Source organism: Macaca nemestrina, chromosome 19 (genome assembly GCF_043159975.1).
Source record: "Macaca nemestrina isolate mMacNem1 chromosome 19, mMacNem.hap1, whole genome shotgun sequence".
Lineage (NCBI taxonomy): Eukaryota > Metazoa > Chordata > Mammalia > Primates > Cercopithecidae > Macaca > Macaca nemestrina.
Window position 1 is genome coordinate 4,833,876 of NC_092143.1, and position 66,137 is coordinate 4,900,012.

Sequence of the window (66,137 nt, forward strand, 5' to 3'; positions counted from 1 at the left end):
CCTCAGCCTCCCGAGTAGCTGGGAGTACAGGCACTCTACTTTCTTAATCTCAGTTTAACAAAATATATTTTATTTGTAATCTTAGGTTTTTCCTAGCTCATTGGTAAAGCTTTGTTTCTTTAATATTCTCAAGTACGTTTATTTCATAAAGCTTTTTTTCTGAAAGTCTTCTCTTTTTATCTTAAAATGCATGAATGCTAGGAAGTTCCAGTTTTATCTTAGTATTGACGTTCATGTTGATGAATATGCCTTTCTATCTTTTCTTTTTTATTTGTATAGAATCACATGATATTGTTTTCCTTTATTTTTGATTAAAATCTTACATTTGATGTTCCAGGAATAAAGTAGCTCACACAAACTGAAGTAAAGATAAAACTTTGAATTTGAAAACTAGCCAGAGTGACCACCCAAGCAATATAGAAAAGCACTAAATCAGCAGCACCATAAATCAGTCACACCATTCAAATTCGCCTTGTAATGACATTTATTTTTGAGACAATTTACAACGATTCCAGCTTCACTATGTATTCAGTGAGGTGGGAGGGGGAACCTGAGTGAAGTTATTTACATCTTACTAATTCCTTTATAACTTATCAATTCAGACAGCTTGTATCATATAAACAATCTCTGCCCTATTATCTAAAGTTGGCAAATTTTTCTGTGGATTCAGACACTGAGTCGGGTGGACTGATGGCTTTTTTAGTCCCTTTAATCCCCAGACTCTGTTTTGATTAGAAAGATGCTTTAAGTGGGCAGCAGCCTAAATGAGTCGAATGCAATGTCTAGAGTGGCTCTCGTTCCCAGAGAGCACTTCCTACTTGGAAAAACCGGAAAACTGCAGGACGCCATTAGAAGACATTCCTATTACGGTTGTAGTACAAAACTAAACCTATCATTGCTTTTCTTCTTATTAAAGATTAAGTATGTGGTCCTTTTTCTAAATTCAGATCCTACAAAACAATTCCATTGTCCTTCATCCAAGGGCTATCTAGTCAACGTTATTGTACCTAAATGATGCTCAAATATGTAGAGAGGCATTTCTTCCTTGGAGACAGAGAAACACCAGCTTGGGAGGGAGACCCTCCTGGATGCAGGAATATGGCCCAGATGACTTTGGAAAACAGCTCCTGGATCTATTTCTTTAACCCAGGTTGTCTTTTATTATTTATATTTATTATATTTAAAGTTTTCTTAGCAAGACAAAAGCTTAATGCAATGGTGTGCGACCATCTTCTGGGGTTTCTAACAAACTGCATCTACACTACGCTGTTTTGTTCTATCAGTGATATGAAAAAAAGAACTGTTTGGTTTTTAATTATATACATGTGATAGTCAGTAGGTACTGGAAGTGATATTTTAAGCTCCCTCAGCTTTGTTTCAAGGTTTGAGTGTAATAATTCCTATGCAAATCATTCTGTGGCAGAGTTCACTGCCACACTGATGCTGGAAAAAGAAACTTTTATACAGTGGTTGAAAGAGAGAGGAGAAATTCTGGGAGAATACATGATGATCAGGAAACCAAATCAAGACAATTCCTTCTAGCACCCTAAATTTTTAATGCAAAATTACATAAAATAGACTCACTGCGTAATGGTAGATGTGACTAATGTCGGCTAAGAAACACACAGCATGAACCAAATCCTGAGAATCACAGAAAACACTAATGGAGGCCCATCGCCCAGAGACTAAGCTAGCCAGGGACTGCTTTACACTAGGCCAGCCATCCCGTCAAGGGGAGTTGGGTTTTTCACGTCTACCGTACCTTTTTAGAAGCAAAACAGCTGTTTATGGCAAGATATAGGTAAGTATTTTATTAGACAAAACCACATATACACTGGTCATTAGAGATATCAATACATGGAGCGCCTTTGGTTGCTGTGAGGTTTAGAGATGTCGCTCATTCATCTCCTACTGCTATTAATCCAAACTCACAGTCTCAACCCAGAATTGGTGGATAAACACATTTTTTGAGCTTTGGAATGACAGCCAGGGTTAAAGTTGTAGCAATGATTCCAGAAGTGTCAAAACAGACGTACATTTCCACGGCACATCAGGTGGGAGGTGGGGCGTCGAAGGGGTGGAGAGGAAAGGAGAGCAGGGAGGAGGGGGAAGTTCAGCCTTTCCATGCCTGATTTCTGTCCCCAGAAGCCTTTTCTGCTGAATTCCCTCCTGCAATCGTAGTTGAAAGGAGCTGAAGGCATCTGGTGTACCATCTTCCTGCTTCGTAGACGGTAAATCATCTGGAAAATGATGGCTTTCGCGGTATGTAGCACCACTTCTTGAACGTGACCCTCAGCTATCTAATCAATTCCCCATTAGTGGCATCTACATTTTCTGAAAACACTTTAAGTTTCCGGGAAACTATTACCAAATGTGTTTACCGAATTACCAAAGTTAAGAATGTTCATACTACCTTGGCTTCTACAAAGAGTTAAAATATTTAGACACCAAATTCTTGATCAATTCTATTTTTCCTCTCTTTAGAGACCCTCCAGGAGAATATAAAAAGCTCACTGTGTGAGCTACAGCTCTTTTAATGTGGCATTGCACAAACAAAGCTGCTACAGACTCACTCATCATGTGTTTCAGGAGTGTCACTTGATTTAGTGCAATGGTGGGCTACACGATGCTGTTTTAAAAAATAGTAATTGTGGGCCGGGTGCGGTGGCTTATGCCTGTAATCCCAGCACTTTGGGAGGCCAAGGCAGGCAGATCATCTGAAGTCAGGAGTTCAAGGCCAGCCTGGCCAACATGGTGAAATCCCGTTTCTACTCAAAATACAAAAATTAGCTGGGCATGGTGGTGCGCGCCTGTAATCCCAGTTACTCTGGAGGCTGCGTCAGGAGAATCGCTTGAACCTGGGAGGCAGAGTTTGCAGTGAGTCAAGATTGTGCCACTGCACTCCAGCCTGTGTGACAGAGTAAGACTCCATCTCAAAAAACAAAAATAGTAATTGTGTTTGTGAAAATAAAATGATTCACTCCCTTGTGTAAATGCATGTGGCCTCTATTTGGCTGTGACAGTGTAAAAAAAACTTTCAAATTTCATTTTTCTTTTCTAAATGTAATCTGTGACTTTTATGTATTGCTGGAATAAGAAGTGGCTTTTTAGAGGCAAAAATAAAAATATACTTTTTAAAAAGCCATTGGTACTTCCAGGAAATAGCTTGGAAACAAGGATGTAGTTGCTATCTAAGCCGTCTATTTCCGGACTTTTACATTTTACTCTGAAAGTTACACTGGAGAAACCACATTTTCCATTTTAAAGGGGCTACTCATATTTGGTGAGATTGCCTCCACCCAGAGGGTCCTTTCCTGTGTGTTTTTCCTGCAACTTGTTTCCTGCCTGGACGTCCGTCCACTGCTTGCCAGGTCAGTACCAGGAAAAGTCAGCATGAAAGGCAATGCCAAAGGGCAACTGGCTGAAATGAGATCCCTGCATGGGTGCAAGGCAAAGCAAGCCTTCCTGAGCACCAGGGGACCTGCCTGAACTCACTGCAGATGGACGTACAAGTGCTAATCATAAGGCCACCGCAAGTCATGTTAGGTAAGGAGACAAGCGTTCTAAAGGAAAGGAATTAAGGTCACACCATTCCTCTACTGACACTAATGGATCTTAAAGGTTCAGATGTAGAGAGACAGAGATAAGAGTTTTAGAAAACATTAATATTTACCATCTACATTCCATATTAGCACCTGTAGGGCAGAATTTTGTGTAAAAAATGGCTACATGTCAATCTAGTAAGTATCCATTTACTGAAATAAATTCTACCATGGAAAGACCTAAGAAAAAACAAAAGTCTAATAAATTAATCAAAATGATATCAACATAATTGAACAGAACCCACTGAATAAGTAGCACAGAAATGTCTATTTAGATGCTTGCCAGTGTGTTAACTTCTGAAGTCCTTATATTTAAAAATTATTATACTTTAATACAAAATAAACATATAATACATATGGAAAAAGAAAATTCTAAAGTGTTACGTTTATAAAAATAAACTAGAAATATATGGCTTTTAAACATTTTAATTTCAAAACAATTAAAACTAAGTTATTAAATAAAGTCAGTGTAACAAAATTCTCTATTGGTCTTTCGTAATAACTCTCTAGTCAATCAGAATTTACTAATTGATGGTGGAATAATACATTTGTGTCTTTTCTTCTAAGAGAACATGTAACTAAAATCCAAAGTTACTGTATGTTTTATTGCTTAATTAAAAAGTTGAACCCTAACATGGTTATAATGCAACAATATTATAAATGCCATAATAATGTGTGCTGTTCAAATGGGATCTCCTTTTTCACTCATCAGACGCTGGAGGCTTTGGGTTTTGTTTTACTCAAAATACTGTTGTAATTTGAGACAGTATGAGTAATTAGCAGTTCTCCTATGCTATGTCCAGGTGTGAACAAGCCATCATTAACATCTGAATGAGCCGTCTGTCCAGTGTGAAGACCTAAGCGAAATCGCTCCCAGAATTCTGAGTTGCAGAGTTGATGCTCAGTGCTTATTTTGATGCTTCCTGAGATCTGCGACATACCGAAAACACATGCACAAATCCAATGTCAGAAATTTTAATTTGGTTTTTCTAAATATTCTCAGGATAATCCAAATCCAAATAAAATTTCTCATTATAATGAACACATCATTTTCTATACTTTGTTCTCAAATAAATTGAAATGAGTCACTGACTAGAAACAAACCAAAGGTTGGCATCGGTTCCAGATGAGCCCCGTGGAACTGTGTTCTGCCATATCTAGCCTGGTACCTTCCAAAACTTTCAGCATGCCAAACCCGGCAACCTGGGTGACTAGGACATGCTGTCTGGTGAACGCTGGTCTGAATGTAGAGGGAGTGTGTTGGGAGGTAAGGTGGGAGTAGGTAAGGTCCTTGAATGTCCTCATTCAAGAGCCCTTTTTTTGGAGAGTCTTTCCCTGTGGACCTGAGAGCCAGCATCTCCGCCGGCCTTTAGTGCAGCCCTCAGACCCTCTGTTACTCAGGGCTGCCTGGCTGAATTAAGCAAGGGAGAGCTGAGAAGAGTTAACTGTACATTTTGGAGGGTATTTCTCTCACTGTCATTTGTCAACTAGTTGCTTTGTCTAGGTGACACTTGTTTATTCACATGGTATTAACACGTTCTCATGGATCTGAAAAAGAAGTTGGTTTTCCAGGGAGAAACAGGTAACTTTACCCTGAACCCTGGGACCTGATGGGCTTGTGTCTCTGTATGCCCAGGTGCATGGGAAATGCATGTACTGCTGGTGAAGAGTGATGGCCAACAATGCCACCCTGAGCCCTCCCACCATGATTCCCTACCTGTTCCCAAAAACCTAAGAACCTGGGCTGTGGCCAGTAGTAAGTAAGCAGAACAAAAGAAAGAAAAAGTCTTTGTAGTATTTATGGTCCATGGCCTAAGTAGAAGGAAATACCGGAAATTTCCAAGAGAGGGACTGTTTCCAGGAGATTTTTCAGACTACTTTTGCATAACCACATTTGCTTATCCAAGAGTCTTAGACAGTTTGAATTAAGCATTTGAACTTCCGAGTGCTCATTTGAACCAAAGTCAAACTTTGAACTTTTCAGGTTTCCCTGTCATTAATCAAAATTTTGAAGATCAATGGCATGTAATGAATCAAGTAGAATAGCCACCATCAATTGCGACAGCAAGGAGCCATACCAGGGGAGTACCAGAATGCTATGTTGGATAAAACTCGAGCTGACTTTGAATACCAAGTGAATGGACACTGAGATCTGATACAGAGAGAGGTTGACACCATGGGTGAGAAGCATCTGCCATGGATAAGGACAAGTGAGCTGCCCGGCTGCACCCAGAGCACACCAAACACACGCTTTGAGGCACTTGCAGGAGGTGGACTTGGAAGGCCTGGAATTCATGTGCTGCCCTGGCATCTCTGAGCCTTCTGGGGCCCCAGAAGCTTAACCATGAGCATCCTTGCTCTGGCCAGAATGGCTGTCACACAGCAAGAAAGACCCCATCCAACTAATTCCCCTATGAGCCGGAACAGCCCCACCCCACTGGGCCCCCCATTGAACTAACAGGTTTCACTTCCCTGCCAGTGCACAGAGTTCTGCACACAATCCCACCTCCCCATGGGAACCGGGGGCACCCCACCTCTTGTTCCTACCAAGCCCCTGCTGGTTCTGCTGGAGTCTCTGCCGTTCAGTGCAGTCCCCGTGTGTCCCCGTGTGTCCCCATGTGTCCCCGTGTGGCCCCGTGTGGCCCCGTGTGGCCCTGTGTGGCGTGCGATGTCTTCTCCTGAGGCCCTGAGTATGTTTAATTAATAAACCTCTGTTTAATTTTCCCTGTCATGTCTTGGGTGTCATGGGTCCCGCCATCTCCTACTGTTTAGAGTGGGGAATCCTTTCTCCCACAACGGGGTGATCAAATAGAGTGGGAGTGTCTGTCGAGGACAATTTTGCAAATATAAGGACATTTATGGAAGTATTTCAAAAATAAAAGCCAGAGAAAACTATTTACTAAGAAGTATTTAAAACAGGACTCCAAACTCTCCTTGTGAGAGGTGTGTACACGTCTGTATATGCTGTGCACACACAAGGGAAACTGCATTATCAGGAATGGACTCTGAGTCTGGTGCAGCTCTGCTGTATACCTGCATTCCAGGAAGTTATATATCCTGGAACACTGGACCCAGAGGATACTAACAGATGTGTTGAAAAATATATGGTCTGTGGTCAAACAGGCTTGAGAAATGCTGACTTTAACAAACCTAGGTTTATTACGAATGTGCATTCTAAACCATCCCACTTACTTGTAGGGCCGATATTCCACAACAACCAATGCCAGTCTACTTAATGACTTTTGTGCTTACAAAAAAAAAGTAAAGTAAGTAATCGAACATGTATTTGAACCTGTCCCCATTTTCCCATTTTCCCCCATAAATAATACACTTATGTATTTGGCACAGATAAAAAAGAAAGTAAAATAATAAGCCTTCTGAAGGCATCTTCAACCAGTGTTCATTCCACTGGTCGTTCCTCCTCACCGGCATCATCCCCCACCACAAACCACAAAACATTCCCAAAATTAGGAATGCCTCTTCCTCTTTCTCAGTGCATTTTCCTCATTAATAAGCAGGTGAACACCTTTAGACTCATATTCAGCCCTGCGAAGATAAAAGCTGACTTGCGCAGGAAAATAAAGAGTAGTGTCCCACAAAAACACAATTGCATTTGACATAGAGGCAGACACAAAACACAGCTCCATTAATATTTTAATATTTGTTTTGGAAATGTCAGCCCATTGGTATTCAGAATATATAATTCATCATATGGTTTTTGTTTACAGAGTGTACATTTTAAAATCTCTTGATTCTAAAAGTTTTCAGGATAATATTTCGGAGACTTTTCCCACCAAGGTAATACTGAAGACATAGATTGATTAAAGACAGAGACAGAGCAAGGGGATAGAGATAATGACAAGCAATGTAGGAAAGAATTAGAGCCATGTAAGGTAAGGAAGGTGAGTTTGATATGCTAGATAACAGTGAGATCTACTCATCGACAAAACAAAAAGTATAAAAGACTATCTATCTTAAAGAGCTCTAAGAATTATTTTGTACAAGAATGCTTACATTTAATTTTAGGTGAATGTATTTATTTTTAATGATTAAAGTCCAAATTGACTGTTTTACTTGTTTGCATTCTTACTATCACTGATTAACAGAAAATAATGCATACGCCAGCACTATAAAATTCATAGCAGCATGAGTATAGCTAAAATAATTCAGTCATTTGGAAGTTATTAAGCAAATACTATTAAACATGTGTTATACTAGATACTAGAAACAAATGCATGATTCAGACATAGTCCTTGTCCTCAAAGAATTTATAGTCTAGTCACACATTATTAAAAATATCCACCAGGTTTTAATCACATTTGATGTTGATTTGAAGGAAAACATCTTTTTTAGAAAATGTAAGCAACCTATACAATTGAAATTACTTTAGCCAATTGTTAAAGTGTTTTATTTTAGTTAGTTGGTTCATACAAAACCATTTCAAATATATGTTTACCTGGAAAAAAAAAGCAAGATGTCAAATGCAAGGGATAATATGACTGTATCTTTATGCTCCTTGAGTTGTCTCTTGGGTCATAATTATAATAATGAAGTAATCGGCACTAAAACATTCTTTACCCATGGCCCAAGTTGGTATTTCATAAATAATATCTTACTAGAAATAAGTGACTGTACTTCTAAACCTAGATACTTGCCAAATCAATGAGGAGTTGGTGGTTTATTCAAAACATGTTCTTCAGACAACAGACTAATCACAAAGGGAAAGAAACGTTAGATGTCTTGTACCTTCAAGGAAAATAAGTTCCAGTTGAATTTTAAGATATCCATGTAAAAGTGAAACCATAAAAATAATAAGAAATTATGGAGTAAATAATTACAAAAGTTTGGAGTGAGGACAAAGTGTCTTTAAATGTGACATCAAAGCCAAAGCCGTAAAGGCAATGACTCAGACGAGACGCATCTCTTTCAAGTCGGCAAGTACCACTAGTGCTTGTCATACAGGAAGTAACACATGACCACAGACTTAATGCCTTAAAAGAACAAAAATTTACTATCTCACAATTTTTGTGAGTCATAAATTTGATACATTCCACTTGGGGCCTCTGCTCAGCATCGCCCCAGGCTGAAGTCTTGGTGTTGCCTGACTGATCCTCATCTTGAAGCTAGACTAGAAAAAGATCCACTTCTAAGTTCCCGCAGATGGTCGGCAGAATTCACATCCTTGTGGTGTGGCCGAGGCCCCCATTTTCTTACCATCTGTCATCTAGGAACCCCTCGCTTCCCAGGAGTCTTTCTCAGGTCCTCACTACATGTCCCTCTCTGCAGACAACTCAAACATGGCTGTTTGCTTCTTCAAGGCCAGCAGGAGAATCTGTTACTTAGAATCTCTCTTCAGGGAAGGCCTGAGCTCTCTTTTAAAGGATTTACCTGATTACGTCAAGCCAACCCAGAGTGAGTCAACTAATTAGGAACCTTAAATACATCTGCAAAAGCCCTTCATTTTGCCATAAAATATTTATGGGAGCAAAATTATGTGACAGTGACAAGCTCCACCCACACTCCAGGGGAGAGGATTATCCAGAACATGTCTTGGGGGCGAGGATGCTGGGGGCATCTTAGCATTCTGCTTCCACCCAGAAGGAGACCAATAAGTACTTTTAAATAAATGAATGACAAAATAGTCCATCAAAATAAACTTTAAGAGTGAACTTGTAACCCAGAAAAACATTTTGTAACAATACAACTTTGATTTCAGTCCTCTAAGCCATAATTTTTAATGTGCAAATAATATGAAAAAGAAATTTATAAATTATTTTAAAATATGTTAAATGTGATCAATTTCACAAAGAATGAAATAAATGCAGATAATAACAAGATATTTAAGTAAGAGTTTGTGAAAACCCTTTTTAAAAGAACACACAGTGTTGTTGCAGAAGTGTAAGAAATCATAGTTCATAACCCATCATACCTCAAGAAAACAAATTGATATAACCTTTATGGGGAACATTTTAGCAATACATATCAAACACCTTTAGAGTGCTCATCCTTTTGACTGGAAATTCCATTTTTAGTAATTGATCCTAAGGAGGAAAAAATGATAAGAATGCAAAGATGAATGTACCCCGTCTGGATCAAAATAGCAGAGTAAGTGCACTCATTTTTGACCCTTTTCATCCAATATCCCACAAAATTCAAAACAAGATAGAGAACAGAGACATGACTAGCAAGTCATAAATTTTGACACATTTTCTGGAGACAGCATCAAAGTCACACAAAATAAATGTTGTCACAAAACTAACCAAAAAAACAGAAAGAAAAGGCAGAGGCAAAGAGAGTTACAGCCCATACTACATTGAAAAAATGTCTTCAGAAAAGATACTTCTTTTGTTTGCCTTGGTCCAAACACAGAGATAGCTGTTGGGAGAGCAAGAGTAGGCTGTGGAGAAACGTGTCGGGCTTCAGTATCACTCTTGTCATTAACCTTGTCTTATGAATTTGTTTACATACTGGTCACTCTTGCCCCACAAGACTGTAGGTTCCATGATGACCTCAAATATTAAAATATCAAATAGTAATAATGAAACCAAACAGTGACAAGGAGAAAAAAAAAAACGCTTGGGGGGGCAGAGGGAAGACCGTGGGAATCAATCTAACTCAAAATCAATCACTTAGATTGTACCAAAGTAATAGATCCATTGTCCAGCACTCCAGGGTCTATCACTGTGCGAGGTCCCACTCCCTACAGGGGTGTCTGCATTACTGGGAATGAATGGAGCCCAGCCACATTGGTTCCTGCCTAGACACAGACCTTTGAGAGTGTGAGAATTACATGACGTACCACAGGGAAAGGAATGTCTGGCTCAGCCCATAAATTTTTTTGTTACATCCATTATTGTTCTGGTTGTTATTATTGCTGTTGTTGTCAGTATTTTAACCTGGTTCTGTACTTCAGCTACATGTAAACCAAATGCTCCTTAAAATGATCTAATTGGCCTCTTGATCTATTCTTTACCTATCCCATTATCAGAAGAGGATGAGCCTGGGACCCCACGTCTATAAGCTATGAATGCTAGCGGACACTTTTGCTATCATTAGCTGCTCGGGTTATTATCAGTTGTAGGAAAAGTTCGGCAGCATGTTTGTCATATCACTATTCAATAATGACAAGAACAGAAATAAATGCAGGTATCATAATTCCTATCTTGCTATTTGACATAAATTTTGTCAACAGCTATACCCAAACACCCTCACAGTATCCTGACTAATGCAAATTGATTTCGGATACTTTAGTCAACTATTGAATAGGTAATAAGGTTTTTAATATCCCCAGGCAAAAAGAAAAACAAAACAAAAATGTGAGTTCATTTCTATGGCTAAAATACATCGTCATTAATTGTATAGGAATGATTTCTGGTGGACCGAAGTCAGGGAAATGGCTGACTAAATAGGAGAGACAACTGAAAAAAAAAAAATACATCTAAGTGGATGTATTACGAGAAAGGATGCATAGGAGAAATAAAGGAAGAATAGGTTCATTGCTACAAGGCCAGGCTTTTCATCTTAACTCCTTGTTCAGGTTCTCTTTGTTCAGGTTATAGGGGAAATGGACTCCCAGCAGGAGTGGAATCAACTTCCAACTTCATCAGGATTCTGAAGGGAGATTCACATATTAACCATTGCCAGCATTTATTGGGACATCACCGCCTGCTGCCACAGCAACACTGAACATTGAACAGAATGTAGAGAGATTTGGGGTATGCCCGCTCCTCCTGCATATACATAGACTGTCCCTAGTCAACGTCCCAAACTAGAGCGGTGAATTTGTCACAGTCAATGAACGTACATTGACACATCATTGTCACGCAAAGTCCATGGTTTACATTAGAGTTCACTCTTACACGTTTTATGGGGTTGGACAAATACAAGTTTTTTATGGTTACTGTAGTCTTGTACTATAGTTTGAAGTTGGATAACGTGATGCCTCCAGCTTTATTTTTTATTCTTAGGGCTGCCTTGGCTATTCAAGTTCTTTTTTTTTTTTTTTGATTCCATATGTATTTTAAACTAGCTTTTTTTCTAATTTTGTGAAGAATGTCATTGTTAGTTTGAAAGGGCTAGCATTGAATGTGTACATTGCTTTTAAGCAGTATGGCCATTTAAACAACATTGGTTCCTCCTATCCATAAGTATGGAATATTCTTCCAAAATTGAGGAGGAGGGACTCCTTCCTAACTCATTCTATGAGGTCAGCATCATCTTGATACCAAAACCTGGTACAACATAGAAATAAAAGAAGACTTGAGGTCAATGTATTTGATGAACATAGATGCAGAAATCCTCAACAAAATACAGCAAACTGAATCCAATAGCACATCAAAAAGCTAATACACCATGATCAAGTAGGCTTTATCTCTGGGATGCAAAGTTGGTTCAATATACACAAATCAATAAATATGATTCATTATATAAACAGAAGTAAAAAACAAAAACCAAATGATCATCCAATAGATACGGGAAAGGCTTTCAATAAAATTCAACATCTCTTCATGTTAAAAATCCTCAACAAACTAGGCATTGAAGGAACATGCCTCAAAATAATAAAAGCCATCTATGACAGACCCACAGCCAGCATCATGCTAAATGGACAGAAGCCAGAAGTATTATCCTTGAAAACCAGAACAAGACAAGGATGCCCCCTCTCACCACTCCTATTCACCATAGTACTAGAAGTCCTAGCCAGAGCTATCAGGCAAGAGAAAGAAATAAAAGGCATCCAAATAGGAAGAGAGGAAGTCAAATTATCTCTTTCTGCAGGCAATATGATTCCATACCTAGAAAACCCATAGCCTCTGTCCAGAAGCTCCTCGGTGTGTGATAACAACTTCAACGAATTTTCAGGATACAAAATTAATGTACAAAAATCAATAGCATTTCTACACACGAACAACCTCCAAGCTGAGAGCCAAATCAAGAATGCAATCCCATTCACAATAGCCACAAAAAGAATAAAATACCTAGGAATACAGCTAACCAGGGAGGTGAAAGATCTCTCCACAAAAAAAAAAAAAAAAAAAAAAAAAATTACAAACAATGCTCAAAGAAATTGGAGATGACACAAACAAATGGATATCCATGCTCATGAACAGGAAGAATCAATATTGTTATCACAGCCATCTTGTCTGAAGCAATTTAAATATTCAGTGCTATTCCTATCAAACTAACAATGGCATTCTTCACAAAAATAGAAAAAAAACCATTTTAAAACACATATAGGACCAAAAAAGAGCTCAAAGCTCAAATAGCCAATGCAATACTAAGCATGAAGGACAAAGCTGGAGGCATCACGTTACCTGACTTCAAACAATGCTACGACTCTACAGTAACCATAAAAATTTCAGAATCAGTTTGCTGACATTCACAAAATAACTTGCAGAACTTTGAGATTACATTGAATCTAAAGATCAAAATAGGATGAACTGACATTTTGACATTATTAAGTATTCTTATCCAAGAACATGAAATATCTCTCCATGTATTAGTTCTTCCTTGATTTCTTTCATCAGAGTTTTGTAGTTTTCTTCATAAAGATCTAGCACATAGTTCATTAGGTTTATACCTAAGCATTTTATTTTGAGGGGTGGTGATGTCAACGGTACTATGTTTTTAATTTCAAATTCCAGTTGTTCGTTGCTGATATATAGGAGAGTGATCAACTTTCTTGTTAACCTGGTGTCCTACAAACTCGCTGTATAATTACTTATTAGTTCCAAGAGTTTTTTGTTTTTGTTGATTCCTTTGGATTTTCTACATAGACAATCATGTTGTTTGCAAACAAGATAGTTCTTCTTTCTTTCTTTCCAATCAGTATAACTTTTATTTCCTTTTCTATTTTTGTCTTTTTGCATTAGCTACAAATCTCGGCATGATAGTTAAAAAGATGGCTGGGCATGGTGGCTCATGCATGTAATCCCAGCACTTTTGGAGGCCAAAGCAGGTGGATCACCTGAGGTCAGGAGTTCGAGACCAGCCTGGCCAAGATAGTGAAACCCTGTCTTTACTAAAAATACAAAAATTAGTTGGGCATGATGGCAAGCACCTGTAATCCCAGCAACTTGGGAGGCTGAGGCAGGAGAATCACTTGAACCCAGGAGGTGGAGGTTACAGTGAGCTGAAATTATGCCATTGCACTCCAGCCTGGGCAACAAGAACAAGACTCCCCATCTAAAAAAAAAAAAGTATAGTGAGAGGGAACATCCTTGCCTTGTTCGTGATCTTAGTGTGAAATTTTCTAGTTTCTCACCATTAAGTAAGTTCTCTGTAGGTTTTTTGTAGATGTTCTTTATCAAGGTGAGAAAGTTCCCTTCTTCTATTTCTAGTTTTCTGAGAGGTTTCTTTTTTTTTTTTTTTTTTTTATCATGAGTGTTGGATTTTGTCAAATGCCTTTTTGGCATCTACAAATATGATCATGTGATTTTACTTTTATAGCTTTTTGATGTGATGGATTTAATTGATTGATTTTCAGATGCTGAACCAACCTTGCTACTGGATAAACCCCACTTGGTTGTGGTGTATAATTCTTTCTATATATTGTTGGATTTGCTTTGCAAAAATTTTGCTGAGGATTTTTGTATCTGTGTTCAGAATATATATTGTTTTGTTTTATTTTCTTATAATGTCTGTTTTATTTTCTTATAATGTCTTTGTCTGCTTTTGGTATTAGGGTAGTGCTGAAAGTATTTCTTATCTTTACTAACGTGCCTTTTTCTTTGGGCTTCTTACAAGATTTTTTATTCACTTTTGATTTTCTGCAGTTTGAATATGTATATTTAGCTGTAGTTTTTGGGGGAATTTATCCTGCTTTGTCTTCTCTGAGCTTTCTGAATCTGTGGTTTGCTCTCTGACTTTAATTTAGGGAGATTATGTGTTGAATTTCTTCAAGTATTTATTCTGTTTCTTTCTCTCTTTCTTCTGCTTCTGGTGTTTCCATTACACACATGCTACTTCTTCTGTAGTTGCCCCCACGGTTCCTGGACATTGTGCTCCAATTCTTTTCTAGTCCTTTTTTCTCTTTGCTACTGTTGCAGTTTTCTTGCTCCTTAGTTCAGCTAGGTCTGAGTTCTTGTCCCATGACCAAGAAGAATAAGGCACACTGACACTGGAGAGTGGCTAAGGCAGAGCGGAGTTTTATCAAGCAAAGAAAAGCTCTTAGCAATGACAGGAGACCTGAAGAGGGTTGCCAGAAATGAAGAAAGTTCTGGATCTTTTATGTGGCAAAGACAAGGAAGGTTCCTGTGGGTTTTACCCTAAGGGGAGGTGTAAAGTTGCATCTGTGCATACCTGGGGTTGGTCATAGCTACTCCATCTTGGTTACTACCCATGAGTGCCTAAGTGAAACCCACAGCAGGGCTAAAACCATAATGCTAATTTCTTGTGAATGGTATTATAATGAGTTAGGTTAAGTTAAGGATATTTAAGTTGATTTATTGCACCTGCACCTGGGTTGGCATTGGGGGAAGCACTTTACCACATTTCTTTCTTCTAGCTGCAGGTGTGGTCCTGTGAGTGTTTTTCCTCTCGGGAGACCCTCCCTCTCTATCCACCTAGCTGGCTTCTAACTGCCTCCTTTCTCACTCTCTCATTTTGGAAGTTTCTGTTGACATTTTCAAGCTCAAACATTATTTCCTTCAGCCATGTTCAGTCTACTAATGAGCCCATCAAAGGCATTCTTCATTTCTGGTATGATGGTTTTTGACCTCTGGTATTTCCTTTTTAGAATTTCTGTCTCTCTGTTTATATTTCCCACCTCCTCTTGCATGCTGTCTGCTTTATCTATCAGATCCCTTATCATATAGTTGTTTTAAATGCCTGCTCTAATAATTCCAACATCCCTGCCTTATCTGAATTGGGCTCTGATGCTTGCTTTGTCTCTTCAAACTGTATTTTTCTGCCTTTTAGTATGCCTTGTAATTTTTTTTCTTGATAGCCAGACATGATATTCTAATTAAAAGGAACTATTGTTAATAAAAAAAAAAACCCTTTAGTAATGTGGTGGTAAAGTGTGCGGGGAGGTGAAATATTCTATAACCCTATAATTAAGTCTCTGTCTTTCAGCCAGCTTAGGCCTCTAGACTATGAACTTCACAAGTGTTTCCTAGTAGCCCCCCACCTCCTGGCCATGTGAGACAGGATGGCTGGAGTGAGTTAGTTGGGTAATTTTTCTTCTCCCACATGGAAGGCTAAAGGGAGATAGACTTGGGCATTTTTTTTCCCCAAAGGCGGCTAGGGTCTAAAAACATCAAAAACAAAAAAGACAAAAAAAAAGAAAAACCACAGTAGTTTAGGCTCTTGTAAAATTGTCTCTCCTGAGGGCAGGCCTTATTAAGAACAGAATGTTCTGACATATTTCAAAATGGTTACTTTTCTTCTCCCACCTGCTAGAAGTGCAAGAGGATTTTTCTGTGAAAGCCCGATCAAGCTCCTGGAGGTAAACCTCACAAATATCAGGAGAAGGGGCATTCTCTATAACTGGGTTCCCCTGGAGTTTTTAACTCTCAGCCTTGTCCACATTGAGCCTCCAGCACTTCTTCAATTGCAGGTTAGGTTTCCCTCCCTGGGCTCTGGTTCCCATGGAGGTTTCTGCTCATGAGTTTCTGATCCGGTCACATGATTCTCTGTATTGACCTGTCTGCCTCTCTACTTTGGAGGCAGTCTGTTTGCTCAGTTACCTCACTTTTCTAAAAGATCTAATGAATCATTGATTGTGCCATTTGTTCAGCTTTTTACTTATTGTTAGAATGAAGTGAAGACTTTCAAGCTCCTCACATACCAGGCCAGAATCCAGAAGATTCAGAATCACTTTCTATTCTCATAATCATCCCATGAATTAAGCATTATCATCCTCATATTATGAATGAGGAAACTGAGGTTGAAAAGGTCAGATGACTTCACAAGGGCACACAAGGTGGTAAAAAGTATTCTAACGCTGGTGTCCCCATGTACCAGAGGGTTCTTACAGCATAAGTACAGTGGGCTGAGTTAGCAGGAGACAGAAGTGAGAAAATTGCATATCACTCTGAGAGGTATACCAAACCCCTACAGAGGGAATATCAATAAAAATAGGCTTTTTTTTGCAGAAATTGATAAGTTGACCTTAAAATTCCTATAGAAATGCAAAGGATCAAGAATAGCTAAACCAATGCTAAAAAAAAAAAAAAAAAAAAAAAAAGACAAAGAGGACTCACATTCTCCCATTTTAAAACCTATTACAAAGCCATAATAATTAAAGCAGTGTGGTACTGGCATGAAGACAGACACATAGATGAATGGAATAAAGTTAAAAGTTCAGAAAGAAAACTTTACACTTATAATCAATTAATTTTCCATAAAGATACCAGGATTCCAGTGGGGTGAAACAGTTTCTTCAACAAATGTGCTGAGATTACTAAATATCCACATGCACAAGGCTTTATTTTGCCCCTTCCCTTATGCCATACATGAACTAAACTCAAAATGGATCACAGACCTAACTAAAAACTAAACCAATAAAACTCTTGTAAAAAGACATAGAAGTAAATCTCTGTGACCTGTTGGAACTTTAGGTTAGGCAGTGATTGCTTAAATATGACACCAATAGCAGAAGCAATAAAAGGCAAAATTGATGAATTAGACTTCATCAAAATTAAAAACTTTTATGAGTCAAACAATATCATCAAGTAATTGGAATATCAGCCCATAAAATTAGAGAAAATATTATATATCTGATAAAAGACTTGTATCCAAAGTATATGAAAGCAAATTCATACAACACAATAATAAGAATAACCCAGTCATAAAACAGGCAAATGATTTGAACAGACATTTCTGCAAAGAAGATATACAAATGGTGAAAAAGCACATGATATTCAATGTCCTTACTCATTAGGGAAATGTGAATCAAAACTACAATAAGCTACCACTGCACATCCAGTAGAACAACCATAATAAAAAAGCCAATAATAAAGGTTGGTAAGAATGTGATGAAATTGGAACCCACCTTGCTGATGGGAATGTAAAAAGGTGCAGAAACACTGGAGAATATTTGGGCAGTTCCTCAATATGTTAAATATAGAGTTATCATATGTCCCAGAAATTCCACTCCTAAGTAACTACCCAAGGAAACTGAGAACATATGTCCCTGCAAAGACTCCTGGATGAAGACCGAGGGCAGCTACTTCTCGTAACAGTCAAAAAGTGTAAACAACCCAAATGTCCTTCAGCTGATAAATGGATAAACAAAATGTGGTATGCCCATACAATGGAATACTATTTGGCAAAAAAAAGATGAATTACTTATACATGCTAAAACAAGGAAAAACCTCAAATATTATGCCATGAAACAAAGCCAATCACAAAAGATCAAATATTACTATTCCATTTATATTACATGTCCAGAAAAGGTAAATTCGTGGAGGCAAAAGTAGATAAGTGACTTTCAGAGGCTGGGGCTGAAGACTGATGGGGGTGATAGGGAGTGACTTTTAATGGGTATGAGGTTGAAGATTGAGGGGGGTGATAGGAAGTGACACCTCATAAATACGGGATTTCTTTTGGAGGTGATGAAAAATGTTCTAAAATCAGATCATGATTGTTACACAACTCTGTAAATATATTAAAAGCATTGAACTGTATACTTTAAATGGGAGAATTTTATGGTATGTAAATTACATCTCAATAAAGCCGTTTAAAAAAAGTGTTCAGATACAAAAAGGAGGTTGCTAAAAACAGTCCTTCTTCCTATAGATCAGGCATTTTTTTTTTTTATCAAGCTCACTACATCATATGCTTCTCCAGATGCTTGGTTTGGTTTCTCTACTTGGGGGTTCTTACAATAAAACCTATTTCTCTATAGCCTCTAAGACTTTATGTAGATTCTATACGATATTCTCGAATCATAAAGAGGAGTGATGTCTGTCTTATTTGAAGGAGATGGGTAGAACTTCCTCATAACCCTTCATAACCCTTCCTCATAAAATACAACATTTTCAATGTTTCTGCTGACGACCTGATGAAACAATAGGACCTCAATAGTTAATGTGCTTGTTTTGTCCCTTCAGGACAATAGCTTTAGTTATGGAAATGTCCTCTGCTGTATTTTTTCCCAAAAAAATATGCATTCAAAAAGACTTGCGAAATGTATGTTAAATAAATCTTTTTCACTATGCTGAAAGTTTAAGCGATTTAATAAAAATAGAATCCAACATTTTACAACTTGAACAAGCCTTCAAATGCGGCATTACTAAACTCCATTCTTCCCATGACGGCATCACCTGGCAGTTCAGCGTGAGACAGGTTCGCCTCCTACATCGCTCCAGAGCAACTGTGTGGGAGGTGAGCCTGGCCCTGTAACCTGGTAAGGCCACAAAAGCTTAATTAATTTTCAGAAAACAAAGTTACTTGTATGGTCTAATTAGCCTACATTTCTTAAACAAACCCAACACAAACCTAGGTGATATCATTTTATGCAAACAAACAATAAAACCTAATCACTCCCCACACGTAGACACCACCATTATTATAGTTGTTCAACCTTTTTAACTCTCCATTGCTTGGAATAATAATAACCTGTTAGAACTTTGAAATGAAAATCTTTCCACTTGACAAATGCTGATGTTTTTAAGCATTTCAAAAGCCAATGTCAAACAGGCTTGCTTTTGATTTTCATCTTGGTCTGTGCATGAGCATTAGAGAAATTAACAAGAGCGAAGGGCCTGAGATTAGCCCCTCCTACATAATTCCCTAACGTCAATCAGTAGGGGGAGCTCTCCTATTATTTAAGTGTCCACAAACAAAGCACAGAAGCATTTTTTATTGACTCTCCTGGGGACAATGGTGAGGTTTTTTAAAATGGATGTTATAACCTGAAGAACATTAAGACAATGATTTGTTCAAAGTTAGAGATGTACCTCATTCAGCACTGAGAACATATTTTCTAAAACAGCCTTGCAAATTAACGAGGGTGTAAAAGTTGCAGGCCTGTAGAAAATTATCCCATTCCAAGAAGGAATCAAGTACCTGTCACTTATAGTGGAATAAAACTTAATTGCATCAGAATTCTAATGGCCATAATGGGCTTCATCATCTCTTTAATATGACAGAATGTTTGGAAAGGTTATAAAAAGGAAAAAATAGACTAACAGATTTTTAGACTTTGAGAAAGGTGGCTTAAGCTATAAATTATGTGAAAGGCACAAAATGAAAAGAGCTTCAGAAAGTATTAGACTCTTTGAGATTTTGTAGTTAAGTTAAATAAAATATCATGGTAAGGAAATGAATGGTATAACCCATAAGCTTTTCATGTAATTAGCTAAAATAATACTTCCACAATTAGAGATTTACACGATTCTTTTTATTATTATTTTTTGTAAAGATTAGGTCTCCCTATGTTGCCCAGACTGGTCTCAAAACTCCTGGCCTCAAGGGTTCCTTCTGCCTTGACCTCCCAAAGTGTTGGGATTACAAGTGTGAGCCACTGTACCCAGCCTGCATGATTCTTTATTGGAGCTTTTGAGTGAAAGTAATGAAGTCCTTACACATATACACAGTATATATCACAATATGGTCACAATATGGTAAACTGAAGATCAGAAAATACAGAGTGAAGTTATCAATAGGCAACAACAGCAAGAATTATGTATCCCTCTATGAGTACATCACATTGCTAAGTATGGCAGAAACTGCCGATGTCCCCAAGTTGCTCCCACTCTCTCGATAATACAGTTACCAATTTTAATCTGGGCATATGGCTTCTCACGGGAAAAACTACAATTCCCAGCCTTCCTTGCAGCCAGTAGAAGTGAGGTGACTGCATTCTGGCCGATGGGGTAAGAACAGATGGACTGTGCAGAGTTGCAGTGCACAAGAGAAAGAGGAACATGCTCTTACCAACTCCATTTCCCCTTCCCACTGGCTAGAATGTGGATATGATGGTGAGTCATCTGGGGCCATGTGGAGAGGACAACAGGTCAGGAGAGTGAGGCAAAAAAGTAGGAAGAGCTTGAGCCCGTCATAACTTTGCAAAGCGAAACCACCAAACCAGATTTGACTTGGCTGTGAGAGAGGACTAAGTCTCCAGGTTGTTCAGACTAGTCTCCATTTGTCTTTCTGTCTCCACAGTTTAACCAGTATCCTATACTAATAACATTATAGGAAACCTAAAATAATACCTAAACCTTATTTCTTTCTATTGTGGAATTATCTAGGAGTTTAGAAAGTGAGCCCAGCATTGGGCTAGCATCAAAAATTTATAATGAGACTTATTGACTGGCAATTCAGTGTTTTCATTTGGGAGACAGATAATAGATAGGTAGGTAGGTAGGTAGATAGATAGATAGACAGACAGACAGACAGACATATACTTCCCCTATGAATAGGCAGTAGCAAGAACAGAATAAGAAGGAGGATGGGGAAGAGGAGGAAGAAGAAGGAGAACAAGGAGGAGAATGGGGTGAGAGAGGAGGAAAGAAAGGACCATCTCAGTTCTTGGCTGGAATTGTCCCAGTTACATCCGTGGTGTGACATTGTTAACGTCCCTTTTTTTACTCTCAAAAGTGCCCTGACTTGAACAACAGCTTACATGGCCACTCTGCCTCTTGGTGTCTTTTCAACAATCCCAAACTACCTCACATAGCTGGAGCTTGACATTGAAAGTGTATAATCCACTGTAGAATGTGAGCATGGTGTGACCTGGGCTTCTATATAAGAAATGCCAGTATAGATACTAAAACTAAAAGAATACAAAATGCAAAAGTCTAAGAAAAAGATCACTGCAGGTGAAACGATGAAAAGTATTTGGTTTTGTTGAATCAAATTTAGAAGAGAAAATGGTGGTAGGAAAGGTTTCCATAAGCTGGAAGAAGAAGAGAAAAATAACATAGAGAAAACAGCCCAAGAAGATAGGAAGAGCCTGGTCAAGGGAAGAGACGCTGAGGACTGGAAGGGAGATCTTAGCAGCAAGGATCAGCAGAAGTGATCTTTAGCATGAATGTTTTGCTTCTATGTTCTAAATGTTTTCATATAACTGGTAATAAAGGTGTGACAGGTGTTCAGAAAACATCACTCCTACCCATGGCCTTTCAGTGGCACCCCCCCGCCCCATCACTGATGCCTCACATAGGACAGTGCAGAAGCATTAGAAGAGCGTGAAGTGGTGAGAGTCAGCCTCTCAGAGACATTTATCAATGGGTTTCTTTTATTTTAAAAGAAAAGAGATACATCCTGAGGCTAACAGTACATCTGTTTGTTTCTTATAAGTTTACAAAATGGCAGGGCTTCCAATGAAAATTAATATTTGCCTAGTGGATCCATGATTAGCCTATTTCATCAGACCCCAAATATGCCAGTGTCTTATCCCCGTCCGCCACCCCCCAACCCCCACTCCCAGCTCTCCTTTTTGGTGCCTGTCCCCAGCAGGATGAAGGAGACACACAGGGCAGCTGCATTCCTGTGTTTGTGATTAAGGGGGTGGAGAGGGAAAAAAGTTAGAGGTGAGAAAGTGCTTCAAACCCAAACATAATGTACACATCTACAAATCTTGACAAAATGTTAACAGACACAGCAAATCACTTACTAAGATGTTCTTTAGCCGCAAGTGTCAGGATAATTTTACAGTTTTAAGTCTGTACTTTAAGTACTCAGTACTGTTAGAATTTTCTCTAAAATCCATGAATATCAATGTGTTTACATAGTTGGGTATTATCTTCACAGATTTAATGGAGAATATAACATTTATAAATTTTAACAGAAATGTACAGAAGATGAAATTTATTCATGGTAGTGGTTTTCTTTTCGTTTGTTTGTTTTTGTCTTTCACGTTTTTTATTCTTTTATTTTTTTTGTTTGTTTTTGTTTTTGTTTATAACATCTGCTTGTTTAACTTCTGGAAGCACCAGAAAGCTAGACAAGGTAGGGGTGGAGTCTAGAGAAAGGAAAGATGTCTATTTTGAATATTTTGTACAAGCTAGAAATGGTTCCAAGGGATCACAACGAAGTGGTTTCCTAATGAGAAACATTTTCCTTCACACAGATTGGATTCAGAGGATGGGATCAACTCACGTGCCATAGTTGCATGTGAAAACACAACCATAGTTTTCATTGTGATTTAAAGTAGTAACCCAAAAGACTAGTGTGTTTGCTGGCGAGGACGGAAGTGAGTAGGAAGCGTTTGGCTTATGATGTTGGGGGAAAATAAACCAACTTAATAGCTGGAAGCCTGCAGAACAGAGGCCACAATGTTAAGGCAGGTGAAAATTTTAAGGGATGCTAATTTTTGCTATTGGTAAAGGACTCAAAGTTTTAAGGACTCCATTCCCAAGAGGAAATGCACATTCAATGACAACTTGGATAGTGGCGTGTGACTCCTCAGCCCAATATTATAACATGTCAAGTCTTTTCCAAAAGCCACCCACTCTGCTCTATAAACAGATGAATCCTGGCTGAAGAAAGCTTCACTAACTTTGAAGATTTGAAAGGCACACAAATCTTAAGGAAACAAATCGTGACCAATAAAAGTTGAAGAGCATCTGTAAGATGGTATTACAAAGCTGGCTGACTTCCATGACTGGAGAATAGTATTAGGAAAGTGACTCAACAAGATTCTTTAAGAAAAAAAAAAAAAGCTGAGTTATTGGGTCAAAACATCATTGGTTCATTTTGAGGCATTGCAGATATTGGGAAAATAAGACCAAAGTCTTATCATCATGACAAAGCAGGCTGGTGACGTGATCGCAGAACTGGTTACCAGTTTAATCAGCTTAGTAGTTTCCTCTCACCCTGCTGTTTTTTTTTTAAGAGTGATCAATAAAAACATTAATTTTCAGGAAGCAATAAACACAGAGCTATGTGGTAGGAAGAATAAGAGCAGACATAATTTTTTTGTCTTAGACACATAGAGGAAGACGTCATCATAGGTATAAATTTCTTACATGATGTTCACATAGTTACGTCTTATTTCAAAGGCATTAGGACTCCATCCTAGAAATTAAACAGAAAAATGACACATCCAGTTGACCCCATCCACGGGGCCTCTACATCTTTAGCAATTGTTGCGTGATCTGGTAGCCAAGTCTCTCCTAAGGAGCGGTTGAATGCAATCGCATTCACGGGTTGAGCATGGTGTCTGTGTGGCTCACGTTCTCCATGAACCTGTGGGGCCACTCTTGTTGTTGAGTTGCTGCTGCTGTTACAGTTATGATCATTACATGTCCTTTACAAAGAGTTCTGGGATAAGGATGACTATATAAGGGTGTCTATATTGATTATTTTATTCATCTAACATCATGTAAATTATTTTATGATTAACGCTAAAATGTAAGTAAATCTCACCTAATTCATTCAAGTTTCTTCACTTATCCTATTACTAAGCACATGTGTCAACAATTCACAGAAAAATACACAGTGAGTTTTTATCGTGTTTTAAAATAACTGCCCACATGTTTGGTCCCACTGTTTTCTGATGCAATTCTTGGTCCTCTAATGGGCTTGCCAGTTGGCTCCTTAGCCTTCCAGGCCAGCTTTCCCTACTACTGAGGAGCATCTCAGAAGCACCTTGATTCAGAGGTAGACATAAAGCTGGCTGAGTAGAGTGCTCGTGATTGAACGTGTTTTGTTGTTGCTTACATTAATAAAATATAAATAAAGTGCCAAACTCAGAATTTGCCCCTCAAAGTGAGATGCTATGTGCTTATGGTCTTCTGAGGAAGAAATAAGGTGGCTGGTTTTTCAGGGCTTGACTATTCCCACGGAGCAGGAGCAAGCATCATTCTTCTCCTGCAACTGCAATTTTTTTTTTCTATTTTCCTTCAATTTCTCACAAGATCTTTTCTCATTAATGTCTAAACCAGGAAAAGTTTTGACTCTTAATTTTTTCACTTAACCAAAATGTATCTTAATTACTTGTAGAGTTTTTAAAATTTAGTCTTTGAAGTGTAATACAATTAAATAGATTTGTTTTAGAATTTTCCAAAAAATGAAGTTTTGGGAGAAGATGGAAAATATGGAAATATTTTTCCTAAGAATTTATTTACTTTCATTTCTTTTTCTTTTCCTTTTTCTTTTTTTTTTTTTTTTAGAAAACATTAAGAGAGAAATAAAGTTTCACAATTCCATCGTGCCAGAAACATCTATCAAATTGAATAGGAGTGAAAATATTCACCCTCAATATTACATTCTACATGTGTGTTGAATATATTTGTCTGTTAGGCATATAGGACCCTTGGTCTTCTAGAGAATTCTAGAACTGTCAGAAATGGTTACAGTGGAAAACTTTTTTTTCAGGAAGCAAAAATAGGCTAATACCAAATCAATTGCATTCTTTTCAATTCCATTCAAGCAGGAAAGGAAATCTCTATCTGAAATTCAGACCCACTTTTACCAGATCTCATTCTTAATGATCTAGACAAATATGGCAACTTCCAGCTCACCTTTTCTGAAGATATCTAACTTTGGGCTAACTTTCAAAAGCAGCTAACCTTAACAAGGATGTGGCAGCTGTTGGACAACTCACAGGCACATTCCACGGTAATTAGAGCCAAGAAACACTGGAGAACCATGTCCAATTGAATCTGAAAAGAGAACATTAGTCAGCCAGAACATCTTTACTGGAAATAGAATATAACAACAACAAAAAAACTGGTCAGTAAACTTTAAGATTTTATTTTTCAAAAATATGCCCACCAAAATAATTACCTACCCTAGAGAGAAAAATTGCCCATTAACTTTGAATGACATCTTCTAATGATTTTATCAGGTTTTCATGTACACGAAATCATCTCTATTGTTTGAAACCACCAGGCATCTCAGCTTGTATTTAGAGGGAGAGGCAAAAGTAGCTTGTGAAAGGCATGTCTAGCTCTACAACCTGACCTCTGAGTGGACCTAGAGGAAGGCACCAGGTATAACATGCCTGTGGGCAGAGGCCCAGGAACACCTTGCCAGGCCTTCGGCAAGGTCAGTCCTCCTGTGTGGGGATCCTGAGACCACGCCCAAAGGAGCTGTACCCTGCAGGAGAGAGAAATGCTGGCCAGATCCAGGATGCAGAGTCGAGGAGACAGGAAAATAGCTCAATTGTGTGTTAAATTTTGGACAGCACGGTCCCAAACAGTCAAAGGGACAGTGAGGAGATGCATGTCTGTGGCATCCTCGTGTAGAAGACGAGAGGGCACTGCGTCAGGGCGAGAAGGAGCCCACAGGGTGGGCGTGCAGCCCCTCATGCTGCCAGTCCAGCGCCTCGCACCTCTAAATAGCACTCACGGTAGGATTCTGTTTTGCGTTCTCTGGTTTCCACGGTGCACCATTCCACAGACAGTTCTGGTTGTTTTACTGACAGGTGGACCTTATCTTACATCACTTTCCTGTATTTCTCAGTTCAACTCTGCACCACACAGACATGAACGCTTTGTGGTAAAGACACAGTTTAGTCAGAAGAGCCGATGGCAGCTGGACCAGTGCAGAAGGAGAGTAAGAGCTGGTGCGTCCCCCAGCCACCAGGGACAGCTTCTGACCGCAGAGTGCTGGTGACTGCAACAGACTGTGGGCAGGTCACTTCTCCTCTATGGGTCTCAGTGTCTTCAACAGTAAAATAAAAACATTGAATTAATATCTCTTTGACCTTAACAAGTCATCGTCTTCATTATTCTTGTGGAATTTAATATCAAGAATCCCAGAAAGCCAGCGGCTTCCATCTGCACTTACTCCTCAGATTCAGTTGCTGAATCCCTGCCCACCAACTCTCGAGTTGCACAGCATGTCCCTGACTGCATGTGAGAAGCCTTTCTCCAGACTCCAGCAATAGAGCCTTCGGGAGGAGAGTGAGGGCTCCCAATCACGCTTCTCAGTCTATAGAGGTGGAAGTGTTTAGAAAAGAGACAGAAAAAGGAAAACTCACAAGGCATGGAGAAAAGCCTTGAAGGACTCCTCAGGCAGCTGTGCAGGCCCCCACTCAGGATGCTGAGGGCGCTTGTACAGGGTTCCACCGCAGGTGTGTCCTGTCTGCAGCCCGTGCGATTCAGGCCCCCTTGGCTGGGCTCTAGGTCTCTCAGAGGCCCCTCTGTCCTTAGCGTAGACGCCTGTCTTCCCAAGGAACGCGAGGGAGGCCAGCAGCACATGAATGCCCACACCGTGCTTTACGACACGGAAGATGCTTACAGGCAAATGGGAGTTCTATGAATCTAATGTTAATAAAAATTGATTTTTGAAAATGCAACATCCTTCTTATACTACTTGCAGGTTAGATAAATAAGCCACATGGTGATAAATGCCTGCTTTTCACAGTTATAATTGCCCAAATATTCTTTTACTCATTTTGGTCCCTGTTTTACTATGGCCAAAATAATAGTAAATAGATCAATTAGCAGGTTTGAGATATGACCTGGGAACTTATATTTATGAGAACTAGGCCAAAATGCTCTCCCCCTCATCAATAAGTTGTTGGGTCTCCCCCTCCTTGCCCCGCTTCCCGCATCCGAGGAAGGGCTGAGATCCAAATAGTTGTCGCACGATGGATGGCATTCCTTCTTCATGACCTACCACACTCACATGATTTAAGCCATGGTTTGGGATGTTGTTGATGATTTATTGTATGAAAAATGTAAATGATCTGGATGGCAGATGTTTTATATTTTCTGACCATTCATTTTCAGTGGGAATGTAATTAAAATTTATGAAGTGTATCTGCTGAATTGCATTGGCAATTGATGATCTCCTCCAGGGCTGTCTATCCACAGATGATGAGTAATTGTGGACAGAGACGTGTGGTGACAAGGGCAGGATGTGATGTTTCTGCCAGAGTGAAGCGACCTGCACAAAGGACGGAATTCCTTTGCCTTTGTCCCCAGACCCCAGCCCGACCCAGCCCCACCCAGCCCCACCCAGCCTACACTGTGAAGAAAGGTGGAACAGTGTCTGCTCTTTTCTTCCCAGAGTTTTAAAACTGTCTGCCAGGCTCCTGTGTCTTCACATGGCCTGAAGACCTTCTCCTGAAAGGCATGTTAGAGGCCCACCACAGAGATCCAGGGAGACGATGTCACCCTTCAGAGAAAACCCACAGAAGGGACTTCGGCAAATCCCAAATTCTCCAGAGAGCTGTCATTGTTTGACCTTGCAGATCATGTTTTCAAGCATCGAAGTTACCATGAGAGGATCAAGTCAAAAGAGTATCTATAATCCTATCTATGTGCATCCACTAGATGAAATGTGATTGTGCAATTATCAGTTGATGTGTCTACCTCCCTACTAAGCATGGAGCTTCTTGAGGTCACAATTCTCTCTGTCTCTAAAACCTGGGCGGCATCTGACAGCAGAGCCTGCCACACAACCCGTTCTTGCACTTGGTTAAGCTGTGCAGAGGAAGCTACATCTGAGGAAGAGGAATGCCAAAGAGCCAGAATATGCAACACCGTAGTGTTATTGGCATGGTTTTTCAGTACCTGATGACTTCTTGTGAGACCTTTTCTTTTGTGAAGATGCCAAACTCTCATCATTGATAGCATCACTGTCCTGCAAAGTCCCCAGAGCATTCCTTTAAGTTCCCAAGTTCCCAGTCCCAGTAGGCCACAGAATTGGATGGCCTGGGTGAAGGAGGTCATCAGATGCCCAAGCCGCAGCATCGATGGTGTGGACACTCTATGTCAGTGCAGAAACTTGCACTTTGCTTCTGCTTCTTTTGCACCTAAATGTTTACTTTAAATTCCACAAGTCAACTTGTGTATGGTTCTGATGAGCGTGTGACCTAAAAGTGCTATGAGTAAAACTCACTAGAGCTGGAGCTCAAATGAAGACCGATGACCATGGCAACCAACAGAAGTCTCTTTGTGTCAAGCAGCTTCTTTTATCACCTCACCTTTCTCCATGGAACACCCTTTTTTATTTCTCTTCTCCCTTCTGTTGATCTTCATCACCAGCCCACACACCTATTGTTTAATCAGGTACCCTCCAAGCCATTCATTCTATTTCATACAATCAGTAGGATGGAGTCTTTGATAGCTCGTACTTCTCACTGAAACAGAAACAAAGGTAAAAATACTGAAATAACTTATTTTTATTTCAGCAGACCCAGATGATCACTGTGTTTACTGAGATGCCTGGACACTCAGGAGGTCTTTAAAAAGCATTCACAACTCATGGGAAGATAGAATTCCTGAGCCAAAGGGCACCTCAAATTCTTTAGCACAAGCCCTTTATTTTATAGAAGGGGAAAATGGCTCAGTGAGCTGAGGAGTGGCAGCTCTGGGGCCGTGATTCAGAACTCCGGTGGTTCCTTGTTGCAAGTGCGACTTCTGTGCATAGTCTGACTTTGTTTTGAGATACCAGCTATTTTCTTTCATTTATTCTCTTGGTACTTCAAAGTCACAGTAAAACAGCAACTTAGCATTGCATGAACCGGGGCTCCAGGTGCAGCTGTGAGGATGAGAACCTGAGTGCAGTGTTTACAGGAACACACTGTGTGCCAGGCCCATGTCTGGACAGCAACGCTACCATAAGTTGTATGATTACTCCCATTCTACAGGGAGGCAACCTGGGAATTTCCACTTTAACTTTTCATTTCTTCTTTGCCCTATAATTCCCTTCAAGAAAATTACACTTACAATCTATAATCAGTACCAAAATTTGGTACAAGGATGTTCACTGCAATATATTAAATGTCAGAAGAGGAAAGATGGTTAAATAAATTATGGTAAGGCCAAGCATGGCGGTTCATGCCGCTCACTTTGGGAGGCTGAGGCAGGTGGATCACTTGAGGTCAGGAATTCAAGACCAGCCTGGTCAACATGGAGAAACCCCATCTCTACTAAAAATACAAAAATTAGCTGGGTATGGTGGTGTGCGCCTGTGGTCCCAGCTACTCGGGAGGCTGAGGCAGGAGAATTGCTTGAACCTGGTGGGTGGAGGTTGCAGTGAGCTGAGATCACACTACTGCACTCCAGCCTGGGCGACAGAGCAAGACTCTGTCTCAATTAAAATAAATAAAAATAATAAATAAATTATGGTAGAGCCATATAATTGAATATCTCCTGAATGTAAGAAAATCATGTCTTCATCCTTTGACCATAAAATTCTACTTCTACTATGTAGGAAATAAATAATGAAGGGTATCCATAAATATTTAGCTAAAAGTTATGTTTATAGCTTCATTATAAATCACAGATTAACAACAACATAAGTATTTGATACGAGTTTATTTGTGAAGTAAACTATGATACATTTATGTAGTGGAACACCATACACCTAATAAAAATTATCACACAGACTATTACTCAAAACATTCATGTAATATACTATTTATTATACAGTTAAATCATTATGTTTCCAAGCAATATAGACACAGTGAAATTATACTGTTTTCACTCAAATTGAATATAAATAGATAGAAACCAAAAAACTAAAATGTTAACAGCAGTCATTTCTAAGTGAGGGGATTATTACTGATTTTATTTTCTTATCTTTCTTTTCTATATTTTTTATTTTTCTCATAAAGAACATAAGTACTTACATAGTAAAGAAAAATAAAAGCCATGTAAGTCCCTCGTTTGAAAGTTATAATATTAATAGAAGAAATCAGAATACAACTATCTATCTAAAGTATTATCCAAATTTTGTTTTTAAATATTTGGACTATAATACACATGCTTCAGAATACCTCGGAAATATATATAGGATTATTCCCATGGCTTAGAACTATAGGTGATTTTTGTTTTATTCTTCATATCTCTGTTTTGCCAAATTTTCTGCTGCAAACATGTATTTTATATAATCAGAGAAAACAACAACAATCATAGAACACATAGAAGTCGAATCCGAGTTTTCTTATTTTAGTTAAAATACTAAAAAATAAAGCAGAATATTGAGTGTACCTGGGGAAATTAGAAGGAAAGTGAATACTTCTCTTTCTTTTCTTTAAACTTTATTTTTAAGTGGCTTCCTGACTGCCATAATGTTTACCAAACTCAGTGCTAAGATTTTCATTGACAAGCACAGGCATGCTGTAGCCCGCTTTCCTGTAGAACTGTCACAATAAAAAGACATTCACATTTTAGTATTTGGGCAAAATGTTTAACACTCAAACATTTGTATTTTTCCTTCAGTTTTCAAAACAACTTTAAATCTCTCTTTTCAAAACAGCGTTAAATGATGTCACTCATTAGCTAGCAGGTGGCTGGCAGTGGAGAATTGTGTTTAATGCTTCCATTTCCAATGCAGCTGGAAGCACAGACCAGGTGAGCGTTCAGTGTGCGGGTTCAACTTAGGAGCTGCAGGCTGGGCATTGAGTAAACTGGGGGCGGCACAGCAGCAAGCTGGGGTAGACCTCCGAGCCCCAACCAGGAACGTGAGGCATGAAGTCCAACCTCACACTGTCTGCATGGAGATAGATCCGGGAAAATCAAGCCACTGGTAATAAAGGAATCAGTGCCACCCAGAGTATAAGAGCCATGTGTCCCACAGAAGAAACCACTGTTGGAAGTCCAGCTGTCATTTTAGGGCAGACTGAAAAGGAGATACAGAAAGTATCAGGGAAGTCAGCTGGGAGGGCCATCCTGACCTGAGCTTAGTGACAGCCGAGAAAAAGAACGTGGCATCAGTGACGAAGTTCACATGGTACTGGTTGTGAGGTTTGGCTACAATAGAGGATGAGGTGGCAATGATGATAAACTGCCATCGAACAGACATAAAGGATGAAATAATCTTGAATCCCTCCTGAGCCTACCAAGCCAGGCTAAGCCCAAAGAGTCTGGAGAAGGCTCTGCATTTGGATACCCAGCCCCTGCACTGGAGGAAAGCTGTGCATCTTCAATGGAATTTCTCAATCCAAATGGCTGGGGTGGGGTCAAAAGCATGCTCTTGCCCAAGGTATTTTAAGTGTAGGAGTGAGAGGTATGCTGGGATTTCATTAAGATCTCTTTGGGGAACACAGAACACTTAGTGCCTGTCTAGGCCTTGTTTGTATCAGTACCAGGTTTGCAGCCAGACGGATTTTTCAGCCCTACCCATAACCATTGCCCCTGAGTTGCTCAAGGGGACAACAGGGGTTCACCCAAACCAGCCACTGAGTCAGCCCAAGGGACTGGATTAAGTCTTCTGTGACCCTGTGCTTGGAGGTGCAGATGGCCTAACTTGTGGCATGAAATGCCACTGGTAATGGGCAACACTAAGACCTGAAATTTCCCGGAAAGGCCAGCATGGTAAGTGTGTCTGCTTCATAACATTTTTGTGCAGATTAGGTGAGAAGAGAGGCTGTAGGTTCAGTGTGGAGGACAGGGGCCAGCTCAGAGCAAATGCCCAAGTGTGAGTCCTTAGAGCCTTATTATTCCTCGCGCTTCACCTTTGCTTCACATTTCACAGACTTCAAAGCATTTTCACTGAGCATCCTCATATTTGTTTCTCACCTTAGCTGAGAGATAGAGAGTACGGCACAGTTATAATTATGCCCATTTTCCATTCATGGATCTGATGGAAGTTGGGCGTTTTGCCCAGGGATGGTGTTGGGTGGTAATGGGCCGGGGTTCCAACGCCCAGGGACTCTACTGCCCAATGCTCTACTGAAAACGCCAGGCTGCTGTTCCATGGTCATCTGTACGTGCACTACAGCTGTGTTGTTTTGTGGTATCTTTTTCCATTGTAAAATCAAATGATTTATAAACACATTGATTGATGCCACCAGAGCATTCCTAACAAGGAGTCTTTGATTCAGTAGAGATAACCCAGGCAAGAACAGGAAGAAAACTCACAAGGCTCTTGCTCCTGGAATGAGTGAATGATTTTTCAACCACTAAAACTGTCCTCTTGTAAATTCTTGGTTTTTGTTTTGTTTTGGTTTGGTTTTTTTGAGACAGGGTTTCACTCTGTTGCCCAGAAAGAGTGCAGTGATATGATCTCAGCTCACTGCAGCCTCAACCTCCCGGGCTCAAGCGATCCTCCCATCTCTGCTTCCTGGGTAGCTTGGATTACAGGCACATGCCATCATGCCCAGTTGATTTTTGATTTTTCATAGAGCCGGGGGTCTCACTATGTTGCCAGGCTAGGCTTGAACTCCTGGATGCAAATGATCCTTTCATCTTAGCCTCCCGAAATGCCAGGATCCCCACAACTGGCCTTGTACATCCTTCCATAAGCTCCCATGCATTCTCTCAGATATGTCTTGCTTCCTGGTTGTGGTCCCTAACCTGCCCCTGTACTCTCAAGTCTTTCCAGAAAACCAAGGGCCGCAGACACAGCATTAGTAGCATAGATGGTGGTGAGTGCTCTCCACTGAGTGCCTGCTCTGTGGTGGGCAATGAACGAAGATGACTTGATCACTTTCCTTAATTTAGTCCTCGTCATATCCACTGGCAGGTAACAGATCATAAGCTGATAAAGGCAGGATCCAGACTGAGGCATGTCGGGCTCCAGATGCAAAGCTCCTCACCCAGGTGCTAGCCCACCTGCCTGGTCGGGGAACCAGAGCCAACACTGCCCTCTGCTCCCTTCCCCCTGGGGCCCCTCCCACAGGCTTCTGCAAAACCAGCTTGCACAAAACCAGGTGTCTTTCACCTGCCAGGGTTCATCTCAGGCCCTGCACTCTTAATGATCACCGTAGATTTCCCACTGGGAACCTGGCCCGTCTTCCTTGTCACAAGACAGCCAGTTGAAATGAACACAGATGCAGGCTATTGGGACCATCATGCCCTGCTCATAGCCTGGGGGAGAGCTCTGCAGTGGCTTCCAGAGTCTGCCCTCTCCACCACGCTTCTTTTCTCCTCTGAAGCTTCGCCGTCCCCACCACCCCGGCGACCTCTTCTCTCTAAATTTCCACAACTGTCCTTCACTGAGCCCACACCCAGGACATAGGAAGATGGAGGTGGTGACTCACACAGGGCCTGCTGTCTAAGGGGAAACGGGGACATTCAATCAGAAATCTCCATAATATGTGAAGAGATTTAGGATTGAAAATGCGCAAGAAACACCTAAAGGAAAGGAATCATGGTCTGGGAGCCTCTGGCCTCCTTTTCTACACCACAAGCGTGAGCGTCTCCATGCATGCGCTCTCACCTCTTGCACTGGCTGCTCAGTGAATGTTCTTCTGGGTCTTCTGGGTGGAACCGCAGTTTGTTCAGCTCTCTCTCTCTGCACACCCCGGCGGGCCTAGTGCAGAGTCTGGCATTGCCTAGGTGCACGGCTCAGCACTTTCGTGCGGAAGAGCTTCAAGGGTCTGGGAGCTACTGCTGCATCACAAACCTCCCCAGGCCCAAAGGCTCACAGTTCCAAATTTTGTCCATTACTCCTCACACAGTTGCGAGTTGTGCGGTTCTGGCGATCCTGGGTGGGGGGCCTCATTCCTCTGCAGGCGGCTGTGGGCTCTGCTGGGATGGCTGATGGGGCATGGCCTTGAGGACACACTCAGGTCTCCTCTGGCATCTGTTCCTCCCGCAGGCAGGCCAGCATGCTCCTGGTAGTGGCAGCCTCCAGGACAGCAAGTGGAAACACAAAAGCACATTTTTAAAGCCGGCAAGTATGGATGTGACTCCTGTCCCCTTGGCCAGGACAAGTCCAAGGCCAGTATGCATATGGAAAGGCACAGGCCTGAGAGGCCAAGGGGCATGAAAGTGGGGGACTCTGAATGTCGGGGGCCCAGTGTACCTCATCCCACTGCAGAGGAAGCTTGCATCCAGCCAACCCAAATCCTACACACTTCCATTTTAACGGGTTTCACACTGAAATAAATGAACATCTCTCAAGGCAACAATACATCCAGTTCTGCCAGTGCAGAGTCCTTTGTGTGGGCTGGGCAGAGTCCTGCAAGTCCCCTGGGAGACAAAAGATGGGCGGTGAGAAGTGGGTCCCACGTGAGGATGACGAGAGGGTGGGAAGTGCCAACACAGATCCCACTTGGAACTTCATCTTCTCCAAAGAATGTCAAATTTTGAGTGGAAAGGGGAAAAAAGGGGGGAGCCCCAAACGTAACACAACACTCTGAAGTCAGTTCTTTTTCTCTCTTGACTAATTAAGCTTAACCAGAACGGTGGGGCTGTCAGGCGTGGGGAACCTTTCCCGAGAGAAGAAAGGAGCCGCTCTCCAGGTGGGTTCCCGACTCTGGCTGGCTCCCACCACAACATACATTTGGCATCCATGACAGCACCGTCAAAAATAATAGCGAGAAAGCTCACTGTCTGTCACGACGGAATAATTATGTATGGGCTTTCCTTACACTCAAGATGGATTAGATATTTCATTGAGGAAAATATATGTGGCTTTTAAAAAGAATGTAATGTATTGAGGGCACTGCTGAGATTAATAGCCAAATAAAGAATTTTTTCAAAAAAAGTTCTGTGTGTACGTGTGTGTGTGCGTGTGAACATGTCACTCATGAAGAGATGGGAGATGTCATTCCTAAGCTGGTTAATTACAAAATGCATTAATGTTTTATTATACCCTTATCAGTAATTAATCACCCACTTTGATGTAAAGTTCAGCCTCAGAAAAGTATCATGAAATTGTCCTTCATGTATGAATGAGGATTTTTAGGGGTGAACAAAGACCATGACAAAGATAGAAGAAGTGTATTCCCCCTGGAAGGAGGGCAGGGATTAGCCTTGTGTCTATCTTACACTGCGTATGTTATCCTTGGGGTGTTCATGAGGCCAGAACCAAAGGAAGCAAGAGAAAGAGAAAGAGACAGGGCAAGGGAACAGAGAGAAGACAGAGATAGAGAGAGAGAGAGAAGTGAGAGAGAAGCAAGAGAGAGAGAGAGGTGTCTCCACAACAGCGGGATGGGGAGCTTTCCTTAGTGGTGTTCTTCAGGTGCAGAGTTTGAATAAAAATGCAAAACAGGATGCTCCCATTCAGTAAATATTATCGTTTTTATTCACTCATTAATTAAGTTGCTTAATTGCTGCTGTCAAAAGACTCTTGAGTTTGTGACTGGGGCTGCTGCACTGTTTTGATAGGAGCTGAAGGAGAGAAAGGCAATATCGCTTGCTCGCTTGGCTTTCTGAAGGAAGCCTCAGTGAGGCAGATCAGAAAGGATCCAAGAGGGTGATGTTGAGAGGGAACACTGCTTCTGGGGGGAAACAGCCAGTTGCAGGACTCCTGTAGGAGGCTATTTCATTACTGTGATGGATGCCCATCACCAGCTTATTATCATTTCAGTCATTATTCTGTGAAAATCACTTTTATGCAAAATATTTCCCCCTTTAATCTAACTTCCCAAGAGGGGCAGGAATGGAAATAGACTCCGGCCTTGTCAGTCAACACAATTGTGCATCCCTTTGTATCCCCTGCAGAGGAATGACTCTGGGCTGTTTTGGAACACATCCTGTCCACTGCACTCCATCTGCAAATTCCCAGCACTTCCAGAGCCTCCCATGCATAATGCTCCACGTTTCTTCACACTGGGGTGATCACATGTCCCAGGGAGCCTAAGCCAGACTGCCGCTCAGCAAACACATACCAGAAATAGCCTACAAAGTGTCTTGGTGCTGACATTTGATTAATGTTCCCTGGCCTTTCCATGCTCAAATATGCTTTATTTGAAATATTTGAATAACCTTTGAGCACACCCTTCCTAACTTGTCACCCTGTGCACACCCAAAAATAATAGACAGGCTAATCCCACAGTCACTGCACCCTCTTGCCCAGGAAGAGACGACTCCCACCATGTCTAAGCACACTGGGCTTCCCAAGAGGGGCGGCTCCACCCCATCTACCAACGAAGTGTGGAAAAACAATGAAGAACAACAACACGGACCCACTGGCATCACTCTCAATGGGAAAAGTGACGATGGATCCGCACAGTAAACATGGGTGTGTGTATCTGACCTTCTTCCCCAGAGTCTCAGGTAGAGGGGAGCTCCATCCAAGTTAACTCTGCTCCCCCACCTGAGGGCAACTAAATGTTTTTCTTCTGCCTTTCACAATGTAGCTACTCCTCCATCCAGTGGAGCCAAGGGCATCTATGTGTGCATGCATAGGCCACGTATGCATTGCCTGTGTATCGTGTGCATGTATAGGTTGTTGCATATGTGTGCATGTGTGGATTGTTGCATATGTGTGCATGTGTGGATGGTTGCATATGTGTGCATGTGTCCATGTTCTCTACACTTTCTCAATGACCTCAATTGCATGCTTATCGGGTGCCTGGTTGATAGTTTATCTGAGAGGAGCTGCCACGTGGTGAGCCTCACCTGCAGGCTGGAAAACCAAGCCATACAGATAATATGATGAAAGGCTAGGAGGGCAGGCCAGTTAGCTAATGTTACTTGAATCTTTATTTTTTTGTTAACATACAGCTAGACATGTTGGAATCCTGATGTCAAATCGCTATGAATTTTCTGCCAAAAAAACAAAAAATAAATCTTCATTTTCCGGGCTGCCATGGACTTTGCTTGCATATGCTGGGAAGTTACTCTCTCCTTTGCCATGAGGAAGTTGGGAAGAAAGGAGGGAGGGAGGGAGGGAAGGTTGAGAAGCATGTCAGTTCATAGCATTATTCTCACCCTCTTCAATTTTCTGAGAAATTCATTTGCATTTAGGACAAGGTGACTTCCTTCTGTTTTCCACTACCTTCATGAAGGAAGGTGGGGAATAGTTGTTACAATTTTCTAACACTTACCTTACGAATCTAATGGTTTTATTTGACTATCAAACCCAACTCTGTGAAATATATTTAAATGCCTTGGTATCTTGCATCTATGGGTATTGATTAGGTAAGATACTAACCATGGGGACTATCAAATTCCTATAAAGGCCTGAATGTGTCCCCCCAAAATTCATGTGTTGAAATCCTAACCCTAATGTGATCTTATTAGGAGGTGGGACGTTTGCGAGGTGATTAGGTCATGAAGGTGAAGCCCTCATAATTGGAATTCCTGTCCTTATAAAAAGACACCAGAGAGCCCCCTCGCCCCTTTTGCCATGTGAAGACACAGTGAGGAAGCAGGGCATCACCAGGCATTGTACCCAGCCTCCAGAATTGTGAGAAATTAATTTCTGTAGGTTATAAGCCACACAGTCTATGGCCTTTTGTTATAGCAGCCCAAATGGACTAAGACAGGGGCCATTATGTCCTATGATTGGTAGACAGAGATGCTGAATTTTGTATAGACCAGGAAACCCAGGAGCTCAAATCACAAGGAACCTGGAGCAGAGGGAGGGGAGGGTGGAAACGGGAGACTACTGGAGCAAGAGCTCTAACACGATCATGCTGCAAATTCAGGATGAGTTAGAGGAAGCCAACACCATGTCTTCATCACCACACTTCCAATCACATTAAATGATTTAGATGATCTCAAACTTCTGAAAATAGCAGCACAAACACAAGTGTTGATCTAAAACAGGAAGAGTGGTACAAGCATACCACAGATATATGAAATATTTTCCAGGAAAAGAAAAGAAGCCACCAGGGGAAATATGGTTTTACATGTTATTATTCTTGTCATGTTTGCAAGCATTCATGTAGACAGTCTTTGTTTGAGTAGGAAATGACACAACTTGATGCAATATGGACAATATTCTGGAACAAGATTCTAAAAAATTTAAAATTCTAGTTTTTGACATCTAAAGTCAAATTTTCTAAAAAAATGAAGAAATAATTATTTCACTTACTGCTTATGTTGGCTTTCTATTGCCACTATAAAAAATTACCACAAACTTACAGACTGGAAACAGCATAAAGCTATCATCTTGCTGTACCGTGGGTCAGAAATCAAACATGGGTCTCCCTGAGCTAAGATCAATGTGTAGGCAGGTGTGTTTCTTTGTCTGCTGGAGAGGAGAATCCATGCCTTCCTTTTCCAGCTTCTAGAGGTCACCCATCATCTTTGGTTGGCAGACCCTTCCTCCATCTCCAATTCTGTCTTCTGATTTAAGTACCCTGTCAATCTCTTTAACTACCCTCTTCTACTTTTAAGAACCCTCATGATTACACTAGATCCACCTGGATAGCCTCCGTATTTTAAAGTCCGCTGATCAGCAAACATAACTCCATATGCTCCCTTAATTCCTCTTTGCCATGTAGCTCCCATATTCCCACGTTCCAGGACTAGGATGTGGACATCTTTGGGGGCCATCATTCTGCCTACCACACTGCTTTTAAGGTAAGCAAGAATAACATGAAGAGTGGAAGGAAAGGCTGTCCCAGTAGGCAGGGATTACCACACTGGGCTGGCCAAACACTCTCAAGATATGCCATGGAAAGGGCAGAAGGTTGTATGATCAGATCAATCTGGGAAACGTGAGATCATCACATCTTTTTCCTAGAGGTTTGTATGGTTCCTGTGTCTGCTCTAACAAAGTACCACAGACAGGTGGCTTGAAACAATAGAGATTTATTCTCTCACAGTTCTGCAGGCTAGAAGTCTGAGATCAGAAATCAAGATGTCAATACAGCCCAGCTCCATCTGAAGCTGATGTGGTTTGTTTGGCTGTCCCTACCCAAATCTCAAATTGAAGTGTGATTCCCATAACTCCTACCTGTGGCGGGAGGGACCGGATGAGAGGTAATTGAATCATAGGGGTGGTTGCCTTTTTGCTTTTCTGGTGATAGTGGTGCGTTCTCATGAGATCTGATGGTTTTATAGGGGTTTTCTGCCCCTTCTCTCTGCACTTCTCCTTCCTGCCATCATGTAAAGAAGGACATATTTGCTTTCCCTTCCACCATGATTGTAAGTTTCCTGAACTGTGAGTCAATTAAACTTCTTTCCCTTATAAATTACTCAGTCTCAGATATGTCTTTTATTAGTAGCATGAGAAGGAACTGATACAAAAACCTATGGAGGAATCCTTCCTTGTCTCTTTTAGCCTCTGGTGTTTGCCAGCTATTCTTGGCCCTCCTTGACTTATACATGCATCACTCCCATCTCTGCCTCCATCATCACATGGGCATCCTCCCCCTGGTCTCTCTCTCACTGTCTTTATCCTACTCTTACAAGGACATCAGTCATATACGATGAAGGGCCCACCTTAAATCCAGTATGACCTTAACTAATTACATCTGCAAAACCCTTATATCCAATTAAGATCACATCAACAGGTATGAGGACTTCAACCTCCCTTTTGGGGAGGTAGAATTCAACCCAAAACAAGGCCCACATTAAGGATTAGCATTTTACAGAGTCTGAGAAGTACTAGGGAAGAAATCCTATTTACCTTGGTTTAACCTACAGCTTCCCAAATTTATGACCATAGAATCGTTTTGCATAGAATGCCTTTTAATATGCCAAACAACACATTGTGGAGAAATGTAACTCTAAGGAATAATTAATTCTGCAATTCTATCACTCAACACATTCTTTGATTTTGAAATTCTTACCTTTATCTGATTCCTTGTCTTTAAAAAATCACTCCATTTATTCTTTAGCAGTTTTCTGACATAGCATATTCCACAAGAACTCCAGAATTCCTCTTTTGTTATATTATGACTTTTATATGACTTTCTTTTTTCATATATCATATTGAGGAATGGCTTACATACAGTGAAATGCACGAATATTAAGCATGCAGTTGAATGAGTTTTACAAATGCATACACTTGTAAAACCCACACTTCTATCAAGATACAGGAAGATCTTTTATGCCCCTTCCCACTAAATCTTCCCACCAGAAGTACTCCCAGTTCTGATTTAAGTTACCATGGATTAATTTTACCTGTTCCAGAACCTCAGATCAAAGAAACCATATTGTATGTACTCTTTCATGTCTGGCTTCATGGCTATTCATCATGATGTTTTTCAGATCCATCCATCCATCTATCCATCCATTCATGAAGTATATCAGGAGTTTATAGTTTTTTATTGATGAGTAGTATTCCACTGGATGGATAAACAAAATTGGATTATCTTTTCTCCTGTTTTTAGATAGCTGGTTTGATTTCATTTTTTGTTATTATGCATAAAGCTGCTGTGAACTTTTTGGTATAAGGCCTTTTGTGGACATACATTTTTATTGATCTTGGATAAATACCTACAAGTGGAATTGCTGGGCCATAAGGTATAAAACCTAAGTATGGTTAACTTGTTAAGAAACTGTAGCAGTTTTCTCAAGTGAATGCACAATTTCACACTCCCACCAGTCAGGTATGAGAGTTTCAGTTGCTCCATACTCACACTAACGTTTGACATTGTTGGTCTTTTTCACTTTAGCCTATATGATGATTTCTTTACCTTTTAATAAGTCCTCCTATGCCTAAGATAGAACTACGAGTAAAATCCTAAGGCAGGATCTTGTTTATGTTTTCATTTTAAAGCACAGACAGTTTAAGCTTAAGGAAGAGTCTATTCTCTTTGGACTTAGATCTAGGAAGATTGTGAAATTCAATCTATTCTAGGAAGATTGTGAAATTCAAATATATTTATGTATTTTAAAATACTATATTGCTAGCCACCAATGACTCAAAACAAATAATTTGTTCAACAACAATAATCCAATTAATGAAGCTTATAATTTGTTCTTTCATAAATTTGAACTGGAGTGCAACATGTGGATAAAAAAATGAAGCTATATTTTATACCTATGTCAAATTATTTAATTATAAATACTGAGCTAGAAAGTGCTAAAGACTAATTATGTCCCCGATGTCCCCAACCATCGTGCACCTACATTCACGATGGTTACAACAGAGCAAATACAGTACAATGTAACTTGTAATATTATAATTTGAGACCTTAAGGGGACTGAAATATGCTCACATTTATGGAAACTAAATTGTGAAATGGCTCTAGAATTCTCGTGTGGGCAGTGGTTTAAGGAAGCCTGTCAGTGATTAGTATACACCAATACATACATCAGTCATGCTGCACTAGGAGCTTTGGTGTGATGGTTTATTTTTACGCAGGAATTTCATTTCCTAGAAGTTGTAAGCTCTCCTAGGAGAGCCCTCCTATGGAGTGCGTGGACTTTCTGGGGCTTTGTAACCCCTCAGGCTCTGCCCTGGCAACAGTGCCCAGCACCACGCCCGCCTAGACGTGCTCTTGGCTAAAAGCCCTTCTGCCCAGGGGACTCAGAGGGCAGCCTCAGGCCTGACCACAGCAGCCCTGAGAGTCCTTCTTCAGCTTCCCGGGAGACGCTTTCAGGGGCAGGAAAGGGGTCAGGAGCCAGACAGCCTCAATGCTTCAGCCCTGACCCAGGCCCCAAAGTCGGCCTGACCCAGGGCACCAGCAGCTCCCCTCTGTAAACCTCTCTATGGAAAATTTTAACCTAAAATACTTTTCTCTCTTTCTCTCTTTGCAACTGAAGAAAAGGACTTCTCAGAGCGAGCTTAACTACCTACCTTCAATGTTTCATTGTCAGGGAAAGCGATACAAATCAACGTGTTTAAGTAGCTCCTTTGCTAGCGTTGATAGAATCCTAAAATCGTCCTGAAGAAGTGTCTTTGGTAAGGAATGAAATCGTATCTGGAACGTCCAACTGCAAAGCCGATTGCATGGCGAGGCTGTCTGGCGATGCTGCAGTCCTGGAAACAGGAAGCCTTGTCCTAAAGTCAACAGGGGTCAGAAACGTACAGAAACCGAAGCCAGCTCTGCAAGTCCGTTTCCAGAGTCACATTTTCGGCCTGGGGGTGGGTTGGGGGCGGGAGAAGCACGCTTGATCCATCGCCTCAAATAGTCACGGTTAGGAACATTTCAGAAAGGCTGTGTTACTTCTGAATAATTTGTCTGCTCGCTTTGATCCAGGCTGTGGGGGTGGGGCGTGGGCAGCGGGGAGGCAGCAAAACCCTACAGGCGGGCCTTTCATTTCAGAGGCCGGGAGTTCTCTTTAAAACACGTGTGGAAATCCACTGGAAAAAAACCACAGGTCCTCCTCTTCAAAGTCACGCAGAGCAGAAGTGACTCTGACCCTAAAAGCCCAGGCCCTGCACAACTTGAACTTTCTTAGTCGCCGATGTTTTCTTCCTCCTCAAGGGATTAGACAGAAGTTGCACATAAAAGCACTTTTAGAGTGAGCCTGCCATTAGCCTCTCCCTATGAAATTTCTAGCGTGGTCATTACCGCTCACTTAGCAACGCTCTGGCGGGGCAGAAAGTTGCTTTTGCTCCCACAAAAGCAAACACTTTTCCCGGGCAGGCGATGCATTATACATTATAGAGTCAGTTCTCCTGCGCTCGGGCCGATCAATAACCGAGTCGGGGCCCCCCGACCCAGCCCCGAGCCCAGCCCCGCGCTCGCGGGTTCCCGGGTGCCCGGTCCGGCCCATCCATCACGCGGCCACCGCTGCGCGCAACCCGGGCGGGACGAGCCCCCGCGATCCGTCTTCGCCGTGAACTCCGCGTCGCCTCCTGACCTCGCGCTCAACCCGGACACACGGGGAGGTGCGAAGCGCCCTCCCGGGGCCCGGCCCGCTCCCCGCCGCACATCAAACGCTCGCGCTGACCCCGGCGCCGCCAGGTCCCTGCACGTGCAGCGCAGCCGCGCGCTCCCGGGTCCGCAGGCCCCGCCGCCGACAGGGCCCCGCAGTGTTCAGCCGGGGCTGGGAAGGGAAGTCGGCGGGGCCTGCGCAGCTTCCCAGGCCGTCCCGGCGCAGAGGCGGGCCCGGGCCTCCTAGGAAAGGAGCTGTCCCCGCGGATCCCGGCGGGGTGAGCGCGAGGCGGGTGCTGTCCGACTTTCAACAGTCCCAGCGAAAATGTCCTGGGAAACGAAACAACTTTTTAAACTGTCTTTCCAGAGAATTAGGATGCTAAGAAGTCACCCAGCTCCTGGAGGACAGACTGGAAAGGCACCTGGCCTCGGCCTGGGCGGCTCTCCATTCGTTCCTCGCTGCGCCCCCTCATCCCCACTCCCTGGGCCCTGCGGGGAGCCCCGTGGTGCCGACCACGGCATTGCCTCAACCCATCAACTCGTAAAACACACGAGCCTTAGCAGAGATACGATTTCATTCCTTCCAGAGGCCCTTGAGATTTTAGGATTCTATCAACTCTAGTAAAGGAACTACTTAAACATGTTGCTTTGTACCATTTTCCCGGACTATAAAACATTAAAGGTAGGTAGTTAAGTTCGCTCTAAGAAGTACTTTTCTTCAGTTGTAAAGAGAGAAAGAGAGAAAATTATTTTAGATTAACATTCCCCATAGAGAGGTTTGCAGAGGGGAGCTGCTGGTGCCCTGACAGCTCTGAGGCCTGGGTCAGGGCTGAAGCACCCACTGAGGCTGCCTGGCTCCTGACCCCTGCCCTGCCCTTGAAAGCGTCTCGGGGAAGTTGAAGATGGACTCTGGAAATGGAGACAAAGCAAAGGGTTATTTCTTGGTAACGCCAAAAACGGGAAACATGAGCCAGCAGAGGCTTTGTCAGGGTGCATCAGTGGGCAGCCGGGAGTTAGCAATAAGGGCACAGAACGTGGCAGCCTCCCCCTGTTCCTGGGCAGGCAAGGATTCCGGGTCCTTCTTCCTCTCCTCGCCCTGAGGTCAGGGAGACAGCTGCAAATGCCATTTTTCCAGAGGCTGAAGGGGAGCTGAGAAGTGTGAGGCCACTGAATCACGAGCGATGAAGTTTTGACTTGGCAGAGAAACGAGCACGGACCTTCCTTCGCAGCTTCGTTGCATTATCATGCTTGATTCCATTTCAAATGTGCCTTACCCGCGGCAGAATATTTATTGTTTCCAAATTCCAAGGTCCTTGGGAATTTCTCCAAAAGTTTGAATGCTTTTCAAGTAACGCTACTTATAAATGATGATTTGATTGGGTATTTTTCAAAACAAGAGCAATGTAAACATCGAAATAGATGCAACATTTGATTCTTATATGGTAAAAATGTGCACCGTTCTGCAAAAGGAAAGATTTATTAAAAGTTTATTTATTTTATTTATTAAAGTTTATTAAAAGTTTAGATATGAAGCTAACTTGGGGGTTGATGTCTGGAGATTTAGAATTGCTTACACATCACTTTTTCTGCTTCTCTGCTTCTACCATTTTCTCCATTTTAAAAGCATCCTTCTTGAGTTCCTATATTCCCTAAGGAAAAGGTGTTTTGATTTCATTTATTCATTCAACAAACTTCTTTTAAGCAAGTGTTACGTGCTAAAGAGTAGCAATATGAAGATGTAAAAGTTAATAAGTACCAGAAATTAATGAACAGCAAAACAGAAGTTCCTTGGAATGACTAATAAAATAGACAATAAACTAATCTGAGGGAAAGAATATAACTATACATTACAACAACAAAATAGGAAAATAGGATAATAAACAGGTAACCATAAAAATGTTAGAATCCTAACAAATAACATGCGTAGTATCATGCCAATCATTAGAACATACAAACCAAATGAAATAAAAGACTTTTAGGAAGCATCTTTACCAAACTTATCTCCAAAAAGTCGGAGACAATGAAAAACCTATTATATCAATCATTTTAAAAGAAATTTAAAAGCATATCAAATGTCTATCACAAAAAGCCTTCAGGCCCAGATTATTTATCAACTTAAAAAAATACATAGTTTCTTCTGTCATTTTAATTCTTATAGTGTAGAAAAATATGGGAAACCTTCCAAATAAATGTGTGAAGCAAACATAGTACTAAAAACAAAGCCGGATAAATGTAGGAAAAACTGAAAAGTATAGTTTTACCTCACTTATTAACATCGGTTAAAGAAATTCTAAGTATTAATATATTGAATCTGACAAAGTAAAGAAAGGAGACAATACTCTGAAAAAGTGAGTTTATTCCACACTAAATAAATCAAATCTAGGATGTCTGTTAACATGATTTATTATACTGAGTGTTAAAAAGAGAAAATTCACATAAGAATTTCATCAGATGCAAAAAAAAGAAGAGCACTAAATAGAATTTGATAGCTTTTCCTGTTTTTAATAATATATAGCAAATTAGGCTAGTAAGAAATTTCCTAAACAGTTCAGGGAATATCTTCCAAAACTCACACCAAATATTTTATGCTAAATGGTGAAATACTAAAGATACTCCAGTGAAGTCAAGAATAAGATAGAATGACCAAATTAATCTGTTTGTTTTTTCCAGTATCACTCTGGAATCCCAAATCAATGAAATAAGATAACAATATATGCAGAATACAATTATTAGAAAGGAATATATGAAATTATCATTAGTTGGAGATTATTTTTACTGTATAAAAAAATCAAGTTAAGATGATTTAATAAAGTGGTTAAATAAAAATTAAAATAATATATCAATAGGTGTCTGTTTTATGCCAGGACAACAAATTAGAAAATAAAATGGAAGTGAAAATCCTACTTTAAAAAATCAAGCAGGGACAATCTAATTGGGAAAGATTTTCAACAAATGATGCTGAAACAATTGGATACCTATATGGAAAATGGTGGATTTTGGTAGACCCTTGCCTCACACCACACACAAAAATTAATTCAAAATGTAAGAGCTAAGGCTCTTAAACTCCTTAAAGAAACATAGGAGTAAATCTTTGTGACCTTGTTTAAGCAAAGATTTATTAGATAAACAACAAAAGCACAAGTGATAATGGAAAAAGTTGATAAATTGAACTTAGTCAAAACTAAAATCTTTTCACTTCCAAATGTATACCATTAATAGAGTAAAAAGACAAGCCACAGACTGGGAGTAAATATTTGCAAATCATATATTCTAAAAAAGATTTGTATCCAGAGTATCTAAAAGCATATAAAAATCTCATAACTTACTACTAAGAAGATAAATAGTTCAATTAAAACTAGGCAAAAGGGCCAGGCACAGTGGCTCATGCCTTCTAATCCTAGACTTTAAGAGATCAAGGCAGAAGGGTCGCTTGATCCCAGGAGTCCTAGATGAGGCTGGGCAACATAGTGAGACTTTGTCTCTACAAAAAATTTGAAAAATTAGCCAAGCATGCTACTGCCTGCTTGTAGTCTCAGCTAATCTGGAGGCTGAGGTGGGAGCATCTCTTGAGTCCAGGAGATCAAGACTGCAGCGAGCTATGATTGCACCACTGCACTCCAGCCTGGGCCACAAAGTGAGATCCTGTCAAAAAAAAAAAAAAAAAAAGCTAAAATATTCAAGTAGAAATTTACCCCCCAAAAGATAACAAAATGGTCAATAACCACATGAAGAGATGCTCAATATTATTAATCATTAGGTCAATATAAATTAAAACTATAGTGAGTTACCATTTCATGCCGTCTAAGATCACTATGATTGAAAAGTCAGATAATACCATGTTTGGGTGAGAATATGGAGAAATTGATACTTTTGCACATTGTTGGTGGGAATGCAACATGGTTCAGCCACTTTGCAAAAGAGTTTAGCATTTTCTGAAAAAGTTAAAAGTAGATTTATCTTATGATCCAGCAATTCTAATCCTAGGTATTCACTCAAGGAAAATGAAAAGATATATTCACACAAATACTTACTTGTGCACCAATGTTCATAGCAGCATTATCCATAACCAAAACGTGGAATCAATCCAAATGTCTATCAATTGATGAATGCATAAACAAAATATTGTATATCCATACAATAAAGACTATTTGGCAATAAAAAGAAACAAAAGTATTGACACATGCTATTACGTAGATGAACCTCAAAAATATACTAAGGGAAAGAACCCAGTCACAACAGACCACATATGGTATGACTGCATTTATATGAAAAGTCTAGAAAGGGCAAATCTCTAGAGACAGAAAAAGTATTAATAAGTAAGTGGTTGTGTGAGGCTATGACAGAAACAAAGATTAACTGTAAAAGGGCATTAAAATGCATGGGGGTGAAGAAAATGTTCTAAAACTGGATCATAGTTATGGTTGCATAATTCGGTAAATATACTAAAAAATTATTGAATTATATACTTAAACAAGCAAACTTTATGTTATGTAAATTATGCACCAATAAAGCTGTTATATAAAATGGCAATGAGACTCTACTTTCAGCCATGATTGCATAGTTTGTGGAAGATCAGTGGTCTCACTGCACACAAATAGGAAATCTCGATTAATTTTTTTTAAAATGCTTGTTGGACTTGCCAGGACTCAAGGGGCCATGACCTTGGGGAGAAGAGAAACTCAGCGAAAGAAGTGAAGGCTGCATTTGCCAATTCTTGATGCCAAGCAAGAGACTGAGAATCCAAGCAGAAGGCTACAGCTGAGGTTCGTATCATTCAGTAGAGAATTTGGTTGTCACTTCACCATGCTGGAGAGAAAAAATTGACTTTGGAACGTCTAACACAAGTGGATCTTAAAAGGTCAAGATATTGAAATAATAAAAGCTCAGAGAAAAATGCTCAAAATGCAGAGGATTCCCACTCAAGGCATTTGCTGAACTCTATTTTTATGTATTAACTTCTAATTTTGAAATAATTTAGACTCACAGAAAGTTTAAAAAATAGTGCAGATAGTTCAATATACCTTTCACTCAGCTTCCTCCAGCAGCATCTCTGGCTTCTATTTCCTAGATGTTAGTAGCACCCTCCCCAGTCATGAAGATCAGAATGTCTGCACTCATTGCCAAATGTCCCCTGGAAGGCAAAATTACTCTTGGTTGAAAAACCATTGCCCTATCATTAACAACTTACATGAACATAGTGCTCTTATTAAAACCAGGACGTTAGCATTGGTATAATATAATTAACTAAAATGCTGACCTTGTACAAATTTCCCCAATGTCCATTTTCTGCTCCTGGACCCACCCAGAAATTCACATTGCACTGAGTTGTGACTCCCTGAACAGCACCACTCTATGATGGTTCCTCAGTCTTTCCTCATCTTTCAAGACCTTGAGTTATTTGATGAGACCCAGTCAGTTAATTTGTTGAATCTCTCTTGATTTTATTCATCTAAAGTTTGCTTATGATTAGATTGGGGTTATACATTTTTGGCAAGAATTCAACAGAAGTGGTGTGCTCTTTCCAGTGTGCTGTATCAGGAGATATATAATGTCAATTTCTCTCTCTCTCTCTCTCTCTCTCTCTCTCTCTCATTTATTTGTTTATTTTGAGATGGGGTCTCACTGGAGTGCAGTGGTGCAGTCTCTGCTCACTGCAACCAGGTTCAAGCCATCCTCCAACCTCAGCCTGCCAAGTAGCTGGGAACACAGATGTGTGCCACCATGCCTGACTAATTTTTGTGTGTTTTGTTGATATGGGGTTTCACCATGTTGCCCAGGCTGACCTCAAACTCCCAAGCTTCTGACTAATTTTTGTATGTTTTGTTGATATGGGGTTTCACCATGTTGCCCAGCCTGACCTCAAACTCCCAAGCTCAAGCAATCCCTCCACTACGGCCTCCCAAAGTGCTGGGATTACAGGCTTGAGCCACCACGCCCAGCCATAGTGTCAATATCTCTTATTACTGATGGTGTTGATTTGATCACTTGGTTAAGGTGTTGTCTACCATATTTCTCAACTGCAAAATTATAGTTTATCTCTTGGTAGTTGATAAATACCTTGGGAAAGAGTTTTTGAGTATATACAAATATTCTGTTTCTCTTCCAGCTTTTGCCCAAGTGTTCAGTATCCATCAATGGTTATTCCCTGCATTAATTATTACTTTGAGGTTTGCCTAAGGGTAATTTTTGTTTCCCTCACTTCTACATGTATTAATTTTAATTCTTCTGTAAGGAAGAGTTGTCACTTCTCTCCAACTTATTTATTCATTTTTGTATCAGCATAGACTCATTAATGTTTATTTTGTGGATTGTAATTTAATATATCATTTTTTATTTTGTTGCTCACATTATTCCAGTGTTAACCATTGAGAGCTTTGACAGACGAGTTCTGTGCCCCTTTTGACATGTTTCCACCATTTTTCAAGCTCTTCCTTATTTTCTTGGTCCGTAAGGTGTTCCAGGCTTACATGACGCCTCTGCTTCACTTCTGAAATCAATCACTTTTCCAAGAAGCCAATGGTACTTTTTATTGGAGATGGTGTTTAGAAAGCAAGATCTAGACTCTGTGTGCTCAGTGCTATTGAGTTGTAATTTCTTCTCCTCTTAGCAGACAGAGCTATGAAATATATGTATACATATTATATATGTACATATATATGTAGATGATATGTATACAACTACATTATATCTACCTGTATAAATATTTAAAATCGTAAGTTCATAATCAAAAACCACACATTTTATTTTAGTCCTCCCCATTTCTTTATTTGTACCTTTTTCCCCTCACTGTGATAAGCCTGGTTCTCCCCATCTACAATATATATACTTATTTGTTCAAACCTAATATGCACATAAAGTAGTTACAGAATTTCTAACCTATACCCTGTGGGAAAAAAAAGATTTACTAACAATGGTATTTTTGTAAAGTTTTTATCTTTAGCTTTATATCATAAAGGAAAAATACTATTTTCCAAAGTTACTAATGTTAGTTTATTTTCTTCACCATTAATTTCAGTGTTGTTTACTTACTCATTTACAGTACAGTTGGGTCCATATGTTACTGTTTGTATTCTATTTTGAGTTCCTCCTATATTCTAATTAATTTGATATGTTCACTTATTTATTTGGGGAATATGTAAAACATTAGTATGGTTCTAAGAGTCAAAACTATGCAAAAATGTACATCTAGAGACAAGCAACTTCCTCCTCATTTCTAATCATTTGCTGAATTCTTAAACTTCGTAAGGCAAAGATCTGAGAAGCTAAGCAGAAAACTGCTGAATGGAAAAGGGGAATGTAGAGCAGTTTCATGATTCTGAGAAGATAGCAACTGAAATTCAGAGCCTGCCAGCAAGAAACATCCCTAGTGAAAAATCCCAAGATTTCCATTCCTATCTCTGGAGGTGTTTCTGCCACCATTTCATTCAGTTCCTGATTAGATTAAGATAAACTTCCCCAACTCTCTACCCACCAAAAAAGATAGAGTGAATGCTCTCTGAAGGAAAATGACATTATCCACAGCCTCAATAATCTTTTATATATAATGTCTAACATTCAATCAAAATTTAGTAGACATACTAGAAACAGAACCAAGAAAAAATAGGCAATAAAAATAGACCCTTATAATAATTTGTAAATGTCTTATTAATTTCTTCTATGAAAGCAGATTTATGGTTAAACTAATGACACAAGTTTCTGGGTGCCTCACTTGAACAAATCTTTCTAAGACTTGGGAGGAGCCCTACGCATGTGCACTTAAGGTCGCATTTGCAAAACTTGCAACAATAACCAAAAACAAATCTGTTCCAAGTACAATCAGTTAAGACCGTTTTTTCTTTCTATTTTTACTTTATCTCTGTCTTAGTCCGTCTTACTTCCTATTACAAAAATGCCATTAAACACAGTCAAACACACACACACATTTATTTCTCAGTTCTGGAGGCTGCAAAGTCCAAGATCAAGGCTCTAGCAGATTTGGTGCCTGCTGAGGGCTTGCTTCCTCACAGACAGCTATCTTCTTACCTCAAATGGTGAAAGGGTAGAAATATCTCTTTGGGGTATCTTTTATAAGGATACCTGTAAGGTTAATTTTAGGTGTCAACTTGACTAGATTAAGGAATACCTAGATCACTGGTAAAACATTATTTCCAGGTATGTCTACAAAGGCAAGTTCTATCTAAGATACCCTTCTTCTACCACCATTAAACATCAGAACTCCAGGTTTTCTGGCCTTTGGACTCTCGAAATTACACTAGCAGCCCCCAGGTTCTCAGGACTTTGGCTGCAGACTGAGAGTTACAGTGTCTGCTTCCCCAGTTTTCAGGCTTCAGGACTTGGACTGAGCCAGACCACAGGCTTCCCTGACTGTCGAGCGTGCAGACAGCCTATCATGGTGCTTCTCAACCTCCATAGTCACATGAGACAATTGCCCTAATAAACCCCCCTCATCTTTCTATATAGATATATATCCTATATATATCCTATTGGCTCTGTTTCTCTGGAGAACTCTAACATAGGCACTAATCCAATTCATGAGGGCCCCACCTTCATGATCTAAGCACATCCCAAAGGCTCCACCTCCTAAAACACCATCTTGGCTATTAGGATTTCAACATATGAATTATTGGGTTGGGGGATGGTGAATAAACATTAAGTGTATTGAACTCTCTGACACATTCTCCTCCTCATATCAGGTGGCAAGCTTCTCAGGTGATTGAGTGGTCACAGGCATTTTGGAAATCTAACCAGAGGGAATTTGAATTGAGGGTCTATTTAGTTTAGGATTAATGGAATATATTTATGTAGTTCACAGTCACTTCCAGGCATAAGTTACTGCTAACTCTCTGAATGTTCATTGGCTTCTAGGGATACATTACTTGCCTCCGTTGATGCAGGCCCAGCACCCATAATTATGACCTGGACATGCGAGCAAGGTCCATGAACCATGAAGTTCATGAAGCATAAGTTTTGAGGCCTTCATTTTCATTTTCACGAGTCCTTTTCCAGGTCTCTTACTTAATTTTGTATCCATAAATGTATTTCCTTTGCCTTAAAATGAGACTCAAAATTATAATCCTCAAGTCTCACAAATGTTATGAAATTGTAATTTTTGTGATGTCTATTCTTTTTAAATAAAGATTCACGTTTGGTGCCTAAACTTTCATAATTTTGTGGGTTTTTTTTTCTTAAAGTTGGCTTTAAAATTGTTAGCAAGCTGAAAGACAAATTTGAAGAACTGTTAATAACATCTGATTAGATACACTTTCCAATATTAACATTTACAAAAGCAAACATCTTAAAATCAGATTCTACAGTTTTCAGTTCTTTTGTGAGCAATCTTATTCTCTTTTCTGCTTTATTCAGCTTTTGGAATTATGGGTTAGAAAAAGCTGGAAGTAACTTTTATAGTGTAGGTATAATTTCTTTCTAAACTATAAGTCACCATATAACTTTAAGATATTGCTGCACTTTAAAACACGTTCCTTATCATGTTAAATTTCATTATAGAAATAATGCATAGGTGTGGTTGCAATGCCTAATACAAAAGGGTATAAAATGCTCATTTGTCCATTTTAGAGTTATCAAGTCACTCCTGTAATGAAAGATGAGGAATTCAATGTATTCACCAAGCTTCCACCTGTTCTCTATCCCCTCCACTTTCAATTTTGGGGGGAATATTATTGGAGTAACTTTTGAAGATAAAGTAAACTTTTTGAGTCTTTTATAATTGGAAGGTGTTTTATACTCTCATTCTTAATTACTGTTTTTACTTGTATGATATTTTAAGTTCAATTTTCTTTCCTCACAATTTTGAAGATATTGTCCTCAGCACTTAGTATCCAGTCATGCTAATTAGGAAATTATACATCAATTTGAGTGTTTATTTTTTTTCCAAAAAAAACAAAAACTTGTTCCAATTCATTATATTTTATTCTTTGCCATTGGAGGCCTTGTCAAAGCAAGCCAACTTAAATGATTAGCCTTAATAACTAAATGGCATAAAATATAAATAATCTGGCTCTTTTTTTTTTTTTTTTGCTCTAGTTAACAAAATATTTTTACTCAAAAGACATGCTCAAAATTTTTTTTTATCAAGTCTGTTCCTGTATCAAAACACAGTAGAAATCTTGTTATCAGATGCAACGAGGTCATTAGAGAAAGTTGGGTAAAGAGGAAAACTATTACAATACTATGTAACCTAAACATCTTTAAAGTTTAAAAGTTTAATCAAAACTTATAAATATATACTCATACTCTTTAACCAACAAAGACGAACGCTTCTTTTTGAGGCTGGATCCATCAATGATTTTCTTTTTTTTTTTTTTGTATAAACCACATCCCTTGTTCATCCACTGTGTTTTCTTCTATATATTCTTTTAAAGCAGAAAGAGGAAGAAAGGAATTGGGAAGCAATTTAAGTGCAGAATCCTAGACTTTTCAGGCTTTTCCCCCCAAAACATTACTAGCTTTCTTGTTCACAATTAAGTCATCAGCAATTTATCAACTTGACTTTATTAAGTCTTTTCAAAGAATTCAACTTACTTTTCATAAAAACAATAACTTTATTTGATTCATATGGTATTTTATTATATAACTTAATTATGATAAAAAGGATAAGTGGCATAACTGGTTAAAATACACTTTTATAACCTCATCTCCAAAACAATCTGCTGATGGGTTTTTGAAATAGAAACTTGTTTTTCTTTTTCTTTTTTTTTTTTTTTGTGTGTGTTTATTTGTTTTTGTTTGTTTAGACAGGGTCTTACTCTGTCATGCAGGCTAGAGTTCAGTCATGGCTCATTGCAGCCTCGACCTGCCTGGGCTCAAGTGATCCTCCCACATCAGCCTCCAGAGTAGCTGGGATTATAAGCACACGCCATCACACCTGGATAATGTTTGTAGATGGGTTTTCACCACGTTGCCCAGGCTTTTCTCAAACTCTTGGGCTCAAGAGATCCACTCACCTTGGTCTCCCAAAGTGCTGGGATTACAGTAGTGAGCCACCACGCCCAGCCAAAAAACTTATTTGTAACGTTTTAAAATCACTTCTCAGGCTTTATATAAAGTAGCCAGACATTCAAATATTTAAGTGTACCAGTTCCTAAGTAGTTAACAATGGATTCATTTCATACTGCTCTCACTCCTGCCCAAGCAGGTACCATACTACTGATGGAAATATCCAACTCTGTATAATGTGTCAGTAATTAAACTGCTACACTTGAACACTTCCCATAAATATATTTAACATCAATTTGTGATCACTGTCAACAAATTCAAGCTTTCTGAAGGTTTCACATATAGCGACAGGAACATTCGCGATACAGTTACATTGTTTATGAAATAGTCATTTTCTACTCTGTGTATTCAATTGCAGCTATTTATGATTGATTTTTATTAAACTTATTATTAGAATAAGCTTCTAGGGACTCCTCATGATACAGCCTTGTATTCCCTAGCAGTAGACGTGTTTATTCATTCACTGTATAATGTCATTCATTTATTAACTCATAATCCATGAATGGATCATATATTTTCTGTGTATCTGGCACTGTTCTTTGGGTTATTGTTAAAATAATTCAAATACCATAGGAATTCTCCATTCCTTCTCTCTGTCCTTGTGTACTTCAGTGTCTTCCTATTGGGAGGAAACTCATTTGTAAAAGGCAACTGGCATTATATTGGGGTCATGTGGAAAAGGGAACCTGCTGGTTACCTCTTAATATGAGGAAAGTCCAAAGGTGAAATAGGAAAGGGCTGGGGCACTGCACTAGGGTGGGGAGGCTGTTTGGAGGAGAAAAGAAGAAAGACATGAGGAAATCTGAGGTCAGGACATCCAGACAGAGACAGGAAGCACAAAGACTGCAGCTGCAACAGGCTTGACAAGTTTCAGAAGCAGAACAAAGCCCAGGCTAGACGTGCAGCCTTGACCTCCCTGGGCTCAAGCGATCCTCCCACCTCAGCCTCCAGAGTAGCTGGGACTACAAGTGCCTGCCACCATGCCGGGCTAACTTTTATGTATTTTGTACAGACGAGGTTTCACGATGTTGCCCAGGCTGGTCTCAAACTCCTGGGCTCTAGCAATCTGCCCACTTTAACCTCCCAAAGGACTGGGAGCAAAGGCAGAGGGGCATGAGGTGAGCTGAAGAAACAGACCCTACGGGAACTTGGAGGGCTTTACAGACCGAGATTCCACACAGGAAAGCAGTAGGGAAATGCTTTAAGAGATAAGCATGCAGACTTTGTAGTTTAACATTTCAACATGACCACTAAAATTGTGGGTGACATTCACAAAAACAACAACAAAAAGAAACCCAGATATCTTCCTTTCATAAAATGTTTATTTACTATTTATACGATTATGAGATTTTTTAGAAAATTAAATTTTTGTCCAGAAAGAATACTCATAGACCTCTAGCCCTTTGTCTTTCCTTCCACCTCTATTTTTTTTTTATGGCATTTGGGAAGATTTGTTATTTTTCATAATACACAGTTTAGGTTTGAAATATTTTTCTTTAATTTTCATATTCCAAAAATTCTCAATACTATTTATGTGGGCACATCACTACCAATACGACTCCATGTCACATAAATAGTCATGTAACTTTTTATGTTGTCTCCTGGCTGTGTGGGGGAGGTTTCAGAAACCCTCTATTACGGGCTTGCTCTAGGCTGCTCCTGTTCTGGGGCTGGTACCGTAATATATGAATTGAATCCTGCTACTCTGATTCTCTTGTCAGCCTGAAAGCTTGCCTTCCAGTTTGTATCAAATCGTGGTACACAATAAATCAGCACATGTGTCTGAACAGCTATATATTCTTTCTGTGGCTTTAAATATTTTTATAATCACGGGTGCGATATAGGACTCAGGGGACTTTTAAAACCAGCGTTTCAAAGCAGCTGAATGGAGACTCAGAAAGCCTGTATGCTATTGGACTAAATTGCAGGAAAACTTCACTGAGCCTTTGATGCATGTGGGGTTTAGTTTTCCTGGGAACCACGTTTAATTCTGCAATTATTAATTTCTACAGTAAGAGCTATTCCTGCAGTTCACTGAAGGGTAGGATATGGAATGTGGGATGACCTTCCTTCTTCCTACACCTTTGAAATCGGGAGCAAATGCATCATTCACGTGAGACGGCAAACCAGCCCTTGACCTCAAACAGACAATATAACGGCTCAGCCAGCCCAAGCAGGAATAGGACAATTCTCCTTAATAAATCCAGCAAACTTCACCACGCTGGATATAGCTTCCTTGAAACTGGACACTGGAAAAAAAGTTCTGCCTTGAGACCAGTTCCCTCAATTCCCATGAAAGGGACAGTGCCCGTTCGATTATTCTTAATATCTAACTAAAGCAAATTAACTTTGGGAAAGTAGGAGCTAGTTCGAAACAGAACCCGCATGACCAGATCTCTGCTGGTCTCTGGGTCTTGAAGTGGCCAGATGATGACTTGAAGTTGGCACTGGAAAATGTGGGAGACCAGTCATGGGAGTGAAGCGGCAGAAAAATCCTGGTGGTTGGTTATTCTGAATTCACAGGGAAGATCTTAATAGGTCATTTGTTATTGAACAATATTAAATTAGGACTCCTGAGACATTTTAAATGTGTATCCTCAGAAACTCGTCTTTGCCAGCCTCCTGGGCCCGTCCCCACCCACTGCATACACCAAGACACATGCCACACATTGATTGCCCTACTGTGGGGTCCAACATGAAGCCCCCCAAACTGGCTCCTGCGGAATATGTCTGAAAACATGCACTGATGTGTTCCTTGGCACTCTGGGAAAGCAGAATATTTCAATGACTCAGTTTTCTCCACGGGAAATTATTCTGTTGGAGTGTGTAAAATAACAAGTGAGTAGCAAAGTTGCATGTAGCAAAATGTAATTGCACTGATACTTAAATCCAGGAGGTGTATTGCTAGACCTTTATGATTTATGAAGCTTTTCCTATGTGGTTTTCAAGGAAAATCATTTTTCCATTTTTGGTATAATATGGTTCTACTTCCAACAACTTCCCTGTGGGTTTATTTTTGATCACTTTTTCATAGGGTGAGGCTTGTTTGTGCAGAGGCCATCGCGGCAGTGGGAGAGCTGGTGACTGAATTGCAAAAGCAGATAACTATCTGAAAGGAAATGTAGGAACACTCCACACAAATGTGGTTTTGCAGGCACAATTCTTAATTCTGGAGGCTTCTGCAACTCCTCGGGCCCTTTCAACAGAGTGTACGTCGGCTGCAATGCTCCTCATTTTCAGATGCTGTTACCAAAGGTCCACATAAGGTGGAAAGCAGCATCACATGCCTCAAAGTAGCTCTGCCAGACGTGCTATGCGCTGGTGCAGCCTCCAGCTAAGAGTGAGCCACGTGCGTCCCCTTCGATCCCAGTGGAGGGGAGAAAACCTTCCTTCCTTCTCAGTTCCATCAGTGTAGCCAATGCAGTCTCCCTCCTATCCTAGCCTTTTGATACTCTGCCCAGGAAGCCAAATAAATGCATAATTCTAACTAGCTCTAATTGCACTTCCCAGCTCACCTATCAGAACGGTGTTTCTATTGTGGCTGACTTTTGTTAACAGCTGCAGCGGTCTCCTGCCGCCTCCTCCCCACACCAGCACTCAAAGACGAAGGTCTCTGGGGATTGACAGAAAATGACCTGCCGCTTTGGGTATTTCGTGGCTCCGTGTGTGTATGTTTTGTTTCTTCTATCCGTGATTAAAACTACAAATTTAGTTAATGTACAGCACAGACTTTGTGAATAAATCTACACACACACACACACACACACACACACACGGCTCTGTAATTGCTTTTAAATGCTGGAACCAAGGCTGTCATCTACTCTCCAGACACTGAACTCCCCCCTGCAACCCTCCATCCCTCCCTCGCCACACCTCCCACCCTGGTCCCACACCAACCTTTTGTTCTGATGGCAAATCAAAAATCCCAGAGCTTTTCCCAGCCAGACCTGGTATAAAGTGGACCAATTTTCTGTGTGGCCAGCCTCTTTAGTTGCATTTCTGGCAGATTAAAAACAAAAGATATGACCAATAATACTCATAAAATACTGTGCTTGCTTGATGTTCCCCCTTAGGTTCGCTGCAGAGACACAACTGTCCAACCATTTATCACTCAGAAATGTTTTACTGATCTTCTGGAAATATGTCATCATTTAGGAGTATTATATATCTTTCTAAAATCACTCAAGATTTATGGTGGTGACTTGAATTCCTTTAGAGCTATCTGCTTCACACTTTTGAACACCAAAGGAAGACAAAAGATTGCATTTTAAGGAATTTAGACCAATGGTTATGAAGAAGCCAGAGACCAGAACATATCCTGAGATTAGACACAAACAAATGAGAAAAGATGATTGCTGCAAGCGATGGGAGCCCTCTAGGATTCAGCAGGACTCCACCCTACCAGTCTCCCGCCCTATATCCAATCATTTCCGCGCAGGTAATGAGCCGTGGAAGTCCAGTTTTTACCTAATCAGTTCTATCACTCATTGGCTCATCCTACCCTGAGATCCCTAAAGGTTCTGGAGAATGGTGATTTCAAACTAAATCGTTTACCAAGGCTGATTTTTGAATTACTAAGAAGGCACAGAACTGTGGAGGGATGTGCCTCTAGGATGGATAAATCTTCCGGATAAATGGAAGGAATATGTAGAAAGGTTTTATGCCAGACAAATCTGCAATAACCTATCTGAAAGAGTGAGTAAGCTCCTTAGAAATGACCCTGGCGTGAGACCTGTGTCAGTGTTAGCAGAGCCACCATCCCCGTTACTCCTCCAGCAGAACACGTTCCTGGAAGCCCTGAGGAGCATCCATCAAAACAAATGGGCTGCTTTCTTCGGGGGGGGATGCTGCCACCCTTGGAGTCCAAGACACACGCATTTTCCCCTGTGACATGAAGCGGCATAAAGGACGGTTGCCACCATTCGTGACCAACAACCCACAAGGTTCAAAGTGTTCGCACAGGATAAGAATGTTGACAGCATCCTTAGAACAGACCCAAGCTAACCGGCCTTAGAACTGAATGGAGTTAGCCTCATCAGCAAGAACCAAGAAAACTCACCAGCCTCTGAATTGATCAAGGTCTTTGCTCAAGGAGAGATTCCTAAAATGCAAAGCAAAAAAAAAAAAAAACATGATTTTTTTTTTTCCAGGATGGGTAGCTGGGTTCTCATTTGAGCCCAGGCTTCTGACAGAGGAACATGAATAAAGTCCTCTCCCTCTTGAGAGAAGATGATGCCCATATAAGGGCAGTTTTCTTCTGGAGAAAGCCCCAGGGGACCATCCATTACCCCCAGGACAGTCACTTCTGTTTAACATGTACGCAAGGCTGCTCAGGGGATAATAGGACACTTGGGGATGCATGCCATCAATAAACAAGGATGTTCAACCCTGGATTTCACTTTCCCTTCTTGCCCGGTTACTTATTTTCCCAGTTCCCTGGTGAGACTAATGCTAGCCTAGTTCAACAGGGGCAGAATGAAGGCAACGTTGAAGGTGAGGGCAATGTTCAGTGCATTTGTCCCAGCAATTTAGCACAGATACCTGCTTAGATGGAAAAATACGGTTAGTGTTTGTGCCTCCAGAGTGTCAGGGAGCATTTTCAACTTAACCTGTTCAGTACTTCACATTGCATCTTGCATCCGTGTGTATTTGTTTCACTGTGAAGGTTAAGGGAGACAGATGAAAATCTGCACACAGACATTCACATGCCAAAATTGTGAGCCAACATCCAGACTCCCAAGAAAAGAATGTGGAAAAACTGGCAAACTCTAGAATTACTCTCAATGTGGGTGAGCCCTCAGCAGGACCCTGAACTGGGTGACTCAGTGACTGAGGGGATCACCTCTGGCAGCTGGCGTTGCCTGGGCGACCCCCTAGAGAGGCTCTATTTGGGAACTGTAGATGATTCAGGGACTTCCCTGTTGACAACTCAAATGCCCTCCCATCTCCCTCTAATGCTTTCACCTGCTCGGGGGGCACCTCTATCTAGAAATACAAGTGTGGTGCCCAGGGATCAACTTAACATTCTTGATTCCAGTGTTTTTTGACTCCAGTCCTTGTGATAGGAGCAGTCTTGAAAAGTCAGCTCCAGGTGCCTGCAATTAGGTTGGAGTCTGTCTCAGCCAGAGGCAGTGATTCAAGTCTGCTCCCTTTTCCCTGTGGCTCTCCCGACTCTTTGGCCTGGATGTCCCCATGAACACTGCTGGTAAGTGGGCATCATGGCCACCATTGGCCTGCTCAGACCTCAATCTCTGAGTCTTCTCCTTTCTAGCGAGACCTGCCCTCTCAACCCTCCTACAGTCCCGTATCTTTAAGTAGTGTTTACATGCACGTATCTTCAGCCTGATTCCCTACCCTAAACTCCAGGCTTAAAAATCAAACTATGGCCTTGACATCTCATGGGGATATTTAATAGGCTCTCAAGCTTCACATTTCCCCAGCTGAGCTCCCGGTATCCTCCCTCACAGCCTTCCCTATCGCAGCAAATGCCAACTTCGGGCTTGCAGTTACTCAGGCAGGCCAAGCACCTTATTATCCTCATTGGCTCCTCTCTTTCACTCCCAACGTGCATTGAGTCAATCAACAGATCTTGTTTACTCTTCCTTCAAAGTACACACAGAGCCTGACCACTTCTCGCCACTTGGATCTCTCCTACCCTGGTCCAAGCCACCAACATTGTGGCTCAGATTCTGGCAGTGGCTTTGTGGCATTCTCCCTGCTTCCTCCCGCGAATCTCTCTCGTTTACTCTCCTATGTCAGATCACGCCATTCCTCTGCTCCAGACACCTCCGCTGGCTTCCTATCTCATCCAGAGAAAATACTGAGTACCTCTATGACCCCCGAGGGCTCACTGCTCCACTCATGTCTCCCCAATCGCCTCTCCACCCCACCCCACACCCACCTCCTGGCTGGTTTTGACCAAGTCAGGCAGCCTCCTGCTCGGGGACCTCTGCTCTTGCTGTTTCTTACCTGGCCTTCCACGTGGCCCCTTTCTCTTCACCTTCATACTTTTAACTTCAAAGTCACACTCCCCTGACCACTCTCAAATGGACCCAACTTCCTTACCAATGTTTTTTTATGCTCCTTTCCGGTCTTGTTTTTCTCCTGAGTACCCATCACCCTCTAACCTAGTCAACGTTTAATTTTTGTGGGTACATACGAGGTGTACATGTTTATGGGGCACAAGAGATGTTCTGATACTGGCATGCAATGCATAATAATCACATCATGGAAACAGGGGTATCCATGCCCTCAAGCATTTATCCTTCGTGTTACAAACAATCCAGTTATATTTTTTAAGTTATTTTTAAATGTACTATTACATTATTGTTGACTATAGTCACCCTGTTGTGCTGTTGAATAGTATGTCTTACTCATTCTTTCTAATATTTTTGTACCCATTAACCATCCCCATCTCCCCCCTTCCCCTCCCCTATTACCCTTTCCAGCCTCCGGTACCCATCCTTCTACTGTCTATCTCCTTGAAGTCATTTGTTTTGATTTTGAGCTCCCACAAATAAGTGAGGACTCGTGATGCGTGTCTTTCTGTGCCTGGCTGATTCCACTTAACATAATGACATCCAGTTTCATCCATGCTATTGCAAATGACTGAGTCTCATTCTTCTTCATGGCTGAATAGTACTCCACTGTGTATATGTACCACATGATCTTTATTTATTCATCTGTTGATGGACACTGAGGTTACTTCCAAATCTTGGCTTTTGTGAATAGTGCTGCAATAAACATGGGAGTGCAGATATCTCTTCAATATACTGATTTCCTTTCTTTTGGGTGGATCCCTAGCAGTGGGATCACTGGATCATATGGTAGCTCTATTTTTAGTTTTTCAAAGAATCTCCAAACTGTTCCCCATAGTGGACCACCTAACCTATTCTTTATTTTTTTATTGTTCGGCTCTCTCATTAAATAGAAATTCCATAAGGATGAAGATATTTTTCCGTTGTGTTCTCTGCTGAATCCCTGGAGCCTAGCACGTGTAAGAAGACACAGAATGCATTTTCACTGTGTGAATACCTTTTATCTTGTGGCATCGATGATCCAGGGCCAGAGGAGCATCCAGAAAAGGACAGCAGAGCCTCAGGTGCTCACCAGTGTCAAGAAAGGTCTGAAAATAGCTTTGATGCAAACTGTTCATCTTCATTACTGGTACCTTTTGTGCCAACTACTAGAGGTACTTGTTACTTATTAGCAGAATGACTTTACACACTTCAAATAAATTAATGCCGCTTAATACCTGATGCAGTTGGTAGAAGTGAGATAGTCACATGCCAATCAAGTATGGCAGGGGAAAAACGGAGGAAGATGAAAGTGCAAAGAGAAAGAATTTAGCATTCATGATATGGATGTCTCACTTTTTAAAAATTTTGTATGTAAATATTTTTATTTTGAATGGTTCAGAGCAAATTGTGATTAATTTTTAGGTACCTCAAAATTCATGCATTCATAAATTTTTTAGGACATTCTAGTTAATTTTCTAAATTAACTAGATGGGAGGGGACTAAGAGAGGATCCACACGACAAAAGAATAGAAAATATTTTTTTCAAACAATGTGAGAACAAGTTTGAAAGATAAGGTGATTCCTAAGCTGAAGTGAGACAAATTGTCAAGAAAGGACTTCATTGTGTCAAAATAGCAGGTGAGAAGAAGACAAACTTGGAAGTCATTGGTTTTAGCAATGAAGGAGCTCAAATAAAATCAATTATTTATGCCTATTTATAACATTTTAATTTTAATATGAATGCAAATTAATAGAAAATTTGCAACAACACAAGAAACATTCAATGTTATTATTTATTTATTTATTTTAGATGGAGTCTTTCTCTGTCACCCAGGATGGAGTGCAGTGGCATAATCTCCACTCACTGCAACCTCCGCCTCCCACGTTCAAGTGATTCTCCTGCCTCAGCCTCCCAAGTAGCTGAGATTACAGGTGCCCACCACCACACCCGGCTAACTTTTGTATTTTTAGTAGAGACAGGGTTTTACCATATTGACCAGGCTGGTCTTGAACTCCTGACCTCGTGATCTACCTGCCCTGGCCTCCCAAAGTGCTGGGATTATAGGTGTTAGCCACCGCGCCCGGCCCATTCATTGTTATTTACCCAGATTCACCAGTTTATATTTTACTATACATTTGCTTTATCAGTTGAAAGAAAGAGACAGGGAGAGACAGAGACAGAAAGGGAAAGAAATGGAAATGAAAGTAATTTGGCAACATTGGGTTCCTTTACCCCTAAATACCTGAGTGTGCATTCAACAAGAACAAAGGTTTTCTCTTATATGACCAAGGTACAACTATCCAAAGCAGAACATTTTAACATAGAAATAATATGATTATCTAATCCACAGCCTAGATGCAAATTGTGTCAACTGCCCCAGTGATGTCCTTAAAACTGCCCCCTCCAGCCCAGGAACAGGCCAGATCCCACATGCATCTGCTTGTCACGTCTACTTCGTCTCCTTGCATCTGGAACTGTTGCTCAGCCTCTGTCTTTATTCATCTTAACATTTTGAAAAGTACAGGCCACTTACTCTGTAGATGTCTCCTCACTGGTGGTTGCTGAGGTTTCCTCCTGACTAGATTCCTGTTCTGCACTATGGCAGGAATTACACAGAAACGCATCCTTCCCATTGCAGCACATGAGGAGGCCCAAGATGTCACTGTCCCAATATTAGTGATGTTAACTTGGATCACTTATTTAAAATGAAATTCACCAGGTTTCTGAACTGCAAGGTTCTACTTTTCAGTTTGTAATTAACAAGTAATTTACGGGGACATACCTTGAGACCTATTCCTCGTTTAACTTTCACCCACTGCTTTTAGGATCTATTGCTAATTTTCTCATTCCATCACTGCTTTGATCCATCCAGAAATCATTTGTATTTCAACACTGCACTTTTCCATTTTAGAATTTCCATTTATTTTTACAACTTCTATTTCTCTGCTGAGATTCCTGGTCTGTCCACTTAGAATAACCACGTTTTCCCTTAAGTCCTTGAACATACTTATAAATGTAGTTTTAAAAGTCCTTGACTGCTAAATCCAACATCTAGATCAAATCAATGTCCATTTCTCTTGGCTCTGGGTAAAATCTTCTGGTTCCTGTGCATGTGTAATCATTTCTTATTAGACTACACACTGTGGATGCATACTCTGGAGACTTTGGATTCTGTTATGTTCTTCTAAAGCATATTAGTTTTTGCTCTAGCAGCCATTTAATTTGACTGAAAAACTCCAAACCGTCCTCCCTGCAGTGGGTAGGAGGGGACACGGCTGAGTCTCTAGCCTCACAGCTGTTCTTTTCGCAGGGAAATGTGGGGGCTTCCCCATGCACATGCAGTCCGGTGGTTACCCAGAGGCAGGAAAAAGTGCCTGCACAGATTTCATTGCTATCCTTTCTGTACTCTTGATTTCTGGAACTCCCCCTCCACTTTTGAGCTGCTATCAGCTTCAAACTATGCCCGGTGACTTCTCTAGCAGATAAGGGTACCAAGTTCTTCTTGAGTTCTACCCATGCACAGCATGGTAGAACCCAAGAAGTTTTGGGAGTACCTTAAGGCAAGAAAAAAAGGAGAAGAAATGCAAATGGTACCCAGTGAATTCCCATCTTTCAAGGGTTGCCTCCCCAGTTGCTGCCGCCCTTTCATCATTCTCCAATGCTTTTGAACAGTTGGTTTTTATATCTTGTCCAGACTTTGTAATTGTTATCTGTGGGAAGGTTATTCTGGGGCAAGCTTCTCCACTATTATCAGAAGCAGAGCCTCTGTAATCATCTTTTTAAATCTAGAAATTCTCATGGTTTCTTAGAGCTTCAGGCTTCCTGTCAGTATTTTACATGACACTGTAAACTTTCCATCTACATTATTATTCTTTCTATGATACAGAATCCAGCCTTTATTCTTGAATTTCTTCTTACCACTTACCTGAGTGAAGCATCTCTGCCTAAATTCTAAAAGCATATTTCCAGTGGTTCAAGCTGAAGTCATCTTCTTTAGCAAATGGGAAATCTAACAGGTATTGCAAATCACATAATTGGGGCTATGCAAACTTGGGTGTTAGAAAAAATGAACATCTCAGAAGGAAATCTCGCTCATCATATAACATATGCATATTCATATATATGTATAGATAATTTAGGAAAGCTGAGTTTATATAGCTGCAAGTCTATATGCCTAAGGAGAGTGTTAACTGAACTTTGTGCCAAAACTTTAAATATACCCGAGATACTTTTCCAAGTGTCTCCACTCTATTCTGTCAAAGCCACACAAATTTTTAAATAACAGTCCAAATATGCACTGTCCTCTTTTTACGTTTTCCTCAAAGCGCAGTTCATTGCCCCAACCCTTCCTGGAGGCAGATGAGCGCATGCATCGAAAGCGTACCCCGCCCTGTGTGTGCATTTCTTGCTTAGTGCTTCCATTTTGTCACAAGTAACATGACTCCTGCATCCTCTTCCTTCCCCAGAGCATTTAGTCCTGGGCTACTGGGAGAAAATGCAATCTCTACGACAAAGCCAGCTCCACCTTCTATTGGTCCCCTACTGTTGGGTGAATAGTCCTCCAAATGCTGTCAGGAAGGGGACTGACTGCTAAGGAAGGAAATCTCAGGCACTTCCCATATCTGAAAGGAAGGCACAGGAAAAGCCTCAGGATGGAACCCAGACTGGATGAAACCGGGAAGATTTTGCTAGACAGAAATTAGAAACGCTCCTACAAAGAAACTGAAGTTCCGTGAACACCCTGTTGCCGCCCTGCAATTTAGTGTCATACTCTACTTGTAACTCTAACCTAACAACGTGTCATCTTTACTTTTTATGTTATTTATTTACAAGTGCATTTTCAGTATCAACCCCTTCATTCATTAATCCTAATGTGGCCTTTTCCAATGTCTACTTACCATTTTAAATACTTACTATAATTTACAGGGCTTTCTTGAACACATCCAAGGTATATTATATGAGGCTAGCTTAATGGAAAGTCTTGTATACCAAAGCAGGAAAAAAAAAAAAACACATTTAATTTATGATGGCTTTGAATTTTGATCATAATTTACTCATGGAGACCTATTCATACAAAGCAATACCAATACAATTTTTCAGAAGCAATGAAAAAATAAAACAATAAATGCTGATCTTATTCGTTTTTTCCTGAAAGTTCAGACATATTTCATTCTGGGATTATGCAAATTATGCTTAACTGGAGAAGACTTAGGTTATTATAATTTCTCTTGAGCTAATTCTATTAGCTT

The 66,137-nt window shown here is 40.4% G+C and overlaps 2 long non-coding RNA genes across 3 annotated transcripts; both read right to left on the minus strand.

The window, feature by feature from the left end:
- Positions 1 to 4,031: 4,031 nt before the first annotated feature.
- LOC139359965 (uncharacterized) lies at positions 4,032 to 25,653 on the minus strand. The gene is made up of 3 exons (XR_011616749.1): positions 25,288 to 25,653; positions 25,067 to 25,159; positions 4,032 to 4,532 (listed from the first exon to the last, which is right to left on the minus strand). It is a non-coding gene; the product is annotated as an uncharacterized lncRNA (long non-coding RNA).
- A 1,878-nt stretch (positions 25,654 to 27,531) lies between these two features.
- Positions 27,532 to 42,929, minus strand: LOC105489316 (uncharacterized). 2 transcript variants are annotated; one of them, XR_011616751.1, is made up of 3 exons: positions 41,829 to 42,929; positions 40,208 to 40,371; positions 27,532 to 28,590 (listed from the first exon to the last, which is right to left on the minus strand). It is a non-coding gene; the product is annotated as an uncharacterized lncRNA (long non-coding RNA). The 2 variants fall into 2 exon arrangements; XR_011616750.1 differs by lacking the exon at positions 27,532 to 28,590 and adding an exon at positions 29,774 to 34,028.
- Positions 42,930 to 66,137: the final 23,208 nt, after the last annotated feature.